The 55,783-nt window shown below is 46.1% G+C and overlaps 1 long non-coding RNA gene and 1 pseudogene across 1 annotated transcript; one reads left to right on the plus strand and one right to left on the minus strand.

The window, feature by feature from the left end:
* The first annotated feature begins 34,647 nt into the window (after positions 1-34,647).
* LOC128583989 (BEN domain-containing protein 6-like) lies at positions 34,648-53,617 on the plus strand (annotated as a pseudogene).
* On the minus strand, positions 38,072-42,550 carry LOC128583991 (uncharacterized). Its single transcript, XR_008379607.1, has 3 exons — positions 42,455-42,550; positions 41,415-41,513; positions 38,072-40,758 (listed from the first exon to the last, which is right to left on the minus strand). It is a non-coding gene; the product is annotated as an uncharacterized LOC128583991 (long non-coding RNA).
* Positions 53,618-55,783: the final 2,166 nt, after the last annotated feature.

Consider the following 55,783-nt stretch of genomic DNA (forward strand, 5'->3'; position numbering starts at 1 on the left):
TGAAGTGAAAGAATCAAGTTGTAAGATGTTACCATTTCTATAAAACAAAAAACGTAAGGCCACACAAAAAATTCATTTTGCTATATGTAAATATGTATGTAGGCAAATACTTGGGAAAGGTCTGGAAGGATATGCACCATACTTAGGGGTAGTGGTTACCTCAGGGACCAGGCATCAGGGCACAAGGAGGGTTTCCATTATACCTGTTATTTTGTTTTTATATATTAAGAGTATAATGTGTATTACTTACATAATAAAAATACATTTAAATTGCCTCTTTCTTTTAAAGAGAGCCCAACAAATTTAATTTTAAAATAATCATAGAATTATAATCAACAGACATTGATTTGAGATGTGGAGGAAGAAACACCTTTCCTTAGAAGCGTTGACCTCAAAATTCTGGACCAGGAAGGATCTTACAATGCAGCTAAGTTTTTGTACTCATATCTGGAGAGAGTATACTCACAGTTTCTCACTCCAACAGTATGATTTCCATACATTCTCATCAATGTAAGAAATAGCATTTCCTTGGAAATTTCTGTGAAGAAACACAGGCGATATTCAAATACAGAAAATACTTCCAGTTTTCTAATTTCCAGAGCTATGAGCTTCCTAGTTTGCACAATTAATCAAGAAATAATGTGGGGATTCCTGGAGATTCCAGGTGTCTCTGCAGCAGCCTCTGTCACCCTGTGACCTGCAGGTACTGGGACATCTCGGGAGCTGGGAAGTGATGCACAGCCAGAAAGAAGAAGGCGGCACCGAGGATTCTGAGCAGCGTTTGTCTCTGGAGTTGGGCTCTGAGCTACGGCCTCCTCTTCAGCTGTTCCCTTTCCTGGGGATCCTAAGTGTCTCTGCAGCAGCCTCTGTCACTCTGCTTCTGCAGAGAATTGACCTGCAGGACACCGGGACATCCCGGAAGCTGGGAAATGCCCAGAGCTGTCTGAGCAGCTGTCTGCCTGCAGCGCCCAGCGTCCCTCCCTCGTGGTGACATTCAAAAGGTCCTCAGGGAAGAATCCAAAGGAGTGTTGACATTCAAGGACATGTCTGTTGAATTCTCTATGGAAGAGTCGGCCTGCTTGGACCCTGCTCAGCAGCATTTGTATGGGGAAGTCATGTTAGAGACCTACAGAAACCTGTTCTTCCTGGGTCTTACTGTCTCTAAGCCAGAACTCATCCCCTGTCTGGAGCAAAGCAAAGAACCCTGGAAGGCGAAGACACACCAGACACTAGTCAAGCACCCAGCTCTATATACTCATTATACTGGAGACCGTTTTCAAGAGTGGGGCACAAATATTTTATTTCCAGAGATGATCCTGACCAGATATCAAAGCTATGGCTCCGAGAATTTAAACTTAACAAAATATTGGGAAAGTGTGTATAAGTGTGATGAGCAGAAAGTAAGTTACAGTGGACTTCACCAATGATTAACAGCTACCTATGGCAAAGTATTCCAATGTAGTAACTCTTTGAACACCTTCAGACAATTGTTAAATCTCAATGGACAAATAACGATATATACCTTAGAGAAAACTTTTACTTGTAAAAGCTATAGGAAAGCCTCTAACTTCTGGTCACATGTTACAGAACATAAGATCACTCATATTGGAAAAAACAGTCCAAATGCAAAGAAGGTAGCCAAGTTTTTCAGTCTTGCTCAAGATTCGATACTGGAGAGAAACTGGACACGTGTGAAAATGATGGCAAATGTCTTAGCCACAGTTCAAAATATCGTAACCATGAGAATTTTGATACTGGAGGAAAAACCTGCAACTATAAGGAATGTGACAAACTTACCAAGCAACACTCACATGTTTCTGGACGAGAAAAAGAATTGATTCTGCATTCCTTTCAAATGTGAAGAATGTGGCATAACCTTTAACCAGCACTCTCTCCTCTGTAGACATCAAAGAATTCATTCTGGAGATAAACCCTACAAATGTCAGCAATGTGGCAAAGCCTTTAACAAGTACTCAAACCTTTCTGTACATCAAAGAATTCATTCTGAAGAGAAACCCTACGGATGTGAAGAATGTGGCAAAGCCTTTAAACACCACTCACACCTTTCTAGACATCAAAGAATTCACTCTGGAGAGAAACCCTACAAAGGTCAAGAATGTGGAAAATCCTTTAAGTACTACACAAGCTTTTCTAGACATCAAAGAATTCACTCTGGAGGGAAACCCTACAAATGTCGAGAGTGTGGCAAAGCCTTTAACTGTGACTCAAACCTTTCTGTACTTCAAAGAATTTACTTTGGACATAAAACTTACAAATTTAGAGAATGCACTAAAGCCTTTTTCCTTAGTTAAACTCATAGTGAACATAACAGAATTTCTTGTGGAGAGAAACTCCACAAATGTGAAGAAGGGGGCAAGGCATTTACACTGTACTCGACCCTTTCTGTTCATCAAAGTAGTCATTCTTGAAAGAAACTACAGTGGTCAAAATGTGGCATAGACTTTCATTAGTTTGTGAACATTTCTAGACATTTAAGAATTTATTCTGGAGGAAAACCTTTTAAATATGGACAGTGTGGCAAAATCTAACTCAAATTCAATCCTCACTGTACACAGAGGAAATCACACAGAGAGAAACCCTCCATTTGAAGACTGCGGCAGTGCCTTGACCTGGTGTTGATAGCATGCTAAGCATAGAAGAATTCAAACTGGAGAGTAATCCTACAAATGTGAACAGTGTGGCAATGACCTTAACCAGAGCTCAAACCTTAACATACGAACATTCATATTGGAGAGAAATCTTCCAAATATCGATAATGTGGCAAAGGTTTTCAGTGGTCCTCAGTCTCATTAAACATAAGAGAAACCATAGGAGAAAAAACGGAAACGATGTGAAGATGTGGCAGAGCCTCATGCCAGTATGCACTGTTTTCTGTACACAATAGAATTCGTGTGGAAGAGAAAGTCTAAAAAGAAAAAGAAAGAAAGAAAGAATGTGGGGCTATGGGCACAAATAATAAGGCATCTCCTCAGAAGCTTAACTTCCTGTCTGTGCAATCTCTTGGAAGATGATATCAGTTATGAATGAATAAATGGATAAAATCACTTATGTGTCTAAATTATCATATATCAACGTTTGCTCTTCACAGATGATATGATTGTATATCTGGAAAACACCAGGGATTCTACTACAAAACTTTCAGAAGTGATCAAGGAATACAGCAGTGTCTCAGGTTACAAAATCAATATTCATAAATCGGTAGCCTTTATATATACCAACAATAGTCAAGCTGAAAAAACAGTTAAGGTCTATATTCCATTCACAGTACTGCCAAAGAAGATGAAATATTTGGGAGTTTATCTAACAAAGGATGTGAAAGATCTCTACAAAGAGAACTATGAAACTCTAAGAAAATAAATAGCTGAAAATGTTAACAAATGGAAAAACATGCCATGCTCATGGCTGGGAAGAATCAACATTGTTAAAATGTCCATACTACCGGAAGCAAAATACAATTTTAGTGCAATCCCTATTAAAGCTCCACTATCATACTTTAAAGATCTTGAAAAAATAATACTTTATTTTATATGGGATCAGAAAAAACCTCGAATAGCCAAGACATTACTCAGAAATAAAAACACAGCAGGAGGAATCACTCTACCAGACCTGAGACTTTACTATAAATCGATAGTGATCAAAACAGCATGTTTTGGCACAAAAGCAGAGAAGTAGATGTCTGGAACAGAATAGAGAACCAAGAGATGAATCCAGCTACTTACTGTTATTTGATGTTTGACAAGCCAATTAAAAACATTCAGCGGGGAAAAGACTCCCTATTTAACAAATGGTGCTGGGTGAACTGGCTGGCAACCTGTAGAAGACTGAAACTGGACCCACACCTTTCACCATTAACTAAGATAGATTCTCACTGGGTTAAAGATTTAAACTTAAGACATGAAACTATAAAAATACTAGAAGAGAGTGCAGGGAAAACCCATGAAGAAATAAAAAATAATAAATTATCATATATCATATATATACATGCACACATATACACATATATACACACATGTATTTCCATGACTTTTTTTAAAAAAGTGTAAATATATCCATGAATGACATGTTTGAAAGCAAACTGTTAAATGCCTTACAATCAGTTTCAGCTCTGTGGATAACTTTAAATCTTTACCTTTAACACTGTTCCCTATTCCTCAGCAACAAATTTTTTTTTTGAGGCAGTATCTCACTATGTTGCCCTGGGTAGAGTGCTGTGGCATCACAGCTCACAGCAACCTCAAACTCTTGGCTCTTGGGTTTAAGCAATTCTCTTGCCTTAGCCTCCCGTGTAGCTGCGGCTACAGGCACCCATAACAATGCCTGGCTATTTTTTGGTTGCAGTTATCATTGTTGTTTAGCTGGCCCGGGTCGGAATCGAACCTGCCAGCCCGGGTGTATGTGACCAGGGCCCTACTCACTGAGCTACAGGCGCCGCCCCTCAGCAATAATTTTACCTATTTACTTTATAGGTGTATTTTTCCCAGTTGGGGGCAGGGGTAGAAATAAGACAGTCGTCTGCCTAATGCACATTTCCATTTAACCAGAAGCTTTCTGGTTGTTTAATGCTCAGAAATTTAAAAAAATGCCCAAACTGATCTTCTCTCCCTCAAACTGGCTCTGAGTGCTGCACTTGTTATATACCACCATCATTGTCTTTTTTTTTTATTATTAAATCATAGCTGTGTACATTAATGCGATCACGGGGCACCATACACTGGTTTTATAGACCGTTTGACACATTTTCATCACATTGGTCAACATAGCCTTCCTGGCATTTTCTTAGTTATTCTGTTAAGACATTTACATTCTACATTTACTAAGTTTCACATATACCCTTGTAAGACACAACGCAGGTGTAATCCCACCAATCACCCTGCCTCTGCCCAACTCCCCCCTCCCTTTCCCCCTTCCCTCTATAGCTTTCATGTGAAAGCCATAAATTAGTTTCATAGTAGGGCTGAGTACATTGGATACTTTTTCTTCCATTCTTGAGATACTTTACTAAGAAGAACATTTTCCAGCTCCATCCATGTAAGCATGAAAGAGGTAAAGTCTCCATCTTTCTTTAAGGCTGCATAGTATTCCACAACCATCATTATCTTCATCATGCAGGACAGAAACCATGGAGTCACATTTGATTTCTCCCTTCCCTATACACATCCTCTCCCAACTCATTAGTTGGTCACTAAATCCTGTCCTTCCTTTGTAGTATCCCCGGGACTTTATTCCCACTTCTATCACAAGCACTCAGCTTTAGTCCTTTCTCACTTTACTTCTAAATTTTGCTAGACAAGCTTACCATTTGGTCTCCCAGAGTTAAGCTTCCCCCTCTAGAGCATGCTATGTATGGATTCTAAAATAATCCTTTTGTCTTTTTTTTTTTTTGTAGAGACAGAGTCTCACTTTATGGCCCTCGGTAGAGTGCCGTGGCCTCACACAGCTCACAGCAACCTCCAACTCCTGGGCTTAAGCGATTCTCTTGCCTCAGCCTCCCGTGTAGCTGGGACTACAGGCGCCCGCCACAATGCCCGGCTATTTTTTGGTTGCAGTTTGGCCGGGGCCGGGTTTGAACCCGCCACCCTCGGTATATGGGGCCGGCGCCTTACCGACTGAGGCACGGCGCTTAATCATTTCTTTCTCTTGCTTAAAAACTTTCCATGGCTCTCCATACCTCATTGCATATAACTTTCAAACTCCCATATCTGATGTTCAAGGTTTTTCATAATCACGTTTTCCACTGCTTCCTAACCCAATTCTTGGAAGCAAGACTGGTCTTCTAAATCCCCATCATTCCTGCAGCCATGCCGTTGCCTAGGCTTTACTCCCAATGTTTCTCTTTAACAGATTATAGATGCTTTTTAAGCCCCAGGCAAAGTTTCAGCTTATCCAGGGAGCTTTCCCTGACCTCCATAGGTCAATGATTATAGATTCTGGTGAATTACAGAATCTATGGTCTCTATATCTCTTTAGGACTTAATTATAAACCACCTCCCTTTTGATGCCTATTTCTTTTCTTCCTACCTATCATTTTCATATTCTAGAGATAATGTCATACTCTTCCCTGAGTTGGGCACAAAATGGGCACTACATACAGGAAACCAGGTACAAAGATGAGGCCTGGACATAATTAAGGGACTGAATAATGATAATAATAGTTAACATTCATATATATGCTAGGCACTGATACACATGTAAGTATTACATGTACTCCCACCCCTAAATCTCACAACAATCCTATGAAATGGTAAGTATCACAATCCCCATATTAAAGATGAGGAAATTGAGCCACAGAGTGGAATGACTTGCCCAAGGTCACAAAACTAATAAATGACAGACCTGGGTTGTTGTTTTTTTTTGGCCGGGGCTGGCTTTGAACTTGCCACCCTTGGTATATGAGGTTGGCACCCTACTCCTTGAGCCACAGGTGCCACCCAGAGGAATATGCTTCTGTGAAGAGAGTGAAGCAAACTCAGAAGAGAAGAGGTAAGCAATGATATGATGGGACTAAAGAGAAATGGATAAAGAAGTAAAGAGTAATCACAGGTAAAAGTTTGGAGAAGGGGCACAATAGTACAAAGGAGAATGAGGATAAGGAAAATCTGACAAGTAAAAGGTAAAAGCAGAAAGTCAACCAATGAAGAAAGCCCACAAGTGTCTCAAGGAAAAGGCTGCCATGTGAGGCAGGATGCAGAGAACGAATGAGGATAAGTGACTTACAAGACGGTGAAGGTGCCATTATAGGCTTCAGGCTCCTGCACAGGCACTCGGCGAGTCTCTTCTCTGGGCTGAGACCAACACACGACAGTGTCTCATCTCTGCAGGTACAGAGCTCACATATGCTGGTGTTCATGTCGGTGTTGATATTGGCAATCTCTTGTTCCATGTTGTAATTTGGCAACGAATTTTGAGTTACGGTAATGTCTGACTCGGATATTTGAATTGTAACTTCAGTCGGGATTGGAGGCTGAGTCTGAATCTGGTCTGGATGGGAAGCTGCCATCGTCTCCTGAGCCACAGGATGTTCAACCTCTGATGTAGTTGCTAAAGTTACAACAAATTCCAGGCTCAAAGGTAAAACTGTGATCGTGACACCAGGGGACCGTGTATGCTGGGCTTGATCCTGACCCGGTGTTGGAACTGTTGTTTCATAATAGGCTGGAGCTACTACATCCCTTGGTACCTCTAGAGGTTGAGTTGGAGTCTCTTGCATGGTTGGAGAAGGTTTAACCTCTCTAGTTTGTTCTGAAGTCATGGTAAGTTCCAGGTCCAAAAGCTTAACTGTGACCTCAGCTGGGTTTGTCTGCCGAGTCTCCATCTGGTCTAGATGTGGAAGTGTCACATCAAGATGCTGAAGTGTCACCTCAGGATGCGCAACTGTGACTTCAGAATGTGGAAGTGTCGCCGCAACCTCAAGATGTGGAAGTGTCACTTCAGGATGCGAAAGTGTCACCTCAGGATGCGGAAGTGTCACCTCAGGATCTGGAATTGTCACCTCCACATCTGGAGGTTTAACTGTAACATTGGGCAAGTAATAAAGATGAGGTTGATCCTCATCTGGAGGTGGAACTGTCACCTCATGATTAGGTGGAGTTTGAGCCATATACTCCATGGGGGAATCTGGAGCTTGAGCTGTTACCTCCTGCTGCATTTGAGAAGGTTCAGTCTCGCCAGGAGACACAAAAGACTGAGGTGGCTGCTCCTGCTTACTGGGGGAAGGCTCAGCCTCCCCACAATAGCATGGGCACTCAGTTGGGGTCTTCTCCTGGATGGCAGGTGGTTTCACGTCCTCAGGATGCTCTGGAGGCTGAGTTGGAGTCTCCTGCTGGGCTGAAGAAGATTCTGCCTCCATCACAGGCTCTGAGGTTATGGAAACCTCCACATCCGGAGGTTTACCTGTCACCTCATGATTAGGTAGAGTTTGAGCTATACTCTCCATAGGGGACTGTGTAGTTTGAGCTGTGGCCTCCTGCTGTATTTGAGAATGGTCAATCTCCCCCGGAGACACAAAAGGCTGAGGTGGCTGCTCTTCCTCACTGCGGCAAGGTCCACCCTCTGCAGGAAAGCCTGGAGACTCAGTTGGGGTCTCTTCCTGAGTGGCAGAAGGTTTATCCTCCTCTGGATGTTCTAGAGGGTGAGTTGGGGTCTCCTCCTGGGTGGCGGAAGGTTTCACCTCCTCAGCATGCTCTGGAGGCCGAGTTGGTGTCTCCTCCTGGGTGGCAGAAGGTTGTGCCTCCTCAGGATGCTCTGGAGGCTGAGTTGGGGTCTCCTGCTGGGTTATAGAAGATTCGGCCTCTTTGGTAGGCTCTGAAGTTATGGTAACCTCCACATCTGGAGGTTTAACTGTAACATTGGGCAAGTAATAAAGATGAGGTTGATCCTCACCTGGAGGTGAAACTGTCAACTCATGATTAGGTGGAGTTTGAGCTATATTCTCCATCAGGGACTCTGGAGCTTCAGCTGTGACCTCCCGCTGGATTTGAGAAAGTTCACTCTCCCCAGGAGACAGAAAAGCCTGAGGTGGCTGCTCCTGCTCACTGGGGGAAGGCTCAGCCTCCCCACAAAAGCATCGGCACTGAGTTGGGGTCTCCTCCTGGATGGCTGGTGGTTTCACGTCCTCAGGATGCTCTGGAGGCTGAGTTGGAGTCTCCTGCTGGGCTGAAGAAGATTCTGCCTCCATCACAGGCTCTGAGGTTATGGAAACCTCCACATCCGGAGGTTTACCTGTCACCTCATGATTAGGTAGAGTTTGAGCTATACTCTCCATAGGGGACTGTGTAGTTTGAGCTGTGGCCTCCTGCTGTATTTGAGAATGGTCAATCTCCCCCGGAGACACCAAAGGCTGAGGTGGCTGCTCTTCCTCACTGCGGCAAGGTCCACCCTCTGCAGGAAAGCCTGGAGACTCAGCTGGGGTCTCTTCCTGAGTGGCAGAAGGTTTATCCTCCTCTGGATGATCTAGAGGGTGAGTTGGGGTCTCCTCCTGGGTGGCAGAAGGTTTCACCTCCTCAGCATGCTCTGGAGGCCGAGTTGGTGTCTCCTCCTGGGTGGCAGAAGGTTGTGCCTCCTCAGGATGCTCTGGAGGCTGAGTTGGGGTCTCCTGCTGGGTTATAGAAGATTCGGCCTCTTTGGTAGGCTCTGAAGTTATGGTAACCTCCACATCTGGAGGTTTAACTGTAACATTGGCCAAGTAATAAAGATGAGGTTGATCCTCACCTGGAGGTGAAACTGTCACCTCATGATTAGGTGGAGTTTGAGCTATATTCTCCATCAGGGACTCTGGAGCTTGAGCTGTGACCTCCTGCTGGATTTGAGAAAGTTCACTCTCCCCAGGAGACAGAAAAGGCTGAGGTGGCTGCTCCTGCTCACTGGGGGAAGGCTCAGCCTTCCCACAAAAGCATCGGCACTGAGTTGGGGTCTCCTCCTGGATGGCTGGTGGTTTCACCTCCTCAGGATGCTCTGGAGGCTGAGTTGGAGTCTCCTGCTGGGCTGAAGAAGATTCAGCCTCCGTCACAGGCTCTGAAGTTATGTAAACCTCCACACCCGGAGGTTTACCTGTCACCTCATGATTAGGTAGAGTTTGAGCTATACTCTCCATAGGGGACTGTGTAGTTTGAGCTGTGGCCTCCTGCTGTATTTGAGAATGGTCAATCTCCCCCGGAGACACAAAAGGCTGAGGTGGCTGCTCTTCCTCACTGCGGCAAGGTCCACCCTCTGCAGGAAAGCCTGGAGACTCAGTTGGGGTCTCTTCCTGAGTGGCAGAAGGTTTACCCTCCTCTGGATGTTCTAGAGGGTGAGTTGGGGTCTCCTCCTGGGTGGCAGAAGGTTTCACCTCCTCAGCATGCTCTGGAGGCTGAGTTGGGTTCTCCTCCTGGGTGGCAGACGGTTTCCCCTCCTCAGGATGCTCTGGAGACTGAATTGGTTTCTCCTCCTGGGTGGCAGAAGGTTTTGCCTCCTCAGGATGCTCTGGAGGCTGAGTTGGGGTCTCCTCCTTGGTTAAAGAAAGTTCGGCCTTTTTGGTAGGCTCTGAAGTTATGGTAACCTCCACATCTGGAGGTTTAACTGTAACATTGGGCAAGTAATAAAGATGTGGTTGATCCTCACCTGGACGTGGAACTCTCACCTCATGTTTAGGTGAAGTTTGAGCTATATTCTCCATCGGTGACTCTGGAGCTTGAGCTCTGACCTTCTGCTGGATTTGAGAAGGTTCAGTCTCCCCAGGAGACACAAAAGGCTGAGGTGGCTGCTCCTGCTTACTGGGGGAAGGCTCAGCCTCCCCACAAAAGCATGGGCACTCAGTTGGGGTCTTCTCCTGGATGGCAGGTGGTTTCACCTCCTCAGGATGCTCTGGAGGCTGAGTTGGAGTCTCCTGCTGGGCTGAAGAAGATTCTGCCTCCATCACAGGCTCTGAGGTTATGGAAACCTCCACATCCGGAGGTTTACCTGTCACCTCATGATTAGGTAGAGTTTGAGCTATACTCTCCATAGGGGACTGTGTAGTTTGAGCTGTGGCCTCCTGCTGTATTTGAGAATGGTCAATCTCCCCCGGAGACACAAAAGGCTGAGGTGGCTGCTCTTCCTCACTGCGGCAAGGTCCACCCTCTGCAGGAAAGCCTGGAGACTCAGTTGGGGTCTCTTCCTGAGTGGCAGAAGGTTTACCCTCCTCTGGATGTTCTAGAGGGTGAGTTGGGGTCTCCTCCTGGGTGGCAGAAGGTTTCACCTCCTCAGCATGCTCTGGAGGCTGAGTTGGGTTCTCCTCCTGGGTGGCAGACGGTTTCCCCTCCTCAGGATGCTCTGGAGACTGAATTGGTTTCTCCTCCTGGGTGGCAGAAGGTTTTGCCTCCTCAGGATGCTCTGGAGGCTGAGTTGGGGTCTCCTCCTTGGTTAAAGAAAGTTCGGCCTTTTTGGTAGGCTCTGAAGTTATGGTAACCTCCACATCTGGAGGATTAACTGTAACTTTGGGCAAGTAATAAAGATGTGGTTGATCCTCACCTGGACGTGGAACTCTCACCTCATGTTTAGGTGAAGTTTGAGCTATATTCTCCATCGGTGACTCTGGAGCTTGAGCTCTGACCTTCTGCTGGATTTGAGAAGGTTCAGTCTCCCCAGGAGACACAAAAGGCTGAGGTGGCTGCTCCTGCTCACTGGGGGAAGGCTCAGCCTCCCCACAAAAGCATGGGCACTCAGTTGGGGTCTTCTCCTGGATGGCAGGTGGTTTCACCTCCTCAGGATGCTCTGGAGGCTGAGTTGGAGTCTCCTGCTGGGCTGAAGAAGATTCTGCCTCCATCACAGGCTCTGAGGTTATGGAAACCTCCACATCCGGAGGTTTACCTGTCACCTCATGATTAGGTAGAGTTTGAGCTACACTCTCCATAGGGGACTGTGTAGTTTGAGCTGTGGCCTCCTGCTGTATTTGAGAATGGTCAATCTCCCCCGGAGACACAAAAGGCTGAGGTGGCTGCTCTTCCTCACTGCGGCAAGGTCCACCCTCTGCAGGAAAGCCTGGAGACTCAGTTGGGGTCTCTTCCTGAGTGGCAGAAGGTTTACCCTCCTCTGGATGTTCTAGAGGGTGAGTTGGGGTCTCCTCCTGGGTGGCAGAAGGTTTCACCTCCTCAGCATGCTCTGGAGGCTGAGTTGGGTTCTCCTCCTGGGTGGCAGACGGTTTCCCCTCCTCAGGATGCTCTGGAGACTGAATTGGTTTCTCCTCCTGGGTGGCAGAAGGTTTTGCCTCCTCAGGATGCTCTGGAGGCTGAGTTGGGGTCTCCTCCTTGGTTAAAGAAAGTTCGGCCTTTTTGGTAGGCTCTGAAGTTATGGTAACCTCCACATCTGGAGGTTTAACTGTAACATTGGGCAAGTAATAAAGATGTGGTTGATCCTCACCTGGACGTGGAACTCTCACCTCATGTTTAGGTGAAGTTTGAGCTATATTCTCCATCGGTGACTCTGGAGCTTGAGCTCTGACCTTCTGCTGGATTTGAGAAGGTTCAGTCTCCCCAGGAGACACAAAAGGCTGAGGTGGCTGCTCCTGCTTACTGGGGGAAGGCTCAGCCTCCCCACAAAAGCATGGGCACTCAGTTGGGGTCTTCTCCTGGATGGCAGGTGGTTTCACCTCCTCAGGATGCTCTGGAGGCTGAGTTGGAGTCTCCTGCTGGGCTGAAGAAGATTCTGCCTCCATCACAGGCTCTGAGGTTATGGAAACCTCCACATCCGGAGGTTTACCTGTCACCTCATGATTAGGTAGAGTTTGAGCTACACTCTCCATAGGGGACTGTGTAGTTTGAGCTGTGGCCTCCTGCTGTATTTGAGAATGGTCAATCTCCCCCGGAGACACAAAAGGCTGAGGTGGCTGCTCTTCCTCACTGCGGCAAGGTCCACCCTCTGCAGGAAAGCCTGGAGACTCAGTTTGGGTCTCTTCCTGAGTGGCAGAAGGTTTACCCTCCTCTGGATGTTCTAGAGGGTGAGTTGGGGTCTCCTCCTGGGTGGCAGAAGGTTTCACCTCCTCAGCATGCTCTGGAGGCTGAGTTGGGTTCTCCTCCTGGGTGGCAGAAGGTTTCCCCTCCTCAGGATGCTCTGGAGGCTGAATTGGTTTCTCCTCCTGGGTGGCAGAAGGTTTTGCCTCCTCAGGATGCTCTGGAGGCTGAGTTGGGGTCTCCTCCTTGGTTAAAGAAAGTTCGGCCTTTTTGGTAGGCTCTGAATTTATGGTAACCGCCACATCTGGAGGTTTAACTGTAACATTGGGCAAGTAATAAAGATGTGGTTGATCCTCACCTGGACGTGGAACTCTCACCTCATGTTTAGGTGAAGTTTGAGCTATATTCTCCATCGGTGACTCTGGAGCTTGAGCTCTGACCTTCTGCTGGATTTGAGAAGGTTCAGTCTCCCCAGGAGACACAAAAGGCTGAGGTGGCTGCTCCTGCTTACTGGGGGAAGGCTCAGCCTCCCCACAAAAGCATGGGCACTCAGTTGGGGTCTTCTCCTGGATGGCAGGTGGTTTCACCTCCTCAGGATGCTCTGGAGGCTGAGTTGGAGTCTCCTGCTGGGCTGAAGAAGATTCTGCCTCCATCACAGGCTCTGAGGTTATGGAAACCTCCACATCCGGAGGTTTACCTGTCACCTCATGATTAGGTAGAGTTTGAGCTACACTCTCCATAGGGGACTGTGTAGTTTGAGCTGTGGCCTCCTGCTGTATTTGAGAATGGTCAATCTCCCCCGGAGACACAAAAGGCTGAGGTGGCTGCTCTTCCTCACTGCGGCAAGGTCCACCCTCTGCAGGAAAGCCTGGAGACTCAGTTGGGGTCTCTTCCTGAGTGGCAGAAGGTTTACCCTCCTCTGGATGTTCTAGAGGGTGAGTTGGGGTCTCCTCCTGGGTGGCAGAAGGTTTCACCTCCTCAGCATGCTCTGGAGGCTGAGTTGGGTTCTCCTCCTGGGTGGCAGACGGTTTCCCCTCCTCAGGATGCTCTGGAGACTGAATTGGTTTCTCCTCCTGGGTGGCAGAAGGTTTTGCCTCCTCAGGATGCTCTGGAGGCTGAGTTGGGGTCTCCTCCTTGGTTAAAGAAAGTTCGGCCTTTTTGGTAGGCTCTGAAGTTATGGTAACCTCCACATCTGGAGGTTTAACTGTAACATTGGGCAAGTAATAAAGATGTGGTTGATCCTCACCTGGACGTGGAACTCTCACCTCATGTTTAGGTGAAGTTTGAGCTATATTCTCCATCGGTGACTCTGGAGCTTGAGCTCTGACCTTCTGCTGGATTTGAGAAGGTTCAGTCTCCCCAGGAGACACAAAAGGCTGAGGTGGCTGCTCCTGCTTACTGGGGGAAGGCTCAGCCTCCCCACAAAAGCATGGGCACTCAGTTGGGGTCTTCTCCTGGATGGCAGGTGGTTTCACCTCCTCAGGATGCTCTGGAGGCTGAGTTGGAGTCTCCTGCTGGGCTGAAGAAGATTCTGCCTCCATCACAGGCTCTGAGGTTATGGAAACCTCCACATCCGGAGGTTTACCTGTCACCTCATGATTAGGTAGAGTTTGAGCTATACTCTCCATAGGGGACTGTGTAGTTTGAGCTGTGGCCTCCTGCTGTATTTGAGAATGGTCAATCTCCCCCGGAGACACAAAAGGCTGAGGTGGCTGCTCTTCCTCACTGCGGCAAGGTCCACCCTCTGCAGGAAAGCCTGGAGACTCAGTTGGGGTCTCTTCCTGAGTGGCAGAAGGTTTACCCTCCTCTGGATGTTCTAGAGGGTGAGTTGGGGTCTCCTCCTGGGTGGCAGAAGGTTTCACCTCCTCAGCATGCTCTGGAGGCTGAGTTGGGTTCTCCTCCTGGGTGGCAGACGGTTTCCCCTCCTCAGGATGCTCTGGAGACTGAATTGGTTTCTCCTCCTGGGTGGCAGAAGGTTTTGCCTCCTCAGGATGCTCTGGAGGCTGAGTTGGGGTCTCCTCCTTGGTTAAAGAAAGTTCGGCCTTTTTGGTAGGCTCTGAAGTTATGGTAACCTCCACATCTGGAGGATTAACTGTAACTTTGGGCAAGTAATAAAGATGTGGTTGATCCTCACCTGGACGTGGAACTCTCACCTCATGTTTAGGTGAAGTTTGAGCTATATTCTCCATCGGTGACTCTGGAGCTTGAGCTCTGACCTTCTGCTGGATTTGAGAAGGTTCAGTCTCCCCAGGAGACACAAAAGGCTGAGGTGGCTGCTCCTGCTCACTGGGGGAAGGCTCAGCCTCCCCACAAAAGCATGGGCACTCAGTTGGGGTCTTCTCCTGGATGGCAGGTGGTTTCACCTCCTCAGGATGCTCTGGAGGCTGAGTTGGAGTCTCCTGCTGGGCTGAAGAAGATTCTGCCTCCATCACAGGCTCTGAGGTTATGGAAACCTCCACATCCGGAGGTTTACCTGTCACCTCATGATTAGGTAGAGTTTGAGCTACACTCTCCATAGGGGACTGTGTAGTTTGAGCTGTGGCCTCCTGCTGTATTTGAGAATGGTCAATCTCCCCCGGAGACACAAAAGGCTGAGGTGGCTGCTCTTCCTCACTGCGGCAAGGTCCACCCTCTGCAGGAAAGCCTGGAGACTCAGTTGGGGTCTCTTCCTGAGTGGCAGAAGGTTTACCCTCCTCTGGATGTTCTAGAGGGTGAGTTGGGGTCTCCTCCTGGGTGGCAGAAGGTTTCACCTCCTCAGCATGCTCTGGAGGCTGAGTTGGGTTCTCCTCCTGGGTGGCAGAAGGTTTCCCCTCCTCAGGATGCTCTGGAGGCTGAATTGGTTTCTCCTCCTGGGTGGCAGAAGGTTTTGCCTCCTCAGGATGCTCTGGAGGCTGAGTTGGGGTCTCCTCCTTGGTTAAAGAAAGTTCGGCCTTTTTGGTAGGCTCTGAAGTTATGGTAACCTCCACATCTGGAGGTTTAACTGTAACATTGGGCAAGTAATAAAGATGTGGTTGATCCTCACCTGGACGTGGAACTCTCACCTCATGTTTAGGTGAAGTTTGAGCTATATTCTCCATCGGTGACTCTGGAGCTTGAGCTCTGACCTTCTGCTGGATTTGAGAAGGTTCAGTCTCCCCAGGAGACACAAAAGGCTGAGGTGGCTGCTCCTGCTTACTGGGGGAAGGCTCAGCCTCCCCACAAAAGCATGGGTACTCAGTTGGGGTCTTCTCCTGGATGGCAGGTGGTTTCACCTCCTCAGGATGCTCTGGAGGCTGAGTTGGAGTCTCCTGCTGGGCTGAAGAAGCTTCTGCCTCCATCACAGGCTCTGAGGTTATGGAAACCTCCACATCCGGAGGTTTACCTGTCACCTCATGATTAGGTAGAGTTTGAGCTACACTCTCCATAGGGGACTGTGTAGTTTGAGCTGTGGCCTCCTGCTGTATTTGAGAATGGTCAATCTCCCCCGGAGACACAAAAGGCTGAGGTGGCTGCTCTTCCTCACTGCGGCAAGGTCCACCCTCTGCAGGAAAGCCTGGAGACTCAGTTGGGGTCTCTTCCTGAGTGGCAGAAGGTTTACCCTCCTCTGGATGTTCTAGAGGGTGAGTTGGGGTCTCCTCCTGGGTGGCAGAAGGTTTCACCTCCTCAGCATGCTCTGGAGGCTGAGTTGGGTTCTCCTCCTGGGTGGCAGACGGTTTCCCCTCCTCAGGATGCTCTGGAGACTGAATTGGTTTCTCCTCCTGGGTGGCAGAAGGTTTTGCCTTCTCAGGATGCTCTGGAGGCTGAGTTGGGGTCTCCTCCTTGGTTAAAGAAAGTTCGGCCTTTTTGGTAGGCTCTGAAGTTATGGTAACCTCCACATCTGGAGGATTAACTGTAACTTTGGGCAAGTAATAAAGATGTGGTTGATCCTCACCTGGACGTGGAACTCTCACCTCATGTTTAGGTGAAGTTTGAGCTATATTCTCCATCGGTGACTCTGGAGCTTGAGCTCTGACCTTCTGCTGGATTTGAGAAGGTTCAGTCTCCCCAGGAGACACAAAAGGCTGAGGTGGCTGCTCCTGCTTACTGAGGGAAGGCTCAGCCTCCCCACAAAAGCATGGGCACTCAGTTGGGGTCTTCTCCTGGATGGCAGGTGGTTTCACCTCCTCAGGATGCTCTGGAGGCTGAGTTGGAGTCTCCTGCTGGGCTGAAGAAGATTCTGCCTCCATCACAGGCTCTGAGGTTATGGAAACCTCCACATCCGGAGGTTTACCTGTCACCTCATGATTAGGTAGAGTTTGAGCTACACTCTCCATAGGGGACTGTGTAGTTTGAGCTGTGGCCTCCTGCTGTATTTGAGAATGGTCAATCTCCCCCGGAGACACAAAAGGCTGAGGTGGCTGCTCTTCCTCACTGCGGCAAGGTCCACCCTCTGCAGGAAAGCCTGGAGACTCAGTTGGGGTCTCTTCCTGAGTGGCAGAAGGTTTACCCTCCTCTGGATGTTCTAGAGGGTGAGTTGGGGTCTCCTCCTGGGTGGCAGAAGGTTTCACCTCCTCAGCATGCTCTGGAGGCTGAGTTGGGTTCTCCTCCTGGGTGGCAGACAGTTTCCCCTCCTCAGGATGCTCTGGAGACTGAATTGGTTTCTCCTCCTGGGTGGCAGAAGGTTTTGCCTCCTCAGGATGCTCTGGAGGCTGAGTTGGGGTCTCCTCCTTGGTTAAAGAAAGTTCGGCCTTTTTGGTAGGCTCTGAAGTTATGGTAACCTCCACATCTGGAGGTTTAACTGTAACTTTGGGCAAGTAATAAAGATGTGGTTGATCCTCACCTGGACGTGGAACTCTCACCTCATGTTTAGGTGAAGTTTGAGCTATATTCTCCATCGGTGACTCTGGAGCTTGAGCTCTGACCTTCTGCTGGATTTGAGAAGGTTCAGTCTCCCCAGGAGACACAAAAGGCTGAGGTGGCTGCTCCTGCTCACTGGGGGAAGGCTCAGCCTTCCCACAAAAGCATGGGCACTCAGTTGGGGTCTTCTCCTGGATGGCAGGTGGTTTCACCTCCTCAGGATGCTCTGGAGGCTGAGTTGGAGTCTCCTGCTGGGCTGAAGAAGATTCTGCCTCCATCACAGGCTCTGAGGTTATGGAAACCTCCACATCCGGAGGTTTACCTGTCACCTCATGATTAGGTAGAGTTTGAGCTACACTCTCCATAGGGGACTGTGTAGTTTGAGCTGTGGCCTCCTGCTGTATTTGAGAATGGTCAATCTCCCCCGGAGACACAAAAGGCTGAGGTGGCTGCTCTTCCTCACTGCGGCAAGGTCCACCCTCTGCAGGAAAGCCTGGAGACTCAGTTGGGGTCTCTTCCTGAGTGGCAGAAGGTTTACCCTCCTCTGGATGTTCTAGAGGGTGAGTTGGGGTCTCCTCCTGGGTGGCAGAAGGTTTCACCTCCTCAGCATGCTCTGGAGGCTGAGTTGGGTTCTCCTCCTGGGTGGCAGAAGGTTTCCCCTCCTCAGGATGCTCTGGAGGCTGAATTGGTTTCTCCTCCTGGGTGGCAGAAGGTTTTGCCTCCTCAGGATGCTCTGGAGGCTGAGTTGGGGTCTCCTCCTTGGTTAAAGAAAGTTCGGCCTTTTTGGTAGGCTCTGAAGTTATGGTAACCTCCACATCTGGAGGTTTAACTGTAACATTGGGCAAGTAATAAAGATGTGGTTGATCCTCACCTGGACGTGGAACTCTCACCTCATGTTTAGGTGAAGTTTGAGCTATATTCTCCATCGGTGACTCTGGAGCATGAGCTCTGACCTTCTGCTGGATTTGAGAAGGTTCAGTCTCCCCAGGAGACACAAAAGGCTGAGGTGGCTGCTCCTGCTTACTGGGGGAAGGCTCAGCCTCCCCACAAAAGCATGGGCACTCAGTTGGGGTCTTCTCCTGGATGGCAGGTGGTTTCACCTCCTCAGGATGCTCTGGAGGCTGAGTTGGAGTCTCCTGCTGGGCTGAAGAAGATTCTGCCTCCATCACAGGCTCTGAGGTTATGGAAACCTCCACATCCGGAGGTTTACCTGTCACCTCATGATTAGGTAGAGTTTGAGCTACACTCTCCATAGGGGACTGTGTAGTTTGAGCTGTGGCCTCCTGCTGTATTTGAGAATGGTCAATCTCCCCCGGAGACACAAAAGGCTGAGGTGGCTGCTCTTCCTCACTGCGGCAAGGTCCACCCTCTGCAGGAAAGCCTGGAGACTCAGTTGGGGTCTCTTCCTGAGTGGCAGAAGGTTTACCCTCCTCTGGATGTTCTAGAGGGTGAGTTGGGGTCTCCTCCTGGGTGGCAGAAGGTTTCACCTCCTCAGCATGCTCTGGAGGCTGAGTTGGGTTCTCCTCCTGGGTGGCAGACGGTTTCCCCTCCTCAGGATGCTCTGGAGACTGAATTGGTTTCTCCTCCTGGGTGGCAGAAGGTTTTGCCTCCTCAGGATGCTCTGGAGGCTGAGTTGGGGTCTCCTCCTTGGTTAAAGAAAGTTCGGCCTTTTTGGTAGGCTCTGAAGTTATGGTAACCTCCACATCTGGAGGTTTAACTGTAACATTGGGCAAGTAATAAAGATGTGGTTGATCCTCACCTGGACGTGGAACTCTCACCTCATGTTTAGGTGAAGTTTGAGCTATATTCTCCATCGGTGACTCTGGAGCTTGAGCTCTGACCTTCTGCTGGATTTGAGAAGGTTCAGTCTCCCCAGGAGACACAAAAGGCTGAGGTGGCTGCTCCTGCTTACTGGGGGAAGGCTCAGCCTCCCCACAAAAGCACGGGCACTCAGTTGGGGTCTTCTCCTGGATGGCAGGTGGTTTCACCTCCTCAGGATGCTCTGGAGGCTGAGTTGGAGTCTCCTGCTGGGCTGAAGAAGATTCTGCCTCCATCACAGGCTCTGAGGTTATGGAAACCTCCACATCCGGAGGTTTACCTGTCACCTCATGATTAGGTAGAGTTTGAGCTATACTCTCCATAGGGGACTGTGTAGTTTGAGCTGTGGCCTCCTGCTGTATTTGAGAATGGTCAATCTCCCCCGGAGACACAAAAGGCTGAGGTGGCTGCTCTTCCTCACTGCGGCACGGTCCACCCTCTGCAGGAAAGCCTGGAGACTCAGTTGGGGTCTCTTCCTGAGTGGCAGAAGGTTTACCCTCCTCTGGATGTTCTAGAGGGTGAGTTGGGGTCTCCTCCTGGGTGGCAGAAGGTTTCACCTCCTCAGCATGCTCTGGAGGCTGAGTTGGGTTCTCCTCCTGGGTGGCAGACGGTTTCCCCTCCTCAGGATGCTCTGGAGACTGAATTGGTTTCTCCTCCTGGGTGGCAGAAGGTTTTGCCTCCTCAGGATGCTCTGGAGGCTGAGTTGGGGTCTCCTCCTTGGTTAAAGAAAGTTCGGCCTTTTTGGTAGGCTCTGAAGTTATGGTAACCTCCACATCTGGAGGTTTAACTGTAACATTGGGCAAGTAATAAAGATGTGGTTGATCCTCACCTGGACGTGGAACTCTCACCTCATGTTTAGGTGAAGTTTGAGCTATATTCTCCATCGGTGACTCTGGAGCTTGAGCTCTGACCTTCTGCTGGATTTGAGAAGGTTCAGTCTCCCCAGGAGACACAAAAGGCTGAGGTGGCTGCTCCTGCTTACTGGGGGAAGGCTCAGCCTCCCCACAAAAGCATGGGCACTCAGTTGGGGTCTTCTCCTGGATGGCAGGTGGTTTCACCTCCTCAGGATGCTCTGGAGGCTGAGTTGGAGTCTCCTGCTGGGCTGAAGAAGATTCTGCCTCCATCACCCGCTCTGAGTTTATGGAAACCTCCACATCCGGAGGTTTACCTGTCACCTCATGATTAGGTAGAGTTTGAGCTATACTCTCCATAGGGGACTGTGTAGTTTGAGCTGTGGCCTCCTGCTGTATTTGAGAATGGTCAATCTCCCCCGGAGACACAAAAGGCTGAGGTGGCTGCTCTTCCTCACTGCGGCAAGGTCCACCCTCTGCAGGAAAGCCTGGAGACTCAGTTGGGGTCTCTTCCTGAGTGGCAGAAGGTTTACCCTCCTCTGGATGTTCTAGAGGGTGAGTTGGGGTCTCCTCCTGGGTGGCAGAAGGTTTCACCTCCTCAGCATGCTCTGGAGGCTGAGTTGGGTTCTCCTCCTGGGTGGCAGACGGTTTCCCCTCCTCAGGATGCTCTGGAGACTGAATTGGTTTCTCCTCCTGGGTGGCAGAAGGTTTTGCCTCCTCAGGATGCTCTGGAGGCTGAGTTGGGGTCTCCTCCTTGGTTAAAGAAAGTTCGGCCTTTTTGGTAGGCTCTGAAGTTATGGTAACCTCCACATCTGGAGGTTTAACTGTAACATTGGGCAAGTAATAAAGATGTGGTTGATCCTCACCTGGACGTGGAACTCTCACCTCATGTTTAGGTGAAGTTTGAGCTATATTCTCCATCGGTGACTCTGGAGCTTGAGCTCTGACCTTCTGCTGGATTTGAGAAGGTTCAGTCTCCCCAGGAGACACAAAAGGCTGAGGTGGCTGCTCCTGCTCACTGGGGGAAGGCTCAGCCTCCCCACAAAAGCATGGGCACTCAGTTGGGGTCTTCTCCTGGATGGCAGGTGGTTTCACCTCCTCAGGATGCTCTGGAGGCTGAGTTGGAGTCTCCTGCTGGGCTGAAGAAGATTCTGCCTCCATCACAGGCTCTGAGGTTATGGAAACCTCCACATCCGGAGGTTTACCTGTCACCTCATGATTAGGTAGAGTTTGAGCTACACTCTCCATAGGGGACTGTGTAGTTTGAGCTGTGGCCTCCTGCTGTATTTGAGAATGGTCAATCTCCCCCGGAGACACAAAAGGCTGAGGTGGCTGCTCTTCCTCACTGCGGCAAGGTCCACCCTCTGCAGGAAAGCCTGGAGACTCAGTTGGGGTCTCTTCCTGAGTGGCAGAAGGTTTACCCTCCTCTGGATGTTCTAGAGGGTGAGTTGGGGTCTCCTCCTGGGTGGCAGAAGGTTTCACCTCCTCAGCATGCTCTGGAGGCTGAGTTGGGTTCTCCTCCTGGGTGGCAGACGGTTTCCCCTCCTCAGGATGCTCTGGAGACTGAATTGGTTTCTCCTCCTGGGTGGCAGAAGGTTTTGCCTCCTCAGGATGCTCTGGAGGCTGAGTTGGGGTCTCCTCCTTGGTTAAAGAAAGTTCGGCCTTTTTGGTAGGCTCTGAAGTTATGGTAACCTCCACATCTGGAGGTTTAACTGTAACTTTGGGCAAGTAATAAAGATGTGGTTGATCCTCACCTGGACGTGGAACTCTCACCTCATGTTTAGGTGAAGTTTGAGCTATATTCTCCATCGGTGACTCTGGAGCTTGAGCTCTGACCTTCTGCTGGATTTGAGAAGGTTCAGTCTCCCCAGGAGACACAAAAGGCTGAGGTGGCTGCTCCTGCTCACTGGGGGAAGGCTCAGCCTCCCCACAAAAGCATGGGCACTCAGTTGGGGTCTTCTCCTGGATGGCAGGTGGTTTCACCTCCTCAGGATGCTCTGGAGGCTGAGTTGGAGTCTCCTGCTGGGCTGAAGAAGATTCTGCCTCCATCACAGGCTCTGAGGTTATGGAAACCTCCACATCCGGAGGTTTACCTGTCACCTCATGATTAGGTAGAGTTTGAGCTACACTCTCCATAGGGGACTGTGTAGTTTGAGCTGTGGCCTCCTGCTGTATTTGAGAATGGTCAATCTCCCCCGGAGACACAAAAGGCTGAGGTGGCTGCTCTTCCTCACTGCGGCAAGGTCCACCCTCTGCAGGAAAGCCTGGAGACTCAGTTGGGGTCTCTTCCTGAGTGGCAGAAGGTTTACCCTCCTCTGGATGTTCTAGAGGGTGAGTTGGGGTCTCCTCCTGGGTGGCAGAAGGTTTCACCTCCTCAGCATGCTCTGGAGGCTGAGTTGGGTTCTCCTCCTGGGTGACAGAAGGTTTCCCCTCCTCAGGATGCTCTGGAGGCTGAATTGGTTTCTCCTCCTGGGTGGCAGAAGGTTTTGCCTCCTCAGGATGCTCTGGAGGCTGAGTTGGGGTCTCCTCCTTGGTTAAAGAAAGTTCGGCCTTTTTGGTAGGCTCTGAAGTTATGGTAACCTCCACATCTGGAGGTTTAACTGTAACATTGGGCAAGTAATAAAGATGTGGTTGATCCTCACCTGGACGTGGAACTCTCACCTCATGTTTAGGTGAAGTTTGAGCTATATTCTCCATCGGTGACTCTGGAGCATGAGCTCTGACCTTCTGCTGGATTTGAGAAGGTTCAGTCTCCCCAGGAGACACAAAAGGCTGAGGTGGCTGCTCCTGCTTACTGGGGGAAGGCTCAGCCTCCCCACAAAAGCATGGGCACTCAGTTGGGGTCTTCTCCTGGATGGCAGGTGGTTTCACCTCCTCAGGATGCTCTGGAGGCTGAGTTGGAGTCTCCTGCTGGGCTGAAGAAGATTCTGCCTCCATCACAGGCTCTGAGGTTATGGAAACCTCCACATCCGGAGGTTTACCTGTCACCTCATGATTAGGTAGAGTTTGAGCTACACTCTCCATAGGGGACTGTGTAGTTTGAGCTGTGGCCTCCTGCTGTATTTGAGAATGGTCAATCTCCCCCGGAGACACAAAAGGCTGAGGTGGCTGCTCTTCCTCACTGCGGCAAGGTCCACCCTCTGCAGGAAAGCCTGGAGACTCAGTTGGGGTCTCTTCCTGAGTGGCAGAAGGTTTACCCTCCTCTGGATGTTCTAGAGGGTGAGTTGGGGTCTCCTCCTGGGTGGCAGAAGGTTTCACCTCCTCAGCATGCTCTGGAGGCTGAGTTGGGTTCTCCTCCTGGGTGGCAGACGGTTTCCCCTCCTCAGGATGCTCTGGAGACTGAATTGGTTTCTCCTCCTGGGTGGCAGAAGGTTTTGCCTCCTCAGGATGCTCTGGAGGCTGAGTTGGGGTCTCCTCCTTGGTTAAAGAAAGTTCGGCCTTTTTGGTAGGCTCTGAAGTTATGGTAACCTCCACATCTGGAGGTTTAACTGTAACATTGGGCAAGTAATAAAGATGTGGTTGATCCTCACCTGGACGTGGAACTCTCACCTCATGTTTAGGTGAAGTTTGAGCTATATTCTCCATCGGTGACTCTGGAGCTTGAGCTCTGACCTTCTGCTGGATTTGAGAAGGTTCAGTCTCCCCAGGAGACACAAAAGGCTGAGGTGGCTGCTCCTGCTTACTGGGGGAAGGCTCAGCCTCCCCACAAAAGCACGGGCACTCAGTTGGGGTCTTCTCCTGGATGGCAGGTGGTTTCACCTCCTCAGGATGCTCTGGAGGCTGAGTTGGAGTCTCCTGCTGGGCTGAAGAAGATTCTGCCTCCATCACAGGCTCTGAGGTTATGGAAACCTCCACATCCGGAGGTTTACCTGTCACCTCATGATTAGGTAGAGTTTGAGCTATACTCTCCATAGGGGACTGTGTAGTTTGAGCTGTGGCCTCCTGCTGTATTTGAGAATGGTCAATCTCCCCCGGAGACACAAAAGGCTGAGGTGGCTGCTCTTCCTCACTGCGGCACGGTCCACCCTCTGCAGGAAAGCCTGGAGACTCAGTTGGGGTCTCTTCCTGAGTGGCAGAAGGTTTACCCTCCTCTGGATGTTCTAGAGGGTGAGTTGGGGTCTCCTCCTGGGTGGCAGAAGGTTTCACCTCCTCAGCATGCTCTGGAGGCTGAGTTGGGTTCTCCTCCTGGGTGGCAGACGGTTTCCCCTCCTCAGGATGCTCTGGAGACTGAATTGGTTTCTCCTCCTGGGTGGCAGAAGGTTTTGCCTCCTCAGGATGCTCTGGAGGCTGAGTTGGGGTCTCCTCCTTGGTTAAAGAAAGTTCGGCCTTTTTGGTAGGCTCTGAAGTTATGGTAACCTCCACATCTGGAGGTTTAACTGTAACATTGGGCAAGTAATAAAGATGTGGTTGATCCTCACCTGGACGTGGAACTCTCACCTCATGTTTAGGTGAAGTTTGAGCTATATTCTCCATCGGTGACTCTGGAGCTTGAGCTCTGACCTTCTGCTGGATTTGAGAAGGTTCAGTCTCCCCAGGAGACACAAAAGGCTGAGGTGGCTGCTCCTGCTTACTGGGGGAAGGCTCAGCCTCCCCACAAAAGCATGGGCACTCAGTTGGGGTCTTCTCCTGGATGGCAGGTGGTTTCACCTCCTCAGGATGCTCTGGAGGCTGAGTTGGAGTCTCCTGCTGGGCTGAAGAAGATTCTGCCTCCATCACCCGCTCTGAGTTTATGGAAACCTCCACATCCGGAGGTTTACCTGTCACCTCATGATTAGGTAGAGTTTGAGCTATACTCTCCATAGGGGACTGTGTAGTTTGAGCTGTGGCCTCCTGCTGTATTTGAGAATGGTCAATCTCCCCCGGAGACACAAAAGGCTGAGGTGGCTGCTCTTCCTCACTGCGGCAAGGTCCACCCTCTGCAGGAAAGCCTGGAGACTCAGTTGGGGTCTCTTCCTGAGTGGCAGAAGGTTTACCCTCCTCTGGATGTTCTAGAGGGTGAGTTGGGGTCTCCTCCTGGGTGGCAGAAGGTTTCACCTCCTCAGCATGCTCTGGAGGCTGAGTTGGGTTCTCCTCCTGGGTGGCAGACGGTTTCCCCTCCTCAGGATGCTCTGGAGACTGAATTGGTTTCTCCTCCTGGGTGGCAGAAGGTTTTGCCTCCTCAGGATGCTCTGGAGGCTGAGTTGGGGTCTCCTCCTTGGTTAAAGAAAGTTCGGCCTTTTTGGTAGGCTCTGAAGTTATGGTAACCTCCACATCTGGAGGTTTAACTGTAACATTGGGCAAGTAATAAAGATGTGGTTGATCCTCACCTGGACGTGGAACTCTCACCTCATGTTTAGGTGAAGTTTGAGCTATATTCTCCATCGGTGACTCTGGAGCTTGAGCTCTGACCTTCTGCTGGATTTGAGAAGGTTCAGTCTCCCCAGGAGACACAAAAGGCTGAGGTGGCTGCTCCTGCTTACTGGGGGAAGGCTCAGCCTCCCCACAAAAGCATGGGCACTCAGTTGGGGTCTTCTCCTGGATGGCAGGTGGTTTCACCTCCTCAGGATGCTCTGGAGGCTGAGTTGGAGTCTCCTGCTGGGCTGAAGAAGATTCTGCCTCCATCACAGGCTCTGAGGTTATGGAAACCTCCACATCCGGAGGTTTACCTGTCACCTCATGATTAGTTAGAGTTTGAGCTATACTCTCCATAGGGGACTGTGTAGTTTGAGCTGTGGCCTCCTGCTGTATTTGAGAATGGTCAATCTCCCCCGGAGACACAAAAGGCTGAGGTGGCTGCTCTTCCTCACTGCGGCAAGGTCCACCCTCTGCAGGAAAGCCTGGAGACTCAGTTGGGGTCTCTTCCTGAGTGGCAGAAGGTTTACCCTCCTCTGGATGTTCTAGAGGGTGAGTTGGGGTCTCCTCCTGGGTGGCAGAAGGTTTCACCTCCTCAGCATGCTCTGGAGGCTGAGTTGGGTTCTCCTCCTGGGTGGCAGACGGTTTCCCCTCCTCAGGATGCTCTGGAGACTGAATTGGTTTCTCCTCCTGGGTGGCAGAAGGTTTTGCCTCCTCAGGATGCTCTGGAGGCTGAGTTGGGGTCTCCTCCTTGGTTAAAGAAAGTTCGGCCTTTTTGGTAGGCTCTGAAGTTATGGTAACCTCCACATCTGGAGGTTTAACTGTAACATTGGGCAAGTAATAAAGATGTGGTTGATCCTCACCTGGACGTGGAACTCTCACCTCATGTTTAGGTGAAGTTTGAGCTATATTCTCCATCGGTGACTCTGGAGCTTGAGCTCTGACCTTCTGCTGGATTTGAGAAGGTTCAGTCTCCCCAGGAGACACAAAAGGCTGAGGTGGCTGCTCCTGCTTACTGGGGGAAGGCTCAGCCTCCCCACAAAAGCGTGGGCACTCAGTTGGGGTCTTCTCCTGGATGGCAGGTGGTTTCACCTCCTCAGGATGCTCTGGAGGCTGAGTTGGAGTCTCCTGCTGGGCTGAAGAAGATTCTGCCTCCATCACAGGCTCTGAGGTTATGGAAACCTCCACATCCGGAGGTTTACCTGTCACCTCATGATTAGGTAGAGTTTGAGCTATACTCTCCATAGGGGACTGTGTAGTTTGAGCTGTGGCCTCCTGCTGTATTTGAGAATGGTCAATCTCCCCCGGAGACACAAAAGGCTGAGGTGGCTGCTCTTCCTCACTGCGGCAAGGTCCACCCTCTGCAGGAAAGCCTGGAGACTCAGTTGGGGTCTCTTCCTGAGTGGCAGAAGGTTTACCCTCCTCTGGATGTTCTAGAGGGTGAGTTGGGGTCTCCTCCTGGGTGGCAGAAGGTTTCACCTCCTCAGCATGCTCTGGAGGCTGAGTTGGGTTCTCCTCCTGGGTGGCAGACGGTTTCCCCTCCTCAGGATGCTCTGGAGACTGAATTGGTTTCTCCTCCTGGGTGGCAGAAGGTTTTGCCTCCTCAGGATGCTCTGGAGGCTGAGTTGGGGTCTCCTCCTTGGTTAAAGAAAGTTCGGCCTTTTTGGTAGGCTCTGAAGTTATGGTAACCTCCACATCTGGAGGTTTAACTGTAACATTGGGCAAGTAATAAAGATGTGGTTGATCCTCACCTGGACGTGGAACTCTCACCTCATGTTTAGGTGAAGTTTGAGCTATATTCTCCATCGGTGACTCTGGAGCTTGAGCTCTGACCTTCTGCTGGATTTGAGAAGGTTCAGTCTCCCCAGGAGACACAAAAGGCTGAGGTGGCTGCTCCTGCTTACTGGGGGAAGGCTCAGCCTCCCCACAAAAGCATGGGCACTCAGTTGGGGTCTTCTCCTGGATGGCAGGTGGTTTCACCTCCTCAGGATGCTCTGGAGGCTGAGTTGGAGTCTCCTGCTGGGCTGAAGAAGATTCTGCCTCCATCACAGGCTCTGAGGTTATGGAAACCTCCACATCCGGAGGTTTACCTGTCACCTCATGATTAGGTAGAGTTTGAGCTACACTCTCCATAGGGGACTGTGTAGTTTGAGCTGTGGCCTCCTGCTGTATTTGAGAATGGTCAATCTCCCCCGGAGACACAAAAGGCTGAGGTGGCTGCTCTTCCTCACTGCGGCAAGGTCCACCCTCTGCAGGAAAGCCTGGAGACTCAGTTGGGGTCTCTTCCTGAGTGGCAGAAGGTTTACCCTCCTCTGGATGTTCTAGAGGGTGAGTTGGGGTCTCCTCCTGGGTGGCAGAAGGTTTCACCTCCTCAGCATGCTCTGGAGGCTGAGTTGGGTTCTCCTCCTGGGTGGCAGACGGTTTCCCCTCCTCAGGATGCTCTGGAGACTGAATTGGTTTCTCCTCCTGGGTGGCAGAAGGTTTTGCCTCCTCAGGATGCTCTGGAGGCTGAGTTGGGGTCTCCTCCTTGGTTAAAGAAAGTTCGGCCTTTTTGGTAGGCTCTGAAGTTATGGTAACCTCCACATCTGGAGGTTTAACTGTAACATTGGGCAAGTAATAAAGATGTGGTTGATCCTCACCTGGACGTGGAACTCTCACCTCATGTTTAGGTGAAGTTTGAGCTATATTCTCCATCGGTGACTCTGGAGCTTGAGCTCTGACCTTCTGCTGGATTTGAGAAGGTTCAGTCTCCCCAGGAGACACAAAAGGCTGAGGTGGCTGCTCCTGCTTACTGGGGGAAGGCTCAGCCTCCCCACAAAAGCGTGGGCACTCAGTTGGGGTCTTCTCCTGGATGGCAGGTGGTTTCACCTCCTCAGGATGCTCTGGAGGCTGAGTTGGAGTCTCCTGCTGGGCTGAAGAAGATTCTGCCTCCATCACAGGCTCTGAGGTTATGGAAACCTCCACATCCGGAGGTTTACCTGTCACCTCATGATTAGGTAGAGTTTGAGCTATACTCTCCATAGGGGACTGTGTAGTTTGAGCTGTGGCCTCCTGCTGTATTTGAGAATGGTCAATCTCCCCCGGAGACACAAAAGGCTGAGGTGGCTGCTCTTCCTCACTGCGGCAAGGTCCACCCTCTGCAGGAAAGCCTGGAGACTCAGTTGGGGTCTCTTCCTGAGTGGCAGAAGGTTTACCCTCCTCTGGATGTTCTAGAGGGTGAGTTGGGGTCTCCTCCTGGGTGGCAGAAGGTTTCACCTCCTCAGCATGCTCTGGAGGCTGAGTTGGGTTCTCCTCCTGGGTGGCAGAAGGTTTCCCCTCCTCAGGATGCTCTGGAGACTGAATTGGTTTCTCCTCCTGGGTGGCAGAAGGTTTTGCCTCCTCAGGATGCTCTGGAGGCTGAGTTGGGGTCTCCTCCTTGGTTAAAGAAAGTTCGGCCTTTTTGGTAGGCTCTGAATTTATGGTAACCGCCACATCTGGAGGTTTAACTGTAACATTGGGCAAGTAATAAAGATGTGGTTGATCCTCACCTGGACGTGGAACTCTCACCTCATGTTTAGGTGAAGTTTGAGCTATATTCTCCATCGGTGACTCTGGAGCTTGAGCTCTGACCTTCTGCTGGATTTGAGAAGGTTCAGTCTCCCCAGGAGACACAAAAGGCTGAGGTGGCTGCTCCTGCTTACTGGGGGAAGGCTCAGCCTCCCCACAAAAGCATGGGCACTGAGTTGGGGTCTTCTCCTGGATGGCAGGTGGTTTCACCTCCTCAGGATGCTCTGGAGGCTGAGTTGGAGTCTCCTGCTGGGCTGAAGAAGATTCTGCCTCCATCACAGGCTCTGAGGTTATGGAAACCTCCACATCCGGAGGTTTACCTGTCACCTCATGATTAGGTAGAGTTTGAGCTATACTCTCCATAGGGGACTGTGTAGTTTGAGCTGTGGCCTCCTGCTGTATTTGAGAATGGTCAATCTCCCCCGGAGACACAAAAGGCTGAGGTGGCTGCTCTTCCTCACTGCGGCATGGTCCACCCTCTGCTTGAAAGCCTGGAGACTCAGTTGGGGTCTCTTCCTGAGTGGCAGAAGGTTTACCCTCCTCTGGATGTTCTAGAGGGTGAGTTGGGGTCTCCTCCTGGGTGGCAGAAGGTTTCACCTCCTCAGCATGCTCTGGAGGCTGAGTTGGGTTCTCCTCCTGGGTGGCAGAAGGTTTCCCCTCCTCAGGATGCTCTGGAGACTGAATTGGTTTCTCCTCCTGAGTGGCAGAAGGTTGTGCCTCCTCAGGATGCTCTGGAGGCTGAGTTGGGGTCTCCTGCTGGGTTATAGAAGATTCGGCCTCTTTGGTAGGCTCTGAAGTTATGGTAACCTCCACATCTGCAGGTTTAACTGTAACATTGGGCAAGTAATAAAGATGAGGTTGATCCTCACCTAGAGCTTGAAATATCACCTTATGATTATGTGGAGTTTGAGCTATATTCTCCATGGGGGACTCTGGAGCTTGAGCTGTGACCTCCTGCTGGATTTGAGAAGGTTCCGTCTCCCCAGGAGACACAAAAGGCTGAGGTGGCTGCTCCTGCTCCCTGGGGTAAGGCTCAGCCTCCCCACAAAAGCATAGGCACTCAGTTGGTGTCTCCTCCTGGATGGCAGGTGGTTTCACCTCCTCAGGATGCTCTGGAGGCTGAGTTGGGGTCTCTTGCTGGGCTGAAGAAGAATCAGCCTCCGTCACAGGCTCTGAAGTTATGGAAACCTCCACATCCTGAGGTTTACCTGTTAACTCATGATTATTTAGAGTTTGAGTTATACTCTCCATAGGGTCCTCTGGAGTTTGAACTGTGGCCTCCTGCTGTATTTGAGAAGGTTCAATCTCCCCCGTAGACACAAAAGGCTGAGGTGGCTGCTCTTCCTCACTGGGGCAAGGTGCAGCCCCTGCTGCAATTCTTGGAGACTCAGTTGGGGTTTCCTCCTGGGTGGCAGAAGGTTTCACCTCCTCAGGATGCTGTTCCGGCTGAATTGGGTTCTCCTCCTGGGTGGCAGAAGGTTTTGCCTCCTCAGGATGCTCTGGAGGCTGAGTTGGGTTCTCCTCCTGGGTGGCAGAATGTTTCCCCTCCTCAGGATGCTCTGGAGGTTGAATTGGGTTCTCCTCCCGGGTGGCAGAAGGTTTTGCTTCCTCAAGATGCTCTGGAGGCTGAATTGGTGTCTCCTGCTTGGTTAAAGAAGATTCGTCCTCTTTGGTAGGCTCTGAAGTTATGGTAACCTCCACATCTGGAGGTTTAACTGTAACATTGGGCAAGTAATAAAGATGAGGTTGATCCTCACCTGGACGTGGAACTCTCACCTCATGATTAGGTGGAGTTTGAGCTATATTCTCCATCAGGGACTCTGGAGCTTGAGCTTTGACCTCCTGCTGGATTTGAGAAAGTTCAGTCTCCCCAGGAGACAGAAAAGGCTGAGGTGGCTGCTCCTGCTCACTGGGGGAAGGCTCAGCCTTCCTACAAAAGTATCGGCACTGAGTTGGGGTCTCCTCCTGGATGGCTAGTGGTTTCACCTCCTCAGGATGCTCTGGAGGCTGAGTTGGAGTCTCCTGCTGGGCTGAAGGAGATTCAGCCTCTGTCACAGGCTCTGAAGTTATGGAAACCTCCACATCCAGAGGTTTACCTGTCAGCTCATGATTATGTAGAGTTTGAGCTATGCTCTCCATAGGGGACTCTGGAGTTTGAACTGTGGCCTCCTGCTGTATTTGAGAAGGTTCAATCTCCCCTGGAGACACAAAAGGCTGAGGTGGCTGCTCTTCCTCACTGGGGCAATGTCCAGCCTCTGCAGGAGAGCCTGGAGACTCAGTTGGGGTCTCTTGTGGGGTGGCAGAAGGTTTCTCCTCCTCAGGATGTTCTAGATGTTGAGTTGGGGTCTCCTCCTGAGAAAGTTCACCTTGTGCACGGGCCTCTTGAGCCACCTCTGGGTTTCTCACAAATCCCAGAGGTATGCTGCCAGGGTAAAGTAAATCCATACTTTGATCTGTATAATCGTCATTCTGCAGAATTTGTTTGTAAGACCGAGATTTTGATTCAAATTGGTCTAGAGCTCCAACAACTTTAGTGACCTGTGGATGTTGAGCTAGATCTTCCTTCAGGTTCTTTGGTGAAACAATGAATGTTGTTGGTTTTGAACTGTGACTATCTAGAGGTGGAACAAGTATTTCAAATGCCTGGTGAGCTATAACCTCATCTGGACTTACAGTTTGAATCTTCCTTATGAGTTGAGGACGCAGAGTTAGGACAGGGTTCTGATCCCAACTGGGCGTTGGAACCACCTCTGGAGGGCTTCGTCGTCTCCTTAGCTTATTCCTCAGAAGCCGACGACATGGAATAGTAAGCCTATCTGCCGCTTGAAGTACCTCTTGAGCTGAATCCGTGTCCACGAATGGACACTGAGCTGTAACCTCATCTGGACTTACAGTTTGAATCTTGCTTATGAGTTGAGGAGGCAGAGTTAGGACTGGGTTCTGATCCCAACCGGGCGTTGGAACCACCTCTGGAGGGCTTCGTCGTCTCCTTAGCTTATTCCTCAGAAGCCGACGACATGGAATAGTAAGCCTATCTGCCGCTTGAAGTACCTCTTGAGCTGAATCCGTGTCCACGAATGGACACTGAGCTGTAACCTCATCTGGACTTACAGTTTGAATCTTGCTTATGAGTTGAGGAGGCAGAGTTAGGACTGGGTTCTGATCCCAACCGGGCGTTGGAACCACCTCTGGAGGGCTTCGTCGTCTCCTTAGCTTATTCCTCAGAAGCCGACGACATGGAATAGTAAGCCTATCTGCCGCTTGAAGTACCTCTTGAGCTGAATTCGTGTCCACGAATGGACACTGAGCTGTAACCTCATCTGGACTTACAGTTTGAATCTTGCTTATGAGTTGAGGAGGCAGAGTTAGGACTGGGTTCTGATCCCAACCGGGCGTTGGAACCACCTCTGGAGGGCTTCGTCGTCTCCTTAGCTTATTCCTCAGAAGCCGACGACATGGAATAGTAAGCCTATCTGCCGCTTGAAGTACCTCTTGAGCTGAATTCGTGTCCACGAATGGACACTGAGCTGTAACCTCATCTGGACTTACAGTTTGAATCTTGCTTATGAGTTGAGGAGGCAGAGTTAGGACTGGGTTCTGATCCCAACCGGGCGTTGGAACCACCTCTGGAGGGCTTCGTCGTCTCCTTAGCTTATTCCTCAGAAGCCGACGACATGGAATAGTAAGCCTATCTGCCGCTTGAAGTACCTCTTGAGCTGAATTCGTGTCCACGAATGGACACTGAGCTGTAACCTCATCTGGACTTACAGTTTGAATCTTGCTTATGAGTTGAGGAGGCAGAGTTAGGACTGGGTTCTGATCCCAACCGGGCGTTGGAACCACCTCTGGAGGGCTTCGTCGTCTCCTTAGCTTATTCCTCAGAAGCCGACGACATGGAATAGTAAGCCTATCTGCCGCTTGAAGTACCTCTTGAGCTGAATTCGTGTCCACGAATGGACACTGAGCTGTAACCTCATCTGGACTTACAGTTTGAATCTTGCTTATGAGTTGAGGAGGCAGAGTTAGGACTGGGTTCTGATCCCAACCGGGCGTTGGAACCACCTCTGGAGGGCTTCGTCGTCTCCTTAGCTTATTCCTCAGAAGCCGACGACATGGAATAGTAAGCCTATCTGCCGCTTGAAGTACCTCTTGAGCTGAATTCGTGTCCACGAATGGACACTGAGCTGTAACCTCATCTGGACTTACAGTTTGAATCTTGCTTATGAGTTGAGGAGGCAGAGTTAGGACTGGGTTCTGATCCCAACCGGGCGTTGGAACCACCTCTGGAGGGCTTCGTCGTCTCCTTAGCTTATTCCTCAGAAGCCGACGACATGGAATAGTAAGCCTATCTGCCGCTTGAAGTACCTCTTGAGCTGAATTCGTGTCCACGAATGGACACTGAGCTGTAACCTCATCTGGACTTACAGTTTGAATCTTGCTTATGAGTTGAGGAGGCAGAGTTAGGACTGGGTTCTGATCCCAACCGGGCGTTGGAACCACCTCTGGAGGGCTTCGTCGTCTCCTTAGCTTATTCCTCAGAAGCCGACGACGTAGAATAGTAACCCTATCTGGCCCTTGAGGTAGCTCTTGAGCTGAATCAGTGTCCTGGAATGGAGCCAAATTCTCAGGCAACTCCTGAGGTGAAGCCACCAAGTGGGAAGGAGCAGAAGACCCCAGGTAATCAAAGTCCCCAGGATCTGCTGGGGGTGTAGGCACATGAGGGGATTCGGGTGAGAGATCGGAAGAGAGGGAAGACCAGGGCTCTTTCGGCCCTGGGGATTCGGAGGTAGGCTGGACCCTGTCAGGGGGCCACCTCCAAATAGCAGCTGCCAGTATCAGCAGCCACAACAATTGCTCCGTGAGAAGGACCCGTGGGGTCCACAGTCGCAGTAGGGACATAATGTCCAGAGGCTCCGGTGCCAATGAGAGTCGGAACTCTTATGGCAGCTCCGCAGCGCTAGCACCCACGGCAACTGTGTGCCCCGCCCCCACCCTTTATCTACGACAACCTTTGTTTACGCAGCAACCTTTATTATGCTGGGGCTGGCTCCATGCGGTCAGGGTGAGCTGTTGCCCACAGTCCCTGAGCCCAAACCCCCTCCCCACAGAGATACAACTGTCTCACACCAGAACATCCCTCCCGCCCTTAGCAGAGCAAGATTTCGGCCACAGACTAGGGTAGCCTCAGGACTCCAGCAGCCCATTATGGTAGGGGCGCCCCGGAGCTTCCCAAGGACGTCACAGGGCCTCGCCTCTTGGCACATTCAGAAGTGCTAGTTCAGTTCTGGCAGCCTGAACTCGTCTTCCTCCAAGCTGAAATCCCAGAGATATTCTTCTTCCCCCCAGCAGTACTGCTTCCAAGAAACACAATTGACCTGCAAAATGATCACCAGTTGGACAGCACGGCCAGGAGGCTGCTGCGGGGTGCGCGGACATGCCTGCGGCAGCTGCGGCACCTGCGGCGGCGGCCGCGGGCTGCGCTCGGGAGTGAGCGCCCAGCGCCCAGTGCCCTCCCGCGGGGCCGCCGGCCTGTCCGCACTGTCCTCAGGTGCACTGGCCAGGCACCTCTTCGCTTCGTGGACACCTGGGGGCCTTCGCCTGTCCAGCCTTACTAGGCCGAACTGCTGGGGAGTACGGCGTCAGGGGGTGCCACGGAGCCAGGGGGAACGGCGAGGCACTGGCGGGAGCCTCCTGGCGGTGCTCCCCCTACCTCCCACCTCCCTGCGCCCAGCCCCGAGGCTGGGGCTTTGGAGCAGGCAGCCCGGGAAAACATTAACTTTTGGGCCACGTGCAGAATAGCATCATCTACATGGACATTCCTTCCTCCTACCATCTCAGAAAATCTTTGATAACAAATTGAGAAAATGCAGATGATCTTTCCAACAGATGAAATTGCCAATACTCAAGCTTTTAGAAAAAGAAAGAGGAAAAGGACAGAGACAATGAACTCAGAACATGCAAATAATGACCTGGATAAAGGACCGAGAGACCCATATTCGGGAAATGCCTTTCTGCCCGGTGAGATCTCCAGTGAGGATGAAGAGCCCTTAGCAGAACTGTCTAAGGAGGAATTGTGCACCAAAATAAAAAGCCTGAAAGAAAACTAACAAACACGAAAAGAAAACAGCGGACTTGGACAGTCTTTGGTCATGCTTCAAGTGTTACCACAGGCAGTCACCCAGTTTGCAGAGCTGGTTGGTATGGCAGAAGCCCTGCTTAAAGGTGTAGGAACCACGTCTACGTCTGCATCCACCCCCTGGAGAGCAACAAACAACTCCTCCCCAGATTCATTTACTTCAACATGCAGTAACTCTAATTCTAATTGCAGTTCACCAGTTTCCTTGAAGGCTGAGGAAGAGCATCAGGCTGATAAGAAGCAGTTCAAGATTGAGAAATGGCAGATTGCCCGTTGTAATAAGAGCAAGCCTCAGAAGTTTATTAATGACTTAATGCAAGTGCTATACACAAATGAATATATGGCCACACACAGCCTGACGGGAACAAAATCCTGTACTTCAAGGGACAAAGCCGTAAAACCAGCTATGAATCAGAATGAAGTTCAAGAAATCATAGGAGTAACAAAACAATTATTTACCAATATGGATGATGTTTCAATTAGGAGTATGATAGGGCAAAAGCTAAACAACTGTACCAAGAAGCCAAATTTAAGCAAAAATCCTAACTCTCAGGATATTAAGTAGATTATTTTGGTATTACAGGTATCTGTAACAAAGCTCCTTCAGTTCTAAATCTAGCATTGGATTTTGTGGAGAATCTGCAACCCTTCTGGCAGTGAGCAGAGACAGACATCTGCAGTGACAAGCTGTAAGACATCGTATCATCACTGGGCTCCCTGAGGGACCAACAAGCTCGCTGAAGAAGCTGCATGTAGGTAGAATCCCTCCTAAATACCAGTGATGCATCAGATCAGAGAATTTCTCCCAATCAAATAAGCGTGCAATATCATTTTTTGGAAACATGCATTTCCTGATCCCCCCATACTACTCTGTACAGCTAACTTAACTGGATAGTCAGAATCCTTATCATAGCAACAAAAATTTCAATCTTTAAGATTATTCATTGTCCCAACTGATCATTATACATTTATTATTATCAATGACTCCTCTTTAGAGTTTTTGAATCTTAGTGTAAGTACATGTTTGGAAAAGTAAACAGTGAAATAATCGATGTTCACAAATATGAGAGCAGCAAATTCAGATAATAATGAAAATCTGATAATCATGACTAACAAGTAGTAAGATTTTAGCAATAAAATTATAGAATTATTCCAGTATCTAAAAATGTATAAAATAGGAATATGAAAAAAATCTTGCAGGTGTCAAGATTTTTATATTTTAATATGACTCTACTCTAACACACACACACACACACACACACACACACACAAATCCAGGTTTGGGGGATTATTAAAACAATGCATTGATTTTCAGAATTTTCTTTTTGTTTGTTTACCAGACATGTTTTAACTTTTTATTGCCCAAAGTATATTAACTACATATGTGTAATATAAAACATCAATATCGCCTAAGACATCCTATAGAAGATATAACGTCATATCTATTTGGTTGACTATGTTGCTAAACAGCTTAGTTTTAGCTGATTTATTTTAATCACAGCAGAAGAAAAATGAGTTGAAACAATCATATGGGTTGAATAATCACACACACAAATCATTTTGTAAATCAATAGAAGATTAAACACCCAAAGCCTTCCTGCAGGTCAGGTTGTCATACATGATAACTCTACAATGAGAAGCCATGCTTCTTCACTGCACAAGGTCATGTTTAAACTTGGAAAAGAGAATGCTACAATAGTTACAAAGTTCAATATCCCAGATCCAGGGCACATTCCATAAATGTTGCTTGATAACAATGTAGTTGTATAAATTAAATGTTCTTAAAGAAATAACTTATGTAACATTTGCTACTTTTACTTAAACGTAAATAAATCCCACTGAAAAGATAAAAAAAAATGAGCACCAGTTAGGGCGGCAGGCAGAACACACATTTGTTCCATTGGATATTTACTCCAAAATGTTGCCATTTCTGCTCAACTTTCAGTATCCTTTCTTCCATGTTTGACAATTAATTCACCACTCTATCATGTGGGGGCTGCCATGGAATCAGAGATGACTCTGAAATTTCTGTAGGAAGGGTTTTAAGAGTTGAGCAATTCAACTTAGCAGAGAAGGTATTGCTGCAAGTGAATAGCCCTTTAGGTCAGCAATGGGCAAACACAGTCAATAATCTAGAAGGTCTATCCTGTACGCACACATGGAGAAAGACACATAGTGTGTTAAAGTCAGCATGTTAAATTATTATCTTCAAATACTACTATAACAGAACCCAAGTGACTTATTTCACAACTCTTCAGTGTGTATCACTCTTAGGAAAATGTGGAACTCTGAGAATATTTCTGGTGCTTTTACTAAAGTCCTGGCTCCTGGCTCTAACCCCTTATTTGAAGTTTGGAGAGCAGAAGTGAGGACTGTTAGAATTCTAATATGGGTGCAGACACAGGAGAGAGGTTTGTCTCTCTCACTTGGAGATAAAATAGTACTTCGTCTTTTTCCCAGAATCTAGCATATGACTTGGTGCACAGTAATGGTTTTAAAGTTGGAGGTGATTCCAAGATTTACCTCATTTAGAGATGACCTGTTGTTAGAATCAGATTTCTGAAATTGGTGCTGACTTTCTTCCTTCCTCTCACATTTCACAGGAAATGAGTATTCTTTTTTTTGAGTCAGAGTCTTACTATGTGGCCCTCAGTAGAGTGCCGTGGCATCACAGCAACCTCAAACTCTTGGGTTAAGCGATTCTCTTACCTCAGCCTCCCGAGTAGCTGGGAAGAAACTAGTATTCTTAAAGTTTGACATTTTCTTTACTGGTTTTATTTAAATAGAATTATAATAATTTGCCTTAAATAGAATAAAACTTCAAATACTTTTTCAGACTTCAACCACTTTCTCTTTCACTCCCTTCTTCAAAACAAAACACTTTGCAACTCTGGAGCAAGTTAAATAATCAAAAACCTAGCCCCAAATTAAGTTCCCCTGACACAAAACACATTTTTGGCTCCTTAAAAAAAAATCTCATACATAGTAAATAATGATAACTTTAGAAATTACTTTAGCAACTTAGTCCCTAATTAAGGGACTTCACATACAGTTATGCATTGCTTGCCATATGAGGAGGAGCTTGAAAAATGCATCATTAAAAAAATGCAATTATGGGGAAAGGGCCAACACCATAATGAGACATTCTTTTGATTTCTAAAAGCAGAAAATAAGGGCATTTTCCTGGAAATTTCCTCATCTCACATTTTAATTTTTAACATAACTGTAACGACCAAGTTAACTCCATTTTGTTAAAACTAACTTCATCTTGTCCCTCAGTCTTCATTTTGCAGCTGCATACCAAAGGCATTAGGCAACCTGCTCCCTTCCCTGCCCCCCTGTCCTTGCCCCATGATCTGTGCCCTTGCATAATGTCTGCTCCGAGTGATAGCAACACTCTCCCAGACACCCAAGGACAAATACTGCTCAGTCCCCTAGACCCCTATTAGCTCGCCCCAGCAGCTCACCTCACACCCCCTCCTTTTTCTATCCTTTCTGTACCCTTAAAATCCTCCCTCCTTTTCGAGATCAGGGTTTCTCTGCTCTCCTGCTGCACCAGGACCAAGGAGCCCAGGCTCAAGCTTATAAATAAAGACTTGGTCTCCGGGTGATTTATGTGGGGGATCTTGTGACTTGGGCACAACAATAACCATTTATTAAAAATATGTATGAAGTATCAACTGTGTTTGGTCCAAAAAACTTTATGATCTTACAGGCAGGAACTAAGGAATTTACAATTTATAGGAAATAAAAAATGTGAAAACAAAAATGTTCAATCATGCCTGGGCATGGTGGCTCATCCCTGTAATCCTAGCACTCTAGAAAGCTGAGGTGGAAGGATCACTTGAGCTCAGGAGTTCATGTCCAGCCTGAGCAAGAGTGAGACCCTGTTTCTACTAAAGACAAAAATAAAAAAAAAAAAAACAACCCAGCCGGCATTGTGGCAGTACTTGTAGTCCCAACTCCTTAGGCAGCTGAGGCAGGAGGATCATTTGAAACCAGGAGTTTGAAGTTGTTATAAGCTAGGCTGATTCCAATAGCCTGGACAACAGAGTGAGACTCAGTCTCAAAATAAAAAAGTTCAATCATCATATGATTAAATAGTAAGGCATTAAATGGGGGTCAAAATGAGGGTCAAAGTGAGTTCAAACCTGGGATAGAGACCCCTGTAGACATATTAGAAGCAAGAGACAAGTATTGACTCCCCGGGAACCAAAATTCCACCAAATACAATATACAAAGCTTCGCAGATAGACAGCATTTGAACATTTTATTGGTAGAAACTGGCCTATATATTGTAGACAATACAAATTCCTTCAAGGCAAACTAAAGCCATAGGCTTTTGGTCTAAGGATTTTGTGTATGTATGAGGGATATCTTTGCATACTAGGGAGAGATAAACAACACAAACATCTAGTCTGGTGCTTGAAGGTTATTACTCAGACTTGACAGTTGGAAGGCTGAGACTTATCAGGGCCATCTCTTTTAAAACAGTCTACCTGCTGAGCAGGGAAGTAAGACTTCCAGTAGAAGGGCTGCCCAGGTTGGAAGGCTGAGACTTATCAGGGCCATCTCTGATTTTTCAGTCTCTGACCCTTCAGGGCTACGAAGCAGACAGCAATTCTGTTCAGGCACTTCCTGTTCATCAAGTTTCCTGTAACAGTCACAATGCTGTAGAACTCAACAGGGACACAATCAGTGCCATTCAATAGCACAACCACTTTCACAGCTCACAGGAAAGCAGCCAATTATGTGTACTACATAGGAATCACATTCACCCAATATCAATGCCGGAAATGAAAGCTGAAACTGAATTCTTGATTCAAAAAACATAATCTAATAAACTTTCTCTTCAACAGAATTCATTTATCTATTTATTCAGGTAGAAAACAACACTGATAATAGTTAACATATTTTGTCTGTTTACTACGTAAGCATAGTTCTGAGTTTTTGCATTTGTCACCTCACTTACTCATACAATTATCTCCCATATGGTAGGTTGAATTACTAACTTCATTTTGCAGAGAAAATGACTGTAGCTTAGAAATATTAACCATCTTCAAATCTCTCTGGTTATAAAACCTAAATTACATAAAAAATCTTGAAGAGATTGAGTTAGAACTTGAACCCAGGTGTTCAAAGCTTATAGTCAGGCTGGGCTTGGTGGCTCATGCCTGTAATCCTAGCACCCTGGGAGGCCAAGGCAGGTGGATTGCTTGAGTTCACGAGTTCATGAACAGCCTGAGCAAAAATGAGGCTGTCTCCACTAAAAATAGAAGAACTGAGGCAAGAGGTCCACTTAAGCCCAAGAGTTGGAGGTTGCTATGAGTTACGACACCACGGCACTCTACCCAGGGCAACAGCTTGAGACTCTATCTCAAAAAAAAAAAAAAAAAAATCTCATAATCAGTATTCTGCATGCTAGGCAAACAATTGAGAAAGAATACCTGGATCAAAGACTTTCTATGTGAACTGAGGCAAGTCATTCTACACCTACAAAATGCGTACAATAATATTTGCTGTCATTTTTCTCACAGATGTCACAGAGAACAAATCTGAGACCATTTCCGTAGAAGAATTTAGTGAATAAGAACATAAGATGGAGTGTTTTAGATATCCATATTTTCATCCACTTAACTTTTCAAAATCCCAGTACTTTGGGAGGCTGAGGCAAGAATATTGGTTGAGGCCAGGAGTTTGAGACTACCCTGGGCAGCATAGTGAGATCTTGTCTCTATTTTTAAAAATTATTTAAAATTGGCTGGGTACCTATAGCTCAATGGTTAGAGTGCTGGCCCCCTGTACCGGTGTTGGTGGGTTTGAACTCAGCCTGGACCTGCTAAATAAAACAAAATAAAACAAACAAACAAACAAACAAACAGAAAAAGACAACAACAACAGATTTTGGCTTGGTGCCTGTAGCTCAGTGGTTAGGGTGCTGGCCACATGTACCAGGGCTGGTGGGTTTAAACGCAGCTAGGGCCTGCTAAACAAAAACCAACAAACAAAAAAATAGCCAGGCATTGTGGCTGGCACCTGTAATCCCAGATACTTGGGAGGTGAAGGGAAGAGAATCGCTTAAGCCCAAGAATTTGAGGTTGCTGTGAGCTGTGACACCACTGCACTCTACCAAGGGTGACAAAGTGAGAGTCTGTCTCAAAAAAAAATAAGTATTATTTAAAATTATAAAAATATCTAAGCTTACTGGCTCACGCCTGTAGTCCTCTGGGAGGTTGATGTGGGAGGACTGATTGAGGCCAGGACTTCAAGACATACCTAAGCAAGAGTAAGACACCATCTCTACAAAACAGATTAGCTGGGCTGTAGCAGGAGGATCACTTGAACCCAGGAGTTTAGGTTGTAGTCAGCTATGATGATGCCACTATATTCTAGCTTGGACAATTGAGTTAAACTCTGCCTCCCAAAAAATAGATAAACACATACAGATACACACATACACATGAATGAGAAAAATTAAATTTAAAGAAGTCTTACCTAAAACCACAATCAATAGTTTCTGTAATGCATCTGACAAAGCTTTCTGAATAGCAAGCCTCTGAGCTATCTTCCTTTTCATAAGGAATGATAATGGTCCTAAATCCAACCAAAACAAATGGTTTTTAAATGCTTATTTGAATGATAATTGGTTATTAAGTGTTTAAAAAATGAAAATACATTCATGATTCTTAGATCGCTATCTTAGTGATTAGGGCAGACAGAATACAAGCCTATGGCTGAATGAATGGCACTGTTGTAAGCACATACTGGCAGGGCTCGTTTTTTTTTTTTGTTTGTTTGTTTGTTTTACTGCTTCTGTCTAAGCTGGAAGTTCCTGAAGAACTAGAAGGGAGATACAAGCCAGGAACTTGGTACAATTCTATACCACCCACAGATTTCAAATTGACCAGTTGAGGCTACACCACTATAGACCCTACCCATCAAGGGTTTGGTGGTAGTGCAGATGGTCTGGCTCGACCCTGGCTGTCACCACAGGCACCTGCTCTATTCCACCTCTCTCTCTCTTAAGTCACAGCCCTAAGCTTGGGGGCCATGGATTATAGAAAAATTTAGTATCAGTACCAACTTAATACCCTAACTAGGTATCCATATGTGACTCTTTTTTTGACTCAAGCCCTTCCATGAGTAGGAAACGGACGGAACGTTTACACAGGAGTTTTTTTTTTTTTTTTAATCTTCAGATGATGATTTTGCTGAGACAACAGAAGGTCACAAGAGATCTGTATCTGAAGGAATATTTTAACACAAAGCAAGGTCTTCACCAAAAACTAGAAAAACATTATCTCCCTCCTCCTCCTCCTCAGCTTTTTGGTAGGAAGTCAGCTCTAAAATTGTTAACTTAAAGGCTCTATCAGGAATTGCCTAAAACAAAAACCTATATAATAAGGGAGAAAAACTCTGCCCAGGACTTTAGTAGCTTAGCGGGGGGGGCAGGGGTGGGGGGCTGATAGGTATCTAAAATGATAAGTTTCAGAAACTAAGAAAAAAGAGAGATACTTCCCCGACTGAAAACAGACCTTCCTCCAGGTTATGTACAGGCTCTTCTGCCGCCAGCTCCAAGGCTCCTGCACTCATAGAACGGCAGCAGCACCTCTAAAGCACAGAAGGACGTCAGGCTTTGCTTCTGAAGTGCCACAATATCTTCATTTTCCCTTTCTTCAAGGTGAGAAAGCTCCTGAAGCTGTTAAGATTTTGCATTAAAGGTCCTTCTTAGGATCTTAAAGTAGACTTTGAAGTGTTTTGCTATTAGAATTAAAAACTAAACTCCAGGAATCCCAGCTAACAGTTGATGCATCCTATAGCTTCAAAATCAAGTAAGATTTGCAAATGAATTATTATAGATGGCCATTTTTTTTTTTATTATATGCCACACAAACACTGGAAAGAAGTACGAAGACCACGACCCAACTAATGGAGAATATGACCAATTCTGGGTGGCGAGGCAATTCAGGTACATCCACTTACCTTCAATGATAGGGGACCATTCATACCTCTCCCCACAACCCAATCAGGTCCTTTCATCTGAAGTCTTGGATTGTTCTTTTTTGAGACAAAGTATCAAGCTGTCACCCTTGGTAGAGTGCCATGGTGCTATAGCTTATAGCAACCTGCAACTCTTGGGTTCAAGTGATCCTCTTGCCTCAGTTTTCTATTTTTAGTAGAGACAGGGGTCTTGATTTTTGCTCAGGCTGGTGTCGAACTTGTGAGCTCAAGCAATCCACCCATCCTGGCCTCCCAGAGTGCTATGAGTCACTGTGCCTGGCTGAAGTCTTGGGGTTTTTTTTTCCTTTTTCTTTTTAGACTTTCTCTTCCACATGAATTCTATTGTGTACAGAAAACAGTGCATACTGGCATGAGGCTCTGCCACATCTTCACATCGTTTCCATTTTCCCTCCTATGGTTTCTGTGATGTTTAATAAGACTGAGGACCACTGAAAACCTTTGCCACATTATCGATATTTGGAAGATTTCTCTCCAATATGAATGTTCGTATGTTAAGGTTTGAGCTCTGGTTAAGGTCATTGCCACACTGTTCACATTTGTAGGCTTACTCTCCAGTTTGAATTCCTCTATGCTTAGCATGCTATCAACACCAGGTCAAGGCACTGCCGCAGTCTTCAAATGGAGGGTTTCTCTCTGTGTGATTTCCTCTATGTACAGTGAGGATTGATTTTGAGTTAGATTTTGCCACACTGTCCATATTTAAAAGGTTTTTCTCCAGAATAAATTCTTCAATGTCTAGAAATGTTCACAAACTAATGAAAGTCTATGCCACATTTTGACCACTGTAGTTTCTTTCAAGAATGACTACTTTGATGAACAGAAAGGGTCGAGTACAGTGTAAATGCCTTGCCCCCTTCTTCACATTTGTGGAGTTTCTCTCCACAAGAAATTCTGTTATGTTCACTATGAGTTTAACTAAGGAAAAAGGCTTTAGTGCATTCTCTAAATTTGTAAGTTTTATGTCCAAAGTAAATTCTTTGAAGTACAGAAAGGTTTGAGTCACAGTTAAAGGCTTTGCTACACTCTTGACATTTGTAGGGTTTCCCTCCAGAGTGAATTCTTTGATGTCTAGAAAAGCTTGTGTAGTACTTAAAGGATTTTCCACATTCTTGACCTTTGTAGGGTTTCTCTCCAGAGTGAATTCTTTGATGTCTAGAAAGGTGTGAGTGGTGTTTAAAGGCTTTGTCACATTCTTCACATCCATAGGGTTTCTCTTCAGAATGAATTCTTTGATGTACAGAAAGGTTTCAGTACTTGTTAAAGGCTCTGCCACATTCCTGACATTTGTAGGATTTATCTCCAGAATGAATTCTTTGATGTCTAAAGAGGAGAGAGTGCTGGTTAAAGGTTATGCCACATTCTTCACATTTGAAAGGTTTCTCTGCAGAATCAATTCTTTTTCTCGTCCAGAAACGTGTGAGTGTTGCTTGGTAAGTTTGTCACATTCCTTATAGCTGCAGGTTCTTCCTCCAGTATCAAAATTCTCATGCTTACGATATTTTGAACTGTGGCTAAGACATTTGCCATCATTTTCACACATGTCGTTTCTCTCCAGTATCGAATCTTGAGCAAGACTGAAAAACTTGGCTACCTTCTTTGCATTGGACTGTTTTTTCCAATATGAGTGATCTTATGTTCTGTAACATGTGACCAGAAGTTAGAGGCTTTCCTATAGCTTTTACAAGTAAAAGTTTTCTCTAAGGTATATATCATTATTTGTCCATTGAGATTTAACAATTGTCTGAAGGTGTTCAAAGAGTTACTACATTGGAATACTTTGCCATAGGTAGCTGTTAATCATTGGTGAAGTCCACTGTAACTTACTTTCTGCTCATCACACTTATACACACTTTCCCAATATTTTGTTAAGTTTAAATTCTCGGAGCCATAGCTTTGATATCTGGTCAGGATCATCTCTGGAAATAAAATATTTGTGCCCCACTCTTGAAAACGGTCTTCAGTATGATGAGTATATAGAGCTGGGTGCTTGACTAGTGTCTGGTGTGTCTTCACCTTCCAGGGTTCTTTGCTTTGCCCCAGACAGGGGATGAGTTCTGGCTTAGAGACAGTAAGACCCAGGAAGAACAGGTTTCTGTAGGTCTCTAACATGACTTCCCCATACAAATGCTGCTGAGCAGGGTCCAAGCAGGCCCACTCTTCCATAAAGAATTCAACAGACATGTCCTTGAATGTCAACACTACTTTGGTATCTTCCCTGAGGACCTTTTGAATGTTACCACGAGGGGGGATGCTGGGCGCTGCAGGCAGACAGCTGCTCAGACAGCTCTGGGCATTTCCCAGCTTCCGGGATGTCCCGGTGTCCTGCAGGTCAATTCTCTGCAGAATCAGAGTGACAGAGGCTGCTGCAGAGACACTTAGGATCCCCAGGAAAGGGAACAGCTGAAGAGGAGGCCGTAGCTCAGAGCCCAACTGCAGAGACAAACGCTGCTCAGAATCCTCGGTGCCGCCTTCTTCTTTCTGGCTGTGCATCATTTCCCAGCTCCCGAGATGTCCCAGTACCTGCAGGTCACAGGGTGACAGAGGCTGCTGCAGAGACACCTGGAATCTCCAGGAATCCCCACATTATTTCTTGATTAATTGTGCAAACTAGGAAGCTCATAGCTCTGGAAATGAGAAAACTGGAAGTATTTTCTGTATTCGAATATCTCCTGTGTTTCTTCACAGAAATTTCCAAGGAAATGCTATTTCTTACATTGATGAGAATGTATGGAAATCATACCGTTGGACTGAGAAACTGTGAGTATACTCTCTCCAGATATGAGTACAAAAACTTAGCTGCATTGTAAGATCCTTCCTGGTCCAGAATTTTGAGGTCAAGGCTTCTAAGGAAAGGTATTTCTTCCTCCACATCTCAAATCAATGTCTGTTGATTATAATTCTATGATTATTTTAAAATTAAATTTGTTGGGCTCTCTTTAAAAGAAAGAGGCAATTTAAATGTATTTTTATTATGTAAGTAATACACATTATACTCTTAATATATAAAAACTAAATAACAGGTATAATGGAAACCCTCCTTGTGCCCTGATGCCTGGTCCCTGAGGTAACCACTACCCCTAAGTTTGGTGCATATCCTTCCAGACCTTTCCCCAGTATTTGCCTACATACATATTTACATATAGCAAAATGAATTTTTTGTGTGGCCTTACGTTTTTTGTTTTATAGAAATGGTAACATCTTACAACTTGATTCTTTCACTTCATGATACATGTTAGATTTTTCTTTCACAGCACTTAGAGGGTTACCCCATTCATTTAAACTCTTGCATCATTCCATATTATGGATTCCGTACTATGGATGTGGCATGAATTATTTAATAATTCCCCTATGGATGGATGTTTAGATTATGTCCAGTTTTCTTTTCTTTTTTTTTTTTAGAGACAGAGTCTCACTGTGTCACCCTCGGTAGAGTGCCCTGACATCACAGCTCACAGCAACCTCCAACTCCTGGGCTTAGGCGATTCTCTTGCCTCAGCCTCCCGAGTAGCTGGGACTATAGGCGCCCGCCACAACGCCTAGCTATTTTTTTGTTGCAGTTTGGTGCATTTTGGTGGGGGCCAGGCTCGAACCTTTCGCCCTCGGTTTATGGGGCCGGTACCCTACTCAATGAGCCACAGGTGACACCCTCCTATGTCCAGTTTTCTTGTTAGGTACATTGCTGCTTCTTTGTAAACTTGGGCAAATATTTCTATAGAACAGATATCTAGAAATGGAATGGTTGATATGAGGACAATGTAGGTATTAAATTTTAATTGTCCTCAAAAAAGTTGTGCCAACTTATACTATACTCAACAGAATATGATAGCATTTTGCCACTGAGTATTCTCCAACTCTTTGCTGATATGATGGGTGAACAAAAAGGGTCCTGTCTGAATTTTTCTGATTACTCTTGAATTTAAATACCTTTATTTGTTAAAAGTTGGTGAACATTTGTGTTTCTTCTGAGTTTTCTGTCCTTTATCCATTTTCCTTTTCAATTGTTTTTATCATTTTCTTATTAATTTATTAAAGCAGTCAATTTAGATACATAAGTTATTTTGGAAAAATACAGTAGTTTGTGTGTCATCAGTTCAACTTGTATAGGTGATCTCTGAGTTTTCATTTTTGAAAATAGAGATGTCATTTTATTTTCCATGAAAGTTTGTCCCCTTGTAATATGATTCCATTTATATAAAGTTCAGGAAGACGCAAAACTAAAGTATGTTGTGTATGACTGACATATAACAGGTAAAACTATATTTTGAAAACAAGGAAATTACTATAAAAGTTAAGATAGTGGTTATCTTCAGAGGTCAGAGAGAGGGTCGTGATTGGAAAGGGCCACACGAGCTTCTGGATGCTCATGGTACTCTTTCTTGACGTGATGATATTACATGGGTACCTGCTTTACAATTATTTAAACTGAACATTTAAGTTATATGCATTTTATGCACATTGTATTTCTCAAAAAAAAAAAAAACAACAACATTTTTTAAATGGGGGGAAAAGCCTAATGACTTCACTTGTAGCCTGACATAGGTCCATGTGGGGCTTTAATAATAACATTTGGAGCTCGGTGCCTGTAGCTCAAGAGGCTAAGGCGCCCGACACATACACCCGAGCTGGCAGGTTCAAATCCAGCCTGGGCCTGCCAAACAACAATGACAACTACCACCAAAAAGTAACTGGGTGTTGTTGCGGGCACCTGTTCTCCCAGCTACTTGGGAGACTGAGGCAAGAGAATCTCTTAAGTCCAGGAGTTGGAGGTTGCTGTGAGCTGTGACGCCACAGCACTCTACCCAGGATGACAGCTTGAGGCTCTGTCTCAAAAAAAGCAACAACAACAACAACAACAAAAAAAAAATTGGGGGGAAAGAGATGAGGAAATGGCAGTTCTGCTGGTTTTAAATTAGAACAAGAGTTGGGTTCTAACAGGTATTTTGTGATCTAGAGAGTAGGTATTAAATATACGATTTGGTGGGAATAGTGGGTAGGGGTGTGTGTGTGTAGAGATCGGACACAAAAGGAAAATGTGAAGAAAGGTTTGAATGAAAACAAAGCAGATGTTGCCACCTTGAAATTAAATAAGAATGAGTGTATTCAATTGGCACCATTACCCAGGTTTCCTCCACAGATAGGAGTTAGTCCGATATGGCAAATTGTTTGCATTTTTATTTAGAAATAACCTCTTCCTTTACACTGTTGGTGGGACTGCAAACTAATTCTACCTCTTTGGAAAGAAGTATGGAGAATCCTCAAAGAACTCAAATTAGATCTCCCATTTGATTCCTCAAATCCCACTGTTAGTCATGTATTCAGAAGAAAAAAAAACATCATTCTATCTTCAAGCCATTTGTACTATGTTGTTTATCGCAGCTCAATTTACAATTGGCAAAATGTGAAAACAATCTAAATGCCACCAACCAGGAATGGATATACCAAACTGTGGTACATGTATACCATGGAATACTATTCAGCCATTAAAAAAGATGGGGACATTACATCTTTTGTATTAATCTGGATGGAATTGAAACACATTCTTCTTAGTAAAGTATCACAGAGTAGAGAAGCAAGAATCCAATGTACTCAATACTAACATGAGGCCAGTAGATAATCTGATACATTCCCACATAAGAGAAAAACTCAAATCAATTCAAGGTCTGGGATGGGGAAAGAGGGAGCAGGGAGAGGGGAAGGAGGAGGATGGAGGTGCTCACACTCAATGGGCCCAAAGTTCGAGTGTATGGCACACTTCTTGGGGGCAGTACACAATTATAAGAGGAACTCTACCTAACTAATGCAAACATTGTAACCTATTTCGTTGTGCCCTCAGATTAACCCGAAACAATAATAAAATCTTAAAAAAGAAATAACAAATAACCTTATCCTTTTTCAGAATTCTCAGTGAAAATCATTTGACCGAATTACATAAAGATTCATTTGAAGGCCTGCTATCCCTCCAGTATTTAATCATATTTATTTATGAGCTTTTAGTGATATTATCTGTAAAGTGAATCAGGGGTTCAAATTAGATAATCTCTAAAACTTCTTTCAGCAATAAAATGCTGCAGTTCTCTAAATCCGTGTAGCGTTTTAGCCCGTCTCTAGCCCATCTCTGTGCATTTTTAGTTTTTAAAATCATATAGATAAGATACAGATAGAAAAAAACTTTGCTTATAAGGAAAAAGTGGTAATAACATCTGAGCAATTATTGACACCCATTGAACCTTGTTTTATAAGTTTTATATATCATCTGCTTATATTTATATTTAGTCTACAACCCATAGAGCAAATCTAATCCACAGTCTGTTTTTATTTACAGCCTGTAAGTTAAGAATGGCTTTTACATTTTTAAAGGGTCTGTAAAAGAAAAAGAAAGACAAGAATATGCAACAGAGACCATATGTGACCTACAAAGCCTAAAATATTACTATTTAGCCTTCAGAAAAAGGCTAAATTTGGGTGGCGCCTGTGGCTCGAAGGAGTAGAGTGCCAGCCCTACGTGCCGGCGGTGGTGGGTTCAAACCCAGCCCCGCTGAAAAAAATGCAAAAAAAAAGAAAGAAGAAGGATTTGAAAAAGTTGGTTTAGTAGCATGAGAAGAATTAAACTTTAAGTTGTTGCTCAAAGGAAAGGAAAGGAAAATATAGACCATCTACACTAGTTTGAATGCCATTAATCCAGAATTTTTTGATAATTTAATCTGAATTAAATTAACGTTTAACTATTAAATAAGCAGATGAATTATAAAGAATAAATATATTTAAGAATATAAAATATTAAAGAATATTAAATATTTAATATAAGAACATGATATTAAAATCATATAGATATGATTTAATTTAATCATATAGTAAATATATATATTTAAGAGAATAGGCTGGCAGTGAGGATTTCATAGCAGAAATTACTATACTCTTATTGAAAATAGTTGTTTAAGGACAGGTGCAGTGGCTCACACCTGTAATCCTAGCACTCTGGGAGTCCAGGGTAGGAGGATCCCTTGAGCTCATGTGTTCGAGCCTCATTGAGAGTGAGACCCTGTATCTATTAAAAAATAGAAAAATTATCCAAACATTATGGTGGGTGCTTATAGTCCCAGCTACTCGGGAGGCTGAGGTAGGAGGATAGCTTGGAGCTCAGGAGTCTGAGGTTGCTGTGAGCTAGGCTGACACCATGGCACTCTGGCCTGATGCAACAGAATGAGACTTTGCCTCAAAAAGAAAAAAAAAAGTTGTTTAAATTATGGTTAAATGGTATAGCTAGAAATGTTTACAATGAATAAGCATATTACCAATGCTCCTAATTCTTCCCAAATTACAAAATGAAAATTTCTCCTGCCTTATTGCTAAGGAGGGAATATTTGCATAGTATTTATTTCTATCTTTTTAAAGATAAGAAGATACTATATCCCTTGCTATGAAAGTCTGAGTTTTATCCTTTGCCCACGGCAAAGAAGTGTGGTCAAGAAGTGTGTACATCATTAATCTTTATTAAGCTCACTAATGTTGCTCTTTAGCAAATAGATTCTTCTTTCAAATGTAGAAGACTTAAGGGAAGTAGGTACATGACACTAAAAATAGTCCTTTGAATGATCTAACCTTCTAGGCCTTAAAGGCATGACCACCTTTGTACTGGTCTTCTTAGGCACCTCTGCCACATTTGGGGAAAAAAGTAAATGACGTAATTGCTCAATGGAGTAGGCCCTTCCTTACTTCCACAATGACATATGCATATTTTGTAAGCTAATCTTTCATGTTAGGATATATTCTCATTCATTTAAAAAATGCCAACCAATTAAAAAAACAAAGAGAATATGCCAACCACTTTGCCTAATATTAGAGTCAGAGAGATGAGTAAGACAGGATTCCTACCCTTCTAAGAACTTAACATTTCACAGGGGAAACAAACATGTAAGCATCAACCATAATGAGACAAGCACTAAGAGGATGACAAAGGGCTGGTTGCAAAGGCCCAGAAGAAGGATACAAAGTAATAAAATTGCATTTCTTTTAAAACATTTTTTTTCTTCTTCTCCTCGTTCTCAGCTTTTCACTCATTTTATAAATACAGTAGAACCTCCATGGTTGACCACCTCCATAATTTTACCTCATTTTCACAGACCAGACATGCGCCACATGTGCTCGATGGAAGTTCCTTATGCCGACCACCACTGTAGTTGCCTGGTTTGTTATAGTCCAGCAAGTGATCAGCTTAGAGAGGTTCTACTGTATTCTCATGTGTCAATTTTAAACACAGTGGGCTTGCAGATGAGCAAGACCTAATCCCTGCTTTCAAGGAGTTTATACTTAAAAGAAATGGGAGCAAAAATAACTACATTGGAAAGAAGACATAGCTATGGGCACTAAGAGGGACAAACTGCTTCTGGAGCACAGAAGAAGGAGAAAAGACTTGAGTTTGGATCAGAGAAGATGTTCCTAGAGCAATGCTGCTAGAACAGGATCTATCAGAACGCCATCAGATATCCTTAGACAGATTTCCTTAGACAGATTTGGGGGGAAATAGTCCAAACTTGGAAAAGGGAAATGGGAGAAAGGCAAAATACAGCAAAGTATTTGAGGAATGCTTTGAGTAACTGTAGAGTGCAAGGAGAGAGAGTAGGAGACTGGAGCCAGACTTTCTAGGGCTTTGAATGCCAAGCAAAAGCCATCGCAGGGAACCATGCTATACCACCATGCTTTACGCCCATCTTAAGTCTGCACCACAAGCACTTGGAGGTCTTGTTAGGCCTTGGTTCTGGACTACAACTCCACAGCTACTGATTCAGTCAGTTTAGAGTAAGGCCAAGGATTTGCATCTTTCATAAATTCCCATATGCTGGTCTTTGAGAATCACTTCTGGAGAGTTCATCTGGTCAATTGTGTGCAGGATAGTTTAGAACAATGGTTCTCAACCTTCCTCATGCCGCGGCCCTTTAATACACAGTTCCTGTGGGTCGCGACCCACAGGTTGACAACCACTGGTTTAGAAGGAAGAGATACCAGTCAGCACAGAGTGACAACAGCCAGGTGAAGAGCGAGGGATAAACTGGAGTCAAGTGAAATAGTCAACTATAGTTAAGGGGTGTTTTCAAATAAAAATCCAGTTCCGTGTTGCCTTTTGCTACGTCCCATCACTGTACCACCGAAAAAATTGCTTTCATGGAATATTAAGGCAATATAAAACCAAAATGAATTTCTATTAATATGGTATAATTCTGAATTAGTTCAAAGTTATGTATTAATTAGAAGGGTAACTTCCTTTCAAAGGATGTGAAAGGATATCTTTTATCTCTTTTGGTATTGAACTAGCTTAGAAAAACAGAATTAAACCAGAAAGGTGTAAAATGTGAGGTTATTCCTTTTCATATTAGAAATTATATAGAAAAATAAAAACTTGAAGCTTCTAATCTAGAATTTGATGAGGCTACAAAAGGTTGTTTAGTCAAGTCTCCTGCTGCCCAGGGAAAGATTACATCCAAAATCTTTTAAGATCTACAGTTGTATATTTTATTGGTGAAAATCATGAAATACAGGGAGCATTAGGGGGCTATGGAAAGTTCAAATACAAGTCCAAAAGTTTAGAATGTAGACAAAAGCTACATATTCATTATTATCATTCTAAATTCTACTAGTTGTTCCCACTAATTTGGTATCAAATCAAGGCAGTGTCTTCTTTTACTTTTTCTAGAGATTTATCCTGCAATAAAATCCAATTTATTGAAAGACGTACCTTTGAATCACTACCATTTCTGCAGTATGTGTAAGTTACAAATAGAACTTCATTACATTTGGAACTTTTATTAAACTTATAAACCCTCTGCTATTCACTTTGAAATATGATTAAAATTTTACTAGTAGAAAGTTACTAAAATTTATAGCAAATTCATTTAATCTCTAGCAAAGATTAGTGTGAGAATTATTACACACAAAATTATTAGTGTGAGAATTATTACACAGATCAGAGGGGATCATAATAGAACAATGGTCTCAACTAGTGGGATTTTGTACCCAGACGACATTTGGCAATGCCTGGAGACATTTTCAGTTGTCACAACTGTGGGTATGTTACTGACACCTGGTGGGCAGAAGCCAGGAATGTTGTTGACCTACAATGTACAGGACAAATCCCCCAAAGAATTATACAGCTAATATATCAATAGCACTGAAGTTGCAAAACTCTGTCATAGAGAAATAAAGATCTCTCAACACAAGTATTGGCTGAGCATTCACTGTTTCGTATCTACACATTGCATGTATAGTAAATGCAATAAAGTATAAATCATAAGCCAATATCTTCTACGGCAAAATTTCCTTCGTGTACAGAGAAAGTACTGAGGTTATGTTTTGTCATATAGAAGTTAGAATCACTGCCAAATGATGAATGCTCTGAAAGAATATCTTTTCTTCTTCTTTATCGGCTTATGTCTTTCCTTTTTCTTGTTGTTTTTTGTAGAAATCTTGGTTGCAATTTAATCACTGAACTGAGCTTCCGAACGTTTCAGGCGTGGCATGGAATGCAATTTTTACACAAGGTGTAAGTTAAATAGATGAACACATAAAAAGCTATGTGTAAAAGCATCATTCAGTTATCAGTTAACTAGGTATCAGCTCATTATGAACTCTGAATAGCATATCTTAAGATCTATCCAATTTTTCTTTTTTAATTTTTTTTAAAGTTATATTTATATTTCACAGGAAGGACCAATCCAATATTTTCAGGTGAGGAAACTAAGGTACAAAGAGGCCAGGAGACTTGTGTAACTTCCATATGACATGTTCTGCTTTCCCTAGAAATGATCTTTGGAATGGGTGATAAAAGATGTCAAGCAAGTAATGCTCAAATTAGCATTGTCTTGGGAGCCCCAACAATGCTGCTTTGATATGTGAATTGTCCTTGAAATCCTACGTTTGAATATAACTTTGATTCCTACTCATGTACAGAGTTTCTAACCGCTGAAATGTATACAGCGTCTAGCCACAAAGGATGAAGCGTAACACAAAGTCCTCCAGGGTGCAAAAGGGGAAACATGTTTTCTCGGAGTCAGTTTCTTTTAGTTTTTTATTTATTTATTTATTTATTTATTTTTTTGGTAGAGACAGAGTCTTACTTTATTGCCCTCGGTAGAGTGCTGTGGTGTCACACTGCTCACAGCAACCTCCAACTTCTGAGTTTAGGCGATTGTCTTGCCTCAGCCTCCCAAGTAGCTGAGACGACAGGCGCACGCCACAACGCCTGGCTCTATATTTTGTTGCAGTTTGGCCGGGGCTGGGTTTGAACCCACCACCCTTGGTATATGAGGCCGGTGCCCTACGCACTGAGCCACTGGTGCCACCCAGAGTCAGTTTCTTTTCTTTTAAACCAGTGTGGTGCCTGTGGCTCAAAGGAGTAGGGCGCTTGTCCCGTATGCCGGAGGTGGCGGGTTCAAACCCAGCCCCCGGCCAAAAAACCTGCCAAAAATAATAATAATAAATAAAGCAGAAAGAATTCCAGAAAATCTGCCATAGGGCACGTCTCTCCCTGACACCCCATACCTTATTTTTTAAAAAATATATACCTATGAAGAATGATCTGTGGGCATCTTTGCACTGTGGGGGAAAATGGTGTTCATGTTAAGCTATAGTGCAAAAAATGTTCAGAGAGAAAATACATTACTTTAGCCTAATTCCATATACTTGCTTTCCTGACTACCCTTCAACAAGTAATGTAGAGGGGCCAGGCACAGTAGCTCACACCTGTAGTCCTAGAACTCTAGGAGGCTGAGGCAGGTGGATTTCTTGAGCTCAGGAGTCCGAGACTAGCTTGAGCAAGAATGAGACCCTGTCTCTAAAAAAGAAAAAAATAGCCAGGGGTTGTGGTGGACACCTGTAGTCCCAGCTACTTGGGAGGCTGAGGAAAGAGGATCACTTGAGACCAAGTATTTGAGGTTGCTATGAGCTGTCTTGCTATGGTACTCTACAAAGGGCAACAAAGCAAGACTTTGTCTCAAAAAAAAAAAAGCTATGTAGGTTTTATTTTCTTTCAGCTCAAAATTCAATAATTTCTCTGTGACACAAGCAGATCATGGTAGGTATATATGATCTATGGCCTGAAGGAAATTTCAGACTCAAGGTGAAGATCCTCTTCTAAACTTGACTTTGGAAAAGACTGTCCACCTGTCTTGAGGTTTGGAAGTCTAATTTCACACCATTCATTTTGGGTTAGAGGGAGGGGTTTAGGGTGTGTGTGGAACTGATTAACAGTTTCTACAGAGGCTGGTCTTATAGGGACCTCTTCTCTTCCCTTGTTAATTTACTGATGCCTTGCATAGAGGAAGAACACAAGGGTCTGTTTTTCTTTTGCCCTCACACCAAAGAACCAGATTCATTAGATCCCTCCACCAAGAGATTTAGATGGAATCAGTACAAATGTCTTGAACTCACCACCTTCACTGAACATTGTCGACAGAAGAGAAGGCAAACTCTGTAAAATAATTTGAAGAGGTCTATTCTAAGAACTGAATTTGAGGACCATGGCCTGGACCCATGCCCAAGAAACCTTGAGCAAGTGGACTCACTGTGACTGGATTCTATTCAATTCAGGGAGACAGGCGTTGCATGTAAAGTCATAAATCAATACAAGGCAGGGTGTAAGTTGGTTTGGCCTAAAAAGGTGGGACATCTCAAAATGGAGGTTTACAGGTTATAGGTGGGTCTTAAAACTCTTTGATTTGTAATTGGTTAAAGAAATGAAGCTTTGTCTAAAGCAGGTGTCCTCAAACTTTTTAAACAGGAGGCCAATTCACTGTCCCTCAGACCGTTGGAGGGCCAGACTATAGTTCAAAAAAAAAAAAAACTATGAACAA

Source organism: Nycticebus coucang, chromosome 4, assembly GCF_027406575.1.
Source record: "Nycticebus coucang isolate mNycCou1 chromosome 4, mNycCou1.pri, whole genome shotgun sequence".
NCBI classification, from domain to species: Eukaryota; Metazoa; Chordata; class Mammalia; order Primates; family Lorisidae; genus Nycticebus; species Nycticebus coucang.